The 60,948-nt window shown below is 53.1% G+C and overlaps 2 protein-coding genes and 1 pseudogene across 7 annotated transcripts; all 3 read left to right on the top strand.

Moving 5' to 3' along the window:
- The first annotated feature begins 5,164 nt into the window (after window positions 1-5,164).
- On the top strand, window positions 5,165-10,911 carry LOC120393839 (zinc finger protein 845-like). 2 transcript variants are annotated; one of them, XM_039518335.1, is made up of 2 exons: window positions 5,165-5,177; window positions 5,549-10,911. In XM_039518335.1, exon 2 carries the CDS (start codon window positions 5,704-5,706, stop codon window positions 7,837-7,839), a length of 2,136 nt encoding a protein of 711 aa, XP_039374269.1. In that variant the 5' UTR covers window positions 5,165-5,177; window positions 5,549-5,703; the 3' UTR covers window positions 7,840-10,911. The 2 variants fall into 2 exon arrangements, with proteins under 2 accessions (XP_039374269.1, XP_039374268.1); XM_039518334.1 differs by having other exon boundaries at window positions 5,168-5,177; window positions 5,546-10,911.
- Window positions 10,912-22,209: 11,298 nt separating this feature from the next.
- On the top strand, window positions 22,210-43,660 carry LOC120393835 (zinc finger protein 850-like). 5 transcript variants are annotated; one of them, XM_039518330.1, is made up of 3 exons: window positions 22,210-22,244; window positions 38,418-38,531; window positions 38,866-43,660. In XM_039518330.1, exons 2-3 carry the CDS (start codon window positions 38,496-38,498, stop codon window positions 41,359-41,361), a joined length of 2,532 nt encoding a protein of 843 aa, XP_039374264.1. In that variant the 5' UTR covers window positions 22,210-22,244; window positions 38,418-38,495; the 3' UTR covers window positions 41,362-43,660. The 5 variants fall into 5 exon arrangements, with proteins under 5 accessions (XP_039374264.1, XP_039374263.1, XP_039374262.1 ...); XM_039518329.1 differs by lacking the exon at window positions 22,210-22,244 and adding an exon at window positions 37,345-37,398; XM_039518328.1 differs by lacking the exon at window positions 22,210-22,244 and adding an exon at window positions 37,351-37,398 and having other exon boundaries at window positions 38,903-43,660.
- Window positions 43,661-53,192: 9,532 nt separating this feature from the next.
- Window positions 53,193-59,022, top strand: LOC120393834 (annotated as a pseudogene).
- The last annotated feature ends 1,926 nt before the right edge of the window (window positions 59,023-60,948 follow it).

The raw sequence follows: 60,948 nt of genomic DNA, 5'->3' as shown, positions 1-60,948 counted from the left end.
TGCAAGCAGTGGAAATTTCCAGGGGCAGGTGTGTGTATATAAGCAAGCAAGAAGCAAGCTAGAGATAAGGAGGTTAGATCAATCAGGAGGATGGGGCCCTGTTCCAGCAGCTGAGGTGTGAAAACCAAGGGAGGAGAAACTGGTTCTGTAATTGGCAAGCCATTCACAGTCTTTGTTTAGTCCTAAACTGATGGTGTTAAATTTGCAGATGAACTGGAGCTCAGCAGTTTCTCTTTGGAGTCTGGTCCTAAAGTTTTTTTGCTGTAAGATGGCCACCTTAAAATCTGCTATTGTGTGGCCAGGGAGGTTGAAGTGTTCTCCTACAGCTTTTTGTATATTGCCATTCCTAATGTCTGATTTGTGTCCATTTATCCTTTTCCTTAGAGACTGTCCAGTTTGGCCGATGTACATAGCAGAAGGGCATTGCTGGCATATGATGGCATATATTACATTGGTGGACGTGCAGGTGAATGAACCGGTGATGGTGTGGCTGATCTGGTTAGGTCCTGTGATGGTGTTGTTGGTGTAGATATGTGGGCAGAGTTGGCATCGAGGTTTGTTGCATGGGTTGGTTCCTGAGCTAGAGTTACTATGGTGCGGTGTGCAGTTGTTGGTGAGAATATGCTTCAGGTTGGCAGGTTGTCTGTGGGCGAGGACTGGCCTGCCACCCAAGGCCTGTGAAAGTGTGGGATCATTGTCCAGGATGGGTTGTAGATCCCTGATGATGCGTTGGAGGGGTTTGAGCTGGGGACTGTATGTGATGGCCAGTGGAGTCCTGTTGGTTTCTTTCTTGGGTTTGTCTTGCAGTAGGAGGCTTCTGAGTACACGTCTGGCTCTGTTGATCTGTTTCCTTATTTCCTCGTGTGGGTACTGTAGTCTTGAGAATGCTTGGTGGAGAATTTCTAGGTGTTGGTCTCTGTCTGTGGGGTTAGAGCAGATACAGTTGTACCTCAGTGCTTGGCTGTAGACAATGGATCTTGTGGTGTGCCCGGGATGGAAGCTGGAGGCATGAAGGTAGGCATAGCGGTCGGTAGGTTTTCGGTATAGGGTGGTGTTAATGTGACCACCACTTATTTGCACCGTGGTGTCTAGGAAGTGGACCTCCCGTGTAGATAGGTCCAGGCTGAGGTTGATGGAGGGGTGGAAGCTGTTGAAATCATGGTGGAATTTTTCCAGAGTCTCCTTCCCATGGGTCCAGATGATGAAGATGTCATCAATGTAGCGTAGGTAGAGAAGGGGCGTGAGTGGACGGGAGCTGAGGAAGCGTTGTTCCAGGTCGGCCATAAAAATATTGGCATATTGTGGGGCTGTGCGGGTGCCCATAGCGGTGCCACTGATCTGGAGATATATATTGTCATGAAATTTGAAATAGTTGTGTGTGAGGATAAAGGTACAGAGCTCAGCAACCAGTTGTGCTGTGGCATCATCAGGGATACTGTTCCTGACAGCTTGTATTCCATCAGTGTGTGGGATGTTTGTGTAGAGAGCCTCTACATCCATGGTGGCTAGGATGGTGTTTTCTGGAAGGTCACCAATGCATTGTAGTTTCCTCAGGAAATCAGTGGTGTCATGGAGATAGCTGGGAGTGCTGGTGGCATAGGGTCTGAGTAGAGCGTCCACATATCCAGACAGTCCTTCAGTGTACTTCCCTGTAATCCAACCGCCCTCCTCTCCCCACTTTGATCTCCGCTTGCAGAGGCAATAAAGTCATTATTGTTTCAAATTCATGCATTCTTTATTAGTTCATCACACCAATGGGGGCATAACTGCCAAGGTAGCCTGGGGGGGGGGAAGGAAGTACAGGGGTGGGGTAGTTGTAGGGGCACTCCCTAGAATGGCATGCAGCTCATCATAGAAGTTGTATGTCTGGGGCTCTGCCCCGGAGAGGCCGTTTGCTTCTCTGGTTCTTTAGTAGGCTTCATGCGGCACTGCTGCAGATTCCTGTTATAACCTCTGTCCTTCATGCCCTTGGAGATTTTTTCAAAATTCTGGCATTTCATTTGACAGCACGGATTCGTCTCCCCATACAGTGCTCAGATGCAGTACCTCCCATTCGGTCCATGCTGGAGCTCTTTTGCGACTCTGGGACTCCATGGTCACCTATGCTGATCAGCTCACCACGCTGGCCAAACAGGAAATGAAATTCCAAAGTTCCTAATGTTTTTCCTGTCTACCTGGCCAGTGCATTCGCAATGGAGCACTCTGGGATAGCTCCTGGAGGTCAATACTGTTGAATAGCGTCCGCACTATCCCAAATTCGACCCAGCAGTGTTGATTTCAATGCTAATCCAGGGCTGCCCAGAGGATTCCAGGGGCCTGGGGTCTTCGGTAGTGGCCCCCCCCCGCTTTGGTGGTAATTCAGCGGTGGGTGGTCCTTCCACTCCGCGACCCGCTGCCGAAGTGCCCCAAAGGCCCATGGCAGGGACCCCCCTGCTGCTGAATTACTGCCGAAGCGGGACCTGCCACCGAAGTACAGTGGGGTCTTCGGTGGTACTTCGGCGGCAGGGGGTCCCTGCCATGGGTCTTTGGGGCACTTCGGCGGTGGGTCCTGGAATGGAAGGAGCCCCCCGCTTTCAAAATACCGCCGAAGACCCTGCTGCACTTCGGCAGCGGGTCCTGCTTCAGCAGTAATTCGGAGGTGGGGGGTCCTTCCGCCCCGGAGCGGAAGGACCCCTCGCCGCCGAAGACTGGGAACGAAGAAGCTCCGGGCCCTGCAAAAGTTTTCCCAGGTCCCCGGAGCGACTGAAAGACCCCGCTCCAGGGGCCCCAAAAAACTCTCGTGGGGGCCCCTGTGGCAAATTGCCCCACTTAGCCCCCCCCAGGCAGCCCTGTGCTAATCCCCTCGTCAGGGAGGAGTACAGAAATTGATTTTAAGAGCCCTTTAAGTCAACAAAAATGGCTTTGTTGTGTGGGGAGGTGCAGAGTTAAATTGATCTAAACAGATAAACTCATAGTGTAGACCAGGCCTGAGGCCACCAAAAATTTGGTCATGAGAACTCCTGGGTTAGACGCTCATGACAGGCCCTTCTGACCTTAGCGCCTGGGAGTGGAACAGGAGCCGGACCCCGAGATGCTGCAGCGCGATCCCTTCAGCGCTAGGACCCAGGAGCAGCCGGGAGGCGGCTCCGGGCAGCGAGCGCTGGGCTCAGGCCCGGCCGCAGGAAGTGACTCGCAGCCGCTGCGGTGACTCTGGCTCCCAGGCTCCTGGCGAGATCCCCGAGCCCCGGGGGGCGGCTGGTGCTGGGAGCCCGGAGCCCTGGCTGCAGCCGGGAGAGGGGAATCTCCAGCAGGGCCCTTCCCGCTGCTCCCCCCCCAGGAGCCTCTCCCAGGGCAGAGCCCCCAGCCCGGCCCGGCCCCTGCCCCGGGGGCCCCGCTCGGAGGGAAGGTGAGAGAGACCCGCCCCCCCCGGCACCCCCGGGCTGCAGGGGGAGGTTTGGCCCCAGGCTGCTCCCAGCGGAGCTGGCTGCGATTCCCGCCCGGGGCCCGGGAAAGCTGCCGCCAGCCCCGGTGGGGGCGGGGCGGGGGGAGCCAGCCTGGGCCGTGCACAACACCCCCCTGGGCAGGGCTGGGAAAACTGAGCAGACTCCCAGTGCTGGAGCCCGACCCCACTGGCCAGAGGCTGCTGTGAAATACGCAGGGAAGCTGCTCGGGTTCCTGTCCCCGTCCCCGGCTCAGAGCTCTGCTTCCCGCATCAGCCTGTGACTGGCAGGTGTGTGGGAAATGAGAAGACCCAGCCCTGCTCCGTGTGCTGGGGGGCAAGGAGCTCTCACCTTCTCCCACCCCCTGAAGCCTCCTGGCTGCTCTGAGCAGGGGTGGGGGGAGGATTCTGCTTTTCCAAGCTTCCTCCCCCATGATTAGTGGGATTGTGGCTGGGGCAGCAGGTGCTGAGTGGGGGACTCTTGTTGTTCCAGATGCCGGTGACCTTCGAGGAGGTGGCTGTGTATTTCACCCAGGGGCAGGGGGCTCTGCTGGACCCCGCTCAGAGAGCCCTCTACAGGGACGTCATGCAGCAGAACTACGAGACGGTGACCTCGCTGGGTAAGAGATTCCCGTCCCCTCAGATACTAGAAGCCGTGGGGTCTGCATGTCTGACACTGCTCAGTTGGGGTCACAGAGTGCCGTGGTTCTCAGCCAGGGGCCCCTGTGGGGCCATGAGCAGGTTTCAGGGGGGCCACCAAGCAGGGCCAGAATTAGATTTGCTGAGGCCCAGGGCACAAAGTAAAAGCCCCACTGCATGGGGCTGGAGCTGAAGCCTGAGCAACTTAGCTTTTCGGGGCTACATGTGGTGTGGGACCCTGGGTATTTGCCCTGCTCCCCACCCCCTAATGCTGGCCCTGGCTTTCATATGCAAAAAACCAGTTGGTGAGGCAGAGGTGGGCTGTGGCATTTTTATACCATGTTGGGGGTGGAGGGCGGGGAGGCTCAGAGAGAAAAAGGTTGAGAACCCCTGGTAGAGTCCACAGCTCCACTGTGAGAGGGACGTGCATCTCCATACCCCCTTCGAGGCAACAGGGGAGGCAGAAACCTAATGGACAGGCTAATTCATCCCCCTCTCTCCAGCTGTCAAGGGGCCAGAAGCAGGGGATTGCCCTGCCTGTGTTATTTCTCCTTCACACTCCACTCACTGGCCCTCTTGGGACTAGCTCCGTCCATGGGGAGGCTCTCGGTGCTGCAGGCTCAGGGGGGCTGGGACAGGTTGTACAGTGGGGGGTGCTGAGAGCCATTGAACCAAACTGTAAACCCTGGATCTAATGGAAACCACTTCAAGCCAGGAGGTGCGGCAGCTCCCCCAGCACGCTTAGTTCCAGCACCTACATGCTGGTTTGGAAATAGGCAGGATTTTAACACCAGAGCTGTGTGTGCCAGAAAGTCCCCCAGATGCCACACCCTCACTAGGAGACCTCAGGGTAGATGCAACACCCCACCCCCAGATATCTGCTGTTCCCAAAGGGTCTGAGTTTCCACAGTCCCATGTAGGGTCAGATTAAACTCAGGGAATGTTCCTGTGACAAATACCCTACCAATGCTCCATGCGCCTGACCTTCCTGATTTCATCCCCTGTGCAGGATTTCCCATTCCCAAACCTGACCTGATCGCCCGGCTAGAACGAGGGAAGAGCCGTGGGTCCCGGATCTCCAGGCTGATGAGGAAAGGGAGGCCGAGAGGCATCCACACAGGTGAGGAGTCAGGGAAACTGAGAAAGAACCATCCTGAGCATGAAGGAAAAAGCTGGGACTCCCAAAATGTGCCATGAGCGAGAGCCCTGAGCTCTGTCCCTTCTCACCCAGGTGAGGGCTGCAGTCAGTAGGTGTCATATCCTGAAAGCAAATATTAGTCACAGCTTCCCACTCATCCTATTAGCTGTCGGGAATTTCCTCCAAGACTTCGCTTCCCTGGGAGTGTTTGGGTGGGATGTGGAGGCAGAATCCAATGTCTCCATCTCCCCAACAATCACTGTGTTGTGTTTTCCCTCTTTGCTATTCCCCTTTCTGTCCTTTCCTCCCAGCACAGGCAGTGACTCCTGTCTGGATTCTTTCTCCTCCAGCAGGTGACAGGACAGTGACTGAGAACAAGAAGGAGAATCAGCAGGTGGAAGGTCCTGAGAAAGTGGAACTGCAGGGGATATTTTTGAGAAGAGCTGAAGGGAATTTTTCCCAGTGCTTGGAACAGGGAAATGCCTGGAGAGATCGACACAGATCAGAGATGCAGCTGGGAAACTATCCCAGGAAGAAACTGGATGAATCCATTCAACGTGGTGGAGGATGCAAGGATCCCAAGGAAATCACAGTCCAGCAGACAAGTCACAATGAAGAGAAACCTTACAAATGCCTTGACCGTGGGAAAAGTTTCCATTTCAGTGCAAGCCTTATTAAACATTGGAGAACACACACAGGAGAGAAGTCCTATAAATGTGTAGACTGTGGGAAAAGCTTCAGTGAGAAATCAAACTTTATTGTGCACCAGAGACTGCACATAGGAGAGAAACCATATAAATGTCTTGAGTGTGGGAAAAGTTTTAGTCAGAGTTCATACCTTACTGCACATCGGAGAATCCACACAGGAGAAAGACCCTATAAATGCCTTGAGTGTGGGAAAAGTTTCAATTTGAAATCAACCCTTAATACACATCACAAAACTCACACAGGTGAGAAACCCCATAAATGCTTGGAGTGTGGGAAAACTTTCACTCAGCGCATTCACCTTACTCAACATAGGAAAATCCACACGGGAGAGAGACCATACAAATGCCTTCAGTGTGGGAAAAGTTTCAGTCAGCGCATTCACCTTACTCAACATAGGAAAATCCACACGGGAGAGAGATGCTATAAATGCCTTCAGTGTGAGAAACTTTTCAGTACGCGATGGAACCTTATTAAACATGAGCGAACCCACACCGGCGAGAAACCATATAAATGCTTGGACTGTGGGAAAACTTTTGGTCAGAGCTCATACCTTATTAAACATAGGAGAATCCACACAGGAGAGAGACCATATAATTGCTTTGAGTGTGGGAAAAATTTTATTGACAGAACAAAACTTACTAGACATCAGGCAATCCATACAGGAGAGAAACCCCATAAATGCTTGGACTGTGGGAAAAGCTTCATTCGGAAGTCACAACTTACTATACACCAGAAAGTTCACGCATCAGAGGGATCTTATAAATGCCTTGAGTGTGGTAAAACTTTTATTCATAACTCAAAGCTTACTACGCATCAGAGAACCCACAGAGGAGAGAGACCTTATAAATGCCTGAACTGTGGGAAAACTTTTACTCACAACTCAAAGCTTACTAAACATCAGAAAACCCACACAGGAGAGAGACCCTATGGATGCCTTGAGTGTGGGAAAAGTTTTATTCAGAAGTCACATCTTACTACACATCAGAGAACACACACAGGAGAGAGACCTTATAAATGCCTGGAGTGTGGGAAAACTTTTATGTATAACTCAAAGCTTACTACACATCAGAGAACCCACACAGGAGTGAGACCCTATGGTTGCCTTGAGTGTGGGATAAGTTTTATGGAAAGTTCATCCCTTATTAAACATGGGAGAATCCACACAGGAGAAAGACCCTATAAATGCCTGGACTGTGGGAAAACTTTCAGTCAAAGCTCACACCTTAATAAACATCGGAGAATCCATGGAGGAGAGAGACCCTATAAATGCCTTGAGTGTGGGAAAAGTTTTTTGGGAAGTTCATCCCTTATTAAACATGAGCGAATCCACGTGGGAGAAAGACCCTACAAATGCCTGGAGTGTGGGAAAAGTTTTAAGGAAAGTTCATCCCTTACTAAACATGGGAGAATCCACACAGGAGAAAGACCCTATAAATGCCTTGAGTGTAGGAAAAGTTTCGTTCGTCAATCATTCTTTATTAAGCATCAGAGAATCCACACAGGAGAAAGACCCTATAAATGCCTGGACTGTGGGAAAACTTTCAGTCAAAGCTCACACCTTACTCAACATGGGAGAATCCACACAGGAGAGAGACCCTTTAAGTGCCTTGAGTGTGGGAAAAGTTTTATTCAGAAGTCATATCTTACTATACACCAGAGAGTTCACACAGGAGAGAGACCCTTTAAATGCCTTAAGTGTGGGAAAAGTTTTATGGAAAGTTCATCCCTTACTAAACATAGGAGAATCCACACAGGAGAAAGACCCCATAAATGCCTGGAGTGTGGGAAAACTTTCAGTCAGCGCTCAAACCTTAATCAACATGGGAAAATCCACACAGGCAAGAGACCGTATAAATGCTTTGATTGTGGGGAAAGCTTCAGTAAGAGTTCAGAGCTGACCACACATCAGAAAATCCACAAAGGCGAGAGACCCTAGAAATAGCTTGACTGCAGGAAAAGATTCAATTTGACTTGAAGCATCAGTGATCCACACATCAGAGAGACCTTGAATGTGGTGGAAGCTTCATTTGGTGTTCCTGGAATATCAGGGATCCACAAATCCACACAGAGAAGAAACCTCTGAGATGTTCTCAGTGTGGAAAATGCTCCAAGTGGAACTGTCATTTCAGGCTCCTCCACAGAGCAGGGAAATTCTCTCAGGGCTCTGACTAGGGCTGGCCATGGTGACAAACCCATTTCCTCGTTCCCACACACATCAGGGGTGTTTGGCTCCCAAGGATCCAGCTGCCCATTGCTGAGGTGAGGATCCAGCAGCAGCCGAGCATAAGCTGGTCAGTGACCCTCTGGCTCTTCCCCGGTCAGTCCCTCCTCCCTGCTGCAGCCCTGGCTTCTGAGCTGATGGGCTACAGGTGGGGGAAGGGAAAGAGAGAAACTCCTCCAGATGCTCCCTCTGCCTGGCTGAAGTTTCCTGCTCTCCCTTCCCCTCCCAGCCGGGATCCCCCTGCCATGGAGATGAGGAGAAAGACACTTGGGCCAGGCCCCACCTTCTCTCTAGACACCTGTCCCCTCCCCCATCTTCGACCAGCCCCTGGGTTGGGCCACCCCACTGACCTGTTCCCTGCAGGGGGAGTGTCCCTGGGGGCTGGTAACTTCTCCCCTCCCCAAATCCCCCTGGGCATTGGGTTCTGGGGGATCAAGTATTGAGGGACCAGGAGGGTGGGTTTTGGGGAGGGAACTGGGGATTGAATGATTGGGGCTGGTGGAGCTGGGTGCTGGGCTATCGAGTGTTTGAGGATCATGGGATAAGAGGCGAGGGAGAGCACAGGGGTAGCGAGGTGCTGCCTCATCACTCACCCCCTCTGCCCCATCTCCCTGCCCCCTCTGCATTCAGACAGCACCACTGAGAGGGGCTGATTCCCACAGAGCCATTTGAGGAAGGCCGAGAGATCCCACCTGTGCTTCCGAGCATCTGTCTACGGTAGGAAATGTGGTTGGGATTAGCCAGCGCAACTCTGTGACCCTCCACCAGATTTCCTAGTGTAACCTCATCCTGAGCATCCTATGTGTAAGGCTAAGGTTTTGTCATGGATATCTTTAATAAAAGTCATGGACAGGTAACAGGCAATAAAGAAATATTCACGGAAGCCTGTGACCTGTCCGGGACTCTTATTAATAATATCCGTGACAAAATGGGGCGAGAGAAGGCTGCAGCACCCATTGCTGGGGCTCTGGTGTCCCATGGCAGCTGGGCAGATGTGGGGGCCCTGGCTGGGAGCTGCATTGGCCCCCTGCCTCTCATGGCTCGGAGCTCCGGGGCTGCCTTGCCCCCCACAGCGACTCATAGATCGGGGGGCCAGCCCGGTAGCTGAGTGCTGTGGGGTACCCCCACAGCCTGCAGCAGCTTAGAGCTTCGGGGACCCCACAGCTCTGAGCCGCCATGGGCTGAAGTCGCAGAGGTCTCTGGAAGTCACAGATTCTGTGACTTCTTCGAATCTGTAGCAAAATCATACCTTTACTTACGTGTTCTGACCTCCTCCCTTTTGCTGGGTGGTCATTAGTCCCGGAGTTCCCCCTTTGGGGCCAGATTGTCTCATTCCCAGATAGTCTCACATTACTCCAGGCCCTGCTGTAAAGCATTGAGTGTTTGTACATTTTCTTCCTTATGCACCATAATTAACTAGATGCTAAAAAAGTGGGAGCAGGGACTCACTCCACTCTCCACAGAGCTGCCTCTGTCCCAGCAATGGACAGTTTTATCTTCTCCTCATTCTACCCCTCTGCCTCTCAAGGTGTCACTTACCGCCGTGTCCCTGGCTCTCCATGCCTAGGAATCACAGGTTTGATGTCTATGATCCTAAGTCAGACTCAAGAGGGCTGGAGAAGAAAGTGCCACAGAGCCAGGAGTGGCTGGGGAAATTCCATTGACTCTAAAGCACAGTTTGACCTTACAGATCCTAGAGCCCTGTTTGCATCTATTGGTGAAATTAGTTCCCGGGTTTTTCTAGGTTAGTCCAGATCATTTGTAGATGGGAAGACTTGTGTTTCTTTCTCTTTCTTTTAGTATAATGATGCTAAAACTTTTGCAAGTAATACAACCAAATAATGAGGCGAGAAGTGAAACTGGTTTAGCCGCTTGTAGCGAGTCGGTGTGGCTCCCCTCCTGCCCAGCAGAGGGAGCTCCCTCCCAGACGCCCAAGTGGGCTGAGTTATCACGTCCTGTCCCCGCCCCCCGTAAGTCAAGGGGCGGGACAGGAAGTAGAAAAGGAGAACGCCAGAGCTCAGTCAGGAGCCAGCCACCGCCGCGAGCAGATGTGCCGGCGGGAGCTCCAGACTGGGAACCCTCCAGGACCCAAGGCGGCGATCAGGACTGGCCCCCATTGCCCCGCGCCCGGTACGATGAGGAACCCGCGGAGCTTCCCCGGGATCGGAACCCGGAGCAGCCGCTAGGACTTCCTCCCGCCCGGTACGAGGAGGAGCCGCCGCTGCCGCTTCCGCCCTGCTGTTATCCGGAGGAACCATCGGAGGCAGCCTGGCCGGACTTCCAGCAGGAGTTGCCGGACCTGCCCCCAAGCCCTGGTCCTTCAGACCCCATGCCGATGGACTGGTCCGAACTCCCGGCGACCGAGGAGTAGGTACCGGGAGAGGGGGAAATGGAATGTAGCCCGGGGATAGCTGACCCCTGTCAGGCTATAGGCACCGAGGTGCCCATGTCGGTGTGTTGCGGTCAGGACCCCACTGACCAGCGGCAGTGCTAGCCACTAATAGGGCCCTGGGCTGGGACACAGTGGAGTGGGTGGGCCTGTGTCCCCCCTGCCACCCCACTCACGGGTGGCAGTCTCCCCCTCATCCCAGCGCAGACAGAGCTGCCTGCACTAAACTGGGTTGCTGTCATTGCCCAGCTCCTGACACCAGGACCTGAGCCCTAAACTGATTGCTGTTACCCAGCCCCCTGCTCCAGAGGGCCTGGGCTCATATTGAACTGCTGTTGCCCCGCCCTGACTGAGGGCCTGGGCTTCCATTAATTGACTGGGTGCCTTGTGTTCAGCCCCTGCCTGAGGGTCTGAACCCGTGAACCTTCTATTGAGACTGATTGCTGTTACCCAGTCCCCTGCTCCAGAGGGCCTGGGCTCATATTAACTGCTGTTACCCAGCCCCCTGCTCCAGAGGGCCGGGGTTTATATTGAACTGCTGTTGCCCGCCTGACTGAGGGCCTGGGCTTACCTAATTGACTGGGTGCCTGGTGTTCAGCCCCTGCCTGAGGTCTGAACCTGTGAACCTTCCCTTGAGACTGATTGCTGTTGCCCAGCCCCCTGTTCCAGAGGGCCTGGACTTAAAAAGATTGCTGTCGCCCAGCCCCTGCTCCAGAGGGCCTGGGCTTATAAACTGCTGTTACCCAGCCCCTGCTCCAGAGGGCCTGGGCTTCTAGTGAGACTGATTGCTGTTACCCAGCCCCCCTGCTCCAGAGGGCCTGGGTCTATATTGAGACTGATTGCTGTTACCCAGCCCCCCTGCTCCAGAGGGCCTGGGTCTATATTGAGACTGATTGCTGTTACCCAGCCCCCCTGCTCCAGAGGGCCTGGATCTATATTGAGACTGATTGCTGTTACCCAGCCCCCTGCTCCAGACGGCCTGGACCTGTATGGAACTGCCATTCAGCCCCCTGATCCAGAGGGCCTGAAGGTACTGAGACTGATTGTTGTTCAGCCCCTGCTCCAGAGGGCTGGAGATGTGAGACAGTACTACCCTGATTCTTGCCGTCCCACCCGTTAGAGGGGACAAAGAGCGAGTCGGTGTGGCTCCCCTCCTGCCAGCCGGAGGGTCGAGCCCCGACCACCAGCTTACACCGCTACAGAAGAAAATGGGTAGAATAGTGAGATTTTACTGTATGTTTGTTACTAGGGTGACCATATTCCACATGCCCAAAAAGAGGACACTGACGAGGAGTGGGAGCTGGGGGGTAGAATTGTGGGTGCTGGAGGGTTGCGGGGGGAGTACTCACGAAGTGAGGGCAGTGTCGGTCACTGTCACAGTGGCAGGGCGCTGATACAAGCCCAGAACACAGCAACAGCCATCCGTCAGCACCTGCCTGCAGGACCCGCTCCCCAGGGCTGGGAGCTGGGGCCTGGGTGGGTGGGATCTGGCAGCAATCAATCAGCTACAGATGCAGAGGAATGGACCGATCAGCTGTGGATGCCGGGGAATAGACCAATTGGGAAGGTGACCAATCAGGGCTATTTCTGAGCTGTAGCCCATCTGCTCTGCAAAACCCCTGGACATTTGCTGTTATGGGAAAATCACACTCGGACAGAGAAACGGGTTCCAAAAAGAAGCTCTGCCTGGGAAAACCCGGATATATGGTACCTTTATTTGTTACTGAAATATGTTGACGTTCTGGGGAACACCCCACAGACTAACTTCTCAGAGACGACAAAGAACTGACCATCTATGTTAGAAAACTACTATCTGGCCGTCCACCAACAGGAGGAAGGCGGTAAACAAAGACATTTACAATTCATTTGAAAGACGGTTTAGAGCTCACAAAGGCCATCACCCAGCAATGACTTTTACACTATAAAGGGTGGGAGTATAAAGGGGGAGGAAGGCCTCTGGCCACTTCTCCTCCCCCATCTCTACTCACAGTAGCAAGATCTCTTGAAAGACGACAGGAGCATCGTTGAACTGGGGGCAGTGATCCTGGCTGGAAAGCTTCCCAGTGAGCAGGGACTGCTGAAAGCTCTTGGGTGAGAGAAATCCCTTTGCTTGTAAGGGGCATCTACCCTCCAAACCTAAGTTGACCTATATTAGGTTGACTTACAGCTGCCATAGTAATTACTGCAATAGCTGATGTCCACGCTACCCTCCTTGGGTTGCTGGGGCGTGTCCTGCCGAGGAGCCCTTCCACTGACCTAAGAGGGGCCGTGCTGGCAGCTGAGAGCCCAGTCTGTCATCTCCAGCGGCAGCTCCCTCCATAGGCGCCAACTTCCCCTCTGCCCGGTGGGTGCTTGACCTCCCCCTTCCCACACCTGGCCCAGCCCCTGCACCGCCCTCACCCCACCTCCATTCCACCCCTTCCCCAAAGTCCCCACCCCAGACCTGCCCCAAGTCCATCCCCTTCTCCCAGGTTCCTGCCCCTGCCCTGCCTCTTCTCTGCCTCCTCCCCTGAGCGTGCCACGTCCCCACTCCTCCCCCTCCCCCCTGGAAAGTCCTAAGTGCCACCAAACAGCTGTTAGGCAGCGGGGGATGGGAAGCGCTAGGAGGGAGGGAGAAGACCTGGGATGTGGCGAGCTGGGAGTGGTGAGGAGCAAGGAGCTTGGCTGCCGGTGGGTTCAGAGCACCCGATAATTCGGCTCCACCCCAGGACCCTAGCTGCCCCACAGGCTGTGGGTGGGCTGCCCCTCCACCACTCCTTGTTCTCTATAAAGAGTGGAGGAAGCCACCTGGGGCTTTTCACCTCCCTGTTCCCTGCTGGGAGTGTGGAAAAGCCACCTGGGGCTCCTCCCCCCTGTCATTCATATTTGGGGTCGGGAAGGAATTTTCCTCCAGGGTAGATTGGCAGTGGCCCTGGAGGTTTTTCGCCTTCCTCCGAAGCATGGGGCAGGGGTCGCTTGCTGGAGGATTATCTGCTACTTGAAGTCTTTAAATCAGGATTTGGGGACTTCAACAGCTGAGTCAAGGGAGAGAATTATTTCAGGAGTGGCTGGGTCAGCTTTTGTGGCCTGCATCTTGCGGGAGGTCAGACTAGATGATCATAATGGTCCCTTCTGATCTTAAGTTCTATGATTCTATGATTCCCCTCCCAGTTTGACACCAGACCATTGATAACTATTCAGGGTACAGTCTTCAACCAGTTGTGCACCCACCTTAGAATAATTTCATCTAGACCAGTGAATTCCTCCCTGCTGGTCAGAACCGAGTCTAACCCAGGTTTTCCCATTGTTACTTCTCCCACCATAAGAAAGCAGAAGTTGTCCCTGGCATGTTCCCAGCACTTATTGCACATTGGGTGCTGCTAAGGTGTCCAAGTGCCCAGTTTTTGACCAGAAAGTCCAGTTAAAAAGGAAACCTGCCATTGTCCGGTCAGATCTACTGAGCGGACACCCAAAGTCTAGTTACTCTGGGTGGGGAGGCACTGGGTCATCACCCACACCAGCCCCTACTCAGCCAGGGCTGCCTCCTACCTACATCGGGCGGCTGCGGCTCCCAGGCCTGGCTCCACAGGCAAGTCCCTCCTGACCTGGGCAGGGAGGGAGGAAGAGGAGTGGATGAGGGAGGAGCCTTGGGGGAAGAGGTGGGCAGGTGTGTAGATTCAGGGGAAGAGGTGGGGCAGGGGAGGTTCCGGCACTCCTGCTGGAGTGTCTGAGGTTTTTAAATTGCCAGTTTGGCAACCCAGGTAGCTAGCTGAGAGGCTGTGAAAAATATTAACAAACGTTCAAATATCACTTTACACAGCGGCAGACTTACTAGCTAGCAGAAAATAAATTACAATAAAGATTGGGAGTGGATGGGCCATTACACAAAGTAAAACCATTCCCCCCCCCTCCCTCAACCCAGTTCCTTACATCTCCTTGTCAATTGCTGGAAATGGGCCATTTTCATTACCACTACAAACAGTTCTTTTTCTCTCCTGCTGATAATAGCTCACCTTAACTGATCACTCTCCTTATAGTGTATATGGTAACACACATTGTTTCATGTTCTCTGTGTGTATATATATATCTTCCTACTGTATTTTCCACTACATGCATCTGATGAAGTGGGCTGTAGCCCATGAAAGCTTATGCTCAAATAAATTTGTTAGTCTCTAAGGTGCCACAAGTACTCCTGTTCTTTTTGCGGATACAGACTAACACGGCTGCTACTCTGAAACCGATTATTTGGATGTGTATCTGGGTAAGGGGACTGTTGGCCTCTTACTGAAACTTAGTGGGGTTTTTGGTTGGCCCTCTCGCCGTACCAAAAGCCAGGGGAAGGGCCAGTGAGAAATCAATACCCTGAGACTGGTCCCCAGGGCCAATGGGGAGAGGATACTGCTCTAGGTCAGCCTCGTTGACAGGGCAGGCAGGCCAAAGAGAGAGTCGGGAGCCCGTCCTTTGTGTGAGCTGGAGCTGCCTGCCAGAGAAGGGCAGAGCTAAGGAGAGAGCAGCAACCTGAGTGGGCTGGAGTCAGAGCAGCAGCCTCCACAAGCAGAGAGGTGCAGCCCAGGGAGCCGAGCTGAGGCAGAGGGGAGCTGGGGCTGGGGCAGTCTGGAGCCGGGGGCTGTCAGTAGCTGGGAAGAGTGAGGGGGACCCTGGGCAGAGGGTGCAGTGCAGTGAGATACCCCCAGCCAAGGGACCTTGCAAGCCAAACTTGGAGGGGGAGCATAACTCTGACAGGAAATGACTGATGCTGGGTAGAAGGGTCCTGCCACCTAGAGCCTGAGGGCATGTGGCCATCACTAGAGCACGTGTCCAACCTGCAGCACAGTCAGGGCCTGTGAGGAACAGTCTGTGAACTACCCTGACAATCCAGAGACACTGGTTGTGGTTCCCCCTGTGCCCACAGAGCGTGGTGATGTGTTTTCTTTTCACCTTTCCCATTATTTTTAGTTACTTGCTGTTTAATGAATTGTATTTGTTCTGAACTCTATGCAGTGGTCAGTGAAGATGTCAGGGAAGTATCCAGAGCGAAGAGAGTACCCCGCAGTGGGGACACTGTCACCCCTGTCCTGAGTGATCATGACAAGATTGGGGGTCGAGCCCTCAGGAATCCTTGGCCCAGCCTTGTCCAGGTTACGGGGACTAGAGTGGATGGGGTGTCCTCGAGGTCCGACAGGCCCCTGGGTGAAGGGAGTGGGAACAAGGACTCAGATCCTTCTGCTATTCGATTCCACCGGGGTGGGGTGTATGAGCCAGGAAAGTTCCCCACATCAGTGGGGCCCTTCCCCCGCTTACCTCTGTGCAGGGGTCAGCACCACCATGTTGCACAATGGACACTTGACAAAAATACCAGACTCAGTGATGGACATTGAGGGGGCTCTGGGCTGGAGCAGGGGGTTGGGTGTGTGTGGGGGGGTGAGGGCTCTGGCTGTGGGTGCAGGCTGTGGTGTGGAGCTGGGGATGAGGGATTTGGGGTGCAGAAGGGAGCTTGAAGCTGGGACCAAGTTGTTTGGAGGGCGGGAGGGGGATCAGGGCTGGGGCAGGAGTGTGAGGTGCGGGAGGTGTGTTCAGGCTCCATGCAACTTTCCTCAAGCAGCTCCCGGAAGCAGCGGCAGCACAAGTAGGAGCCAGAGGAGGGCTCAGAGCTGTGGAGTCAGCGCTCAGGAAGGGAGAATGGAGGCATAGTGCAGAGTCGCTTGGCCACGCCTCCACCAGCAACAGCAAGGACGGGGAGCAGCCCCCATGGACCTCAACATCTTTACTGTGGACACTTGTGTCCATGTACAGACATGTTGCCGACCACTGCCTGTGTGCACATCTTATGGTTTTTGCTAAAGTTAATTAAGTATTTTAGGAAATAGTGTTTGAGCAGCCACCAGCGAGAGTTGCTCGCTGCACTCTGAGGGTATGTCTACGCTAAGAATTTAGGTCAATTTAATAGAAGTCAATTTTTTAGAAATCAATTTGATACAGTCGATTGTGTGTGCCCCCACTAAGCGCATTAAGTCGGCGGTGTGCGTCCACAGTACCAAGGCTAGAGTCAACTTTCGAAGCGTTGCACTGTGGGTAGCTATCCCACAGTTCCCACCGTCTCCGCTGCCCATTGGAATTCTGGGTTGAGATCTCAGTGCCTGATGGGGCAAACACATTGTCACGGGTGGTTCTGCATACATGTCATCAGGCCCCCCTCCCTCCATGAAAGCAATAGCAAAAAATCATTTCTCACCTTTTTTCCTGGGATACCCATGCAGACGACATACTATGGAAAGCATCCCCTTGCCTTCCCTTGTGGATGGCAGACAGTACAATAGGACTGCTAGCCGTCCTCATCGTCCTGTGGGCAGTCCTGGCCAACCTAGGTTAGGTTGGTCGGGGGTGCCTGGGCAGACATGGGTGCTCCTGGCCAGCCTCAGTGAGGTTGGCCGGGGGAACCTGGACAAAAATGGGAATAACTCCAGGTCATTCTCTTCTTTAAGTTTCATCTAATGGAGATTCAGTCCTGCCTGGAACATCATGCCAGCTGGAGGCTTCTGCCTCAGGCTGCTCTCCCAGGGCAGCACAACACGGTCGCACCTACCCCAGCCTACCCCTTGCTCCCATGGCTCATGAAGCCTGGACAGTAGTAAGGAGCAGTTCAACTATAGGCTGAGCAAATGCATAACGGTGGTAGAACGTGCCTTTGGATGTTTAAAAGCTCCCTGGTGCAGTTTACTGACTCGGCTAGACCTCAGCAAAACCAATATTCTCATCATTATTACTGCTTGCTGTGTGCTCCACAATATCTGTGAGAGTAAGGGGGAGACATTTATGGCGGGTTGGGAGGTTGAGGCAAATCGTCTGGCCGCTGATTATGCGCAGCCAGACACCAGGGCGGTTAGAAGAGCACAGCAGGACGCGCTGTGCATCAGAGAAGCTTTGAAACCAGTTTCATGACTGGCCAGGCTACGGTGTGAAAGTTCTGTTTGTTTCTCCTTGATGAAAACCTGCCCCCTTGGTTTACTCCACTTCCCTGTAATCCAACCGCCCTCTCCTCCCCCACTTTGATCTCCACTTGCAGAGGCAATAAAGTCATTGTTGTTTCAAATTCATGCATTCTTTATTAATTCATCACACGAATGGGGGGATAACTGCCAAGCTGGCCCGGGAGGGGTGGCGGAGGAAGGAAGCACAGGGGTGGGGCAGTTGTAGGGGCACTCCTTAGAATGGCATGCAGCTCATCATAGAAGTGGCAAGTCTGGGGCTCTGCCCCGGAGAGGCCGTTTGCCTCTCTGGTTCTTTGGTAGGCTTCACGCACCACTAGGGTGACCAGATGTCCCAATTTTATAGAGACAGTCCTGATTTTGGGGGCTTTGTCTTATATAGGTGTCTATTACCTCCCACTCTCATCCCAATTTTTCACACTTGCTGTCTGGTCACCCTTCGCGGCACTGCTGCGGGTCCCTGTTATAGCCTCTGTCCTTCATGCCTTTGGAGATTTTTTCAAATATTCCGGCATTTCGTCTTTTAGAATGGAGTTCAGATAGCAAGGATTCGTCTCCCCACCTCCCGTTCGGTCCATGCACCTCCCGATCGGTCCATGCTGGAGCTCTTTTGTGATTCTGGGACTCCATGATCAGCTTGCCAGGGTGGCCAAACAGTCTACATGGCCAGTGCATTGGAGTTGAGAGTGCTGTCCAGAGTGGTCACAATGGAGCACTCTGGGATAGCGCCTGGAGGCCAATACTGTTGAATAGCATCCTCCCTACCCCAAATTCGACCCAGCAGGGGTGATTTCAGCGCTCATCCCCTCGTCAGGGAGGAGTACAGAAATCAATTTTAAGAGCCCTTTATGTCGACAAAAATGGCTTTGTCGTGTGGGCGGGTGCAGGGTTAAATCGCTCTAACACTGTTAAATTTGACCTAAACAGCTAAACTCATAGTGTAGACCAGGGCTGAGGCCACCAAAAATTTGGTCATGAGAACTCCTGGGCTAGATGCTCATGATGGGCCCGTAGAGCCTGAGAGCGGAACAGGAGCCGGACCCAGAGATGCAGCAGCGCGATCCCTTCAGCGCTAGGACCCAGGAGCAGCCGGGAGGCGGCTCCGGGCAGCGAGCGCTGGGATCCGGCCCGGCCGCAGGAAGTGACTCGCAGCCGCTGCGGTGACTCTGGCTCCCAGGCTCCTGGCGAGATCCCCGAGCCCCGGGGGGCGGCTGGTGCTGGGAGCCCGGAGCCCTGGCTGCAGCCGGGAGAGGGGAATCTCCAGCAGGGCCCTTCCCGCTGCTCCCCCCCAGGAGCCTCTCCCAGGGCAGAGCCCCCAGCCCGGCCCGGCCCCTGCCCCGGGGGACCCCGCTCGGAGGGAAGGTGAGAGAGACCCGCCCCCCCCGGCACCCCCGGGCTGCAGGGGGAGGTTTGGCCCCAGGCTGCTCCCCGCGGAGCTGGCTGCGATTCCCGCCCGGGGCCCGGGAAAGCTGCCGCCAGCCCCGGTGGGGGCTGGGTGGGGGGAGCCCGGCCGGGCCGTGCTGGGGGCAGATCGGAGTGAAAGCCGGGGTTCAGGCGTTGCCAGACAGGGCTGAGAGGGGTAATCCGGGGATGGGGGGTGGTGGCAGAGGAGTAAAAACCCCACCTCCCCCCCGGCGTGAGCCAGCTGCAGTGGATGCAAAAACAGGGTGAGGGCGGGCAGAGCAGAGGGGCTTTTCCTCCCCCCTTTGGCAGGATTTTAGCTCCCATTTCCCAGGGCCGTGTCCTTAAAGGCCCAGTGCATCGCAGAGCCTGGACAGGGCCCCTCTCCCCCCTGTATAAGATGTTACTGAGCTGCTAAAGGAGACTCGATCCAGTGAAATATTTACAGACCCTCCTCCCCCCAAATGGTCACACCTCTTTTTAGTGTTTAAAAGAATCTGGTTCACGGTTTATATGCTCTCTTAGAGCTGCCCAGCACTTCATAAATGTGCCTGTTCCCCTGCGTTTGATTCCCCTTGTAAACCAGTCTATGGAGTTTCACCCTTTAAATTATTGACCTTTAAAATACTGTATTATTTTTCTTACTCTGAGCTCTTCATCCTAAACTTCATTAACATTGTGCAGGTGAATGTCATTGTGCCCCAGAATTCACATTTTTAAAGGCAAATAGTTGTGGAAAATATTGATAGTTGCTAGTAGCGACTTGTAACAGTTCCTGTTTCTATTGCAATATTGTAATTTGAGTTCAGTGCGGACTGATCTCACGGGCTGGTCTCAGAACTCCTTCAGTTTGCTTTGATGCACCAATGGGGGTTGCCTTAGCCAATTGTTTTGTCTCTCTGTCCAGCACCCCAGTGCTTTATCTCATGTCCCATTTGTGTGTAGAACTTGGTTCCCGAATATTCACTAAGGGCCAGAAGTTTCAAGGTTGAAGGCACCTGGATACTTTGTAATATGCCACTAGTGGCTGAAATCCTTTTAAAATCTGTCCCTAGGGGCCTTAGAGTATCTTGTATGAATTGCTTCCAAAAAGGAAATGTCTAGGGTATTGCTTACTAAGCACAGATATACGACCCCAAGAATTCAAACCCCATGAGTTATGCACCCAAAAGTCTAGAATTTAAATAAAGAAAAAATAAAGTTTCTTTAAAAAAGAGACACTCCTGATGTTGGTTGGGATCTGTCTCCTGAGTGTTCAGGGCTGCTCAAAGCCCTGGTCTGATTTCCAGGCAGGATTCAGATCTGAGCCAGACCCATTCTGAGACCCGAGTCACTGCTGGCTCTGGCAGGGGGTGAGTGTGAATGGGCCAATGAGGTTATAGAATCATAGAATCTCAGGGTTGGAAGGGACCTCAGGAGGCCATCTAGTCCAACCCCCTGCTCAGAGCAGGACCAAACCCAACTAAATCATCCCAGCCAGGGCTTTGTCAATCCAGGACTTAAAAACCTCTAAGGATGGAGATTCCACCCCCTCACCATCTGCCTGCCTGTCTCTGGGGGCTGCAGGGACAGGACAGGGAGACTCATCCTTATCTGCTGCCACCAAAGGGCTCCTGTTCTTGCTAAGGGAGAGGAGGATGCTGGTGTGTGCATCTCTCCCTGCTCATGTTATGAGACCTCTAGAGTTGAGCTCCCTGGGTCAGAAGCTGCTGCCTCCTCCATTTTGACTGGGGACTCCAGATTGAGATGCTGCTTCTTACCTAGCAGAGGAGAGACCTCTGTTAAAGCCCCTCTGTGCCCAGGCTAGGTGGGGACTTTCTCCGGTGGCTGGAACCAGTCCCTGGGGCAGCCCCTGGCTCTGCTGACACCAGCTCCTGAGCCGGAGCCTGCAGGTGATGGAGAGAGACCTCGGGGACAGGGCTGAGGGTGGACAGGAAAGTGACTCTGCCCAAAGGGCCCCTTTCTGGGACCTGCTGGTGAGTTTGGCCTACGTGGAGAGGGGGCTCCCTGTGTGTCTGCAAGTCCCAGAGCTGTTGCCCTCATGGACACAGGCAGGTTCAAAGCCCGTTAGCAGTGTCAGTGGATGATCTGCCTGATGAGAGCCAAGGCCCAGGGCAATGGGGCAGTCGCCCATTCCCGCAGAGCCAGGGAAGAAGATAAAAGGGAGAGCGGAGAGACTGGAAGGGCAGCAGGAGCAGGAAGTGGGGAGGGAGGTTCCCAGCTCCCAGCCCTGCCCGGCTCCATTCCCTGCACCCCGGGGCAGTCAGCTCTCCTGGGAAGAAGGGGAGGAGCTGAGAGAGGAAAAGCCAGTTGCCGACTCTTGAGCACCGCACTGCCTGGGGAGAAGGGGAGGAGCTAGAGGGGTTACACGCTAATATCATGGGGAGCCCCCCAAAGTGGCTCTTTTGATTCTGCTCTTTTTCTAGCATTTGGCGCAGAGATGCTGTTACCAGGAGGGTTTAAAAGTGTCCCCGGTGGGTTTAGTTCTGCTAGAAGGGGCCTGACCTGGCAGCATGGCAGAGTCCAGAGCGTCTGTCTGCAGGGAGAGAGCCCTGGGGGGAATCAGGGCGTGACATGGACTCAAGCCGCTTCTGTAACCTCCCCAATCGCCCCTCTCGCCCTGACAGGCTGAGGAATCACATCCGCGTTTCGCTCCAGATCGTCCCGTCTTCCAGGAGACAGGGAAGGGAAATGACTGTGATGGAGCCAGCTCAGGTAGGGGATTTGCAGGGAGCTGTGGGGAGCGTGTTGTAGAGCGGGAGGGGCAGGAAAGACACAGGATGAAGCAGGGCCATTGACGGAGGTGGTGGACATTCTGCCATTTCTCAAACAGGACATAACGCCTTCGGCAGGGCCAGGAACATTTTCCAGACTCCCAGTGCAGGAGTCTGAATCCACTGGCCAAAGGCTGCTGTGAAATACGCAGGGAAGCTGTTGGGATTCCTGTCCCTGTCCCCGGCTCAGAGCTCTGCTTCCCGCATCAACCTGTGGCTGGCAGGCGTGTGGGAAATGAGGAGACCCTGCCCTGCTCCGTGTGCTGTGGGGACAAGGAGCTCTCACCTTCTCCCACCCCCCGGAAGCCTCCTGGCTGCTCTGAGCAGGGTGGGAGAGGAATTCTGCTTGTCTGGCCCTCCCAGAACTTCAGAGATGATTTTATTTTTTATTTCTACCTTTCTCGTGACTAGTGTGATTGTACCTGGGGCAGCAGGTGCTGAGTGAGGGACTCTTGTTGTTTCAGGGGCCGGTGACCTTCGAGGAGGTGGCTGTGTATTTCACCCAGGCGCAGGGGGCTCTGCTGGACCCTGCTCAGAGAGCCCTCTACAGCGACGTCATGCAGGAGAACTACGAGACGGTGACCTCGCTGGGTAAGGGATTCCCGTCCCCTCAGTTATCAGGGCCGCCCAGAGGGGGGGGGGGCAAAGGGGGCAATTTGCCCCGGGCCCCGGGCTCCGCAGGGGCCCCCAAGAGAAGAGCGGAGGCTCCCACCTCCGCCCCTCTCCTGGAGCCTCAGCGCATCAAGCGCCGAGTCTCCGGCCGAGCCCCTGAGCCCCGCCCCGATCCGAGCCGCGTGGTGAGGGGGCGGGACTGGGAGCTCCAACGGGGCCTGAGCCCCGCCCCGCTCAGAGCAGCGTGGGGAGGGGGCGGGGCTGCAAGCTCCGGGCTGAGCTCAGCTGCCTCCGCTCGGCATGGAGTTCCCAGCCCCGCCCCCTCACCACGCGGCTCTGAGCGGGACGGAGCTCAGGCCCCGCCGGAGATGTGCTCGGGTAAGAGGCTGGGGCCGGGGCGGGGGGGGGGGAAGCGGGCCCCACCGCCCACGCGCAGCCCGGTCTTCGGCAGCGGGGGGCTCCTTCTGTTCCGGGACCCGCCGCCGAAGCGCCACCGAATTACCGCCGAAGACCAGGCTGTGCTTCGGCGGCGGGTCCCACTTCGGTGGTAATTCGGCGGTGGGGGGCTCCCGCCGTGGATCTTCGGGGCACTTTGGCCGCGGGTCCCGGAACGGAAGGGCCCCCCGCCGCCAAAGACCCCGGGCCCCCGGAATCCTCTGGGCGGCCCTGTCAGTTATTAGAACATGTAGGACATGCATTTCTGAATCTAGTCAGGTTCTTGTCAGGTAGACTGAAGGGGAATGGGTTCTATAATCCACAGCTGCCGTGTGAGAAAGACCTGCAACTCCATACCCTCACCAGTGGGATAAAGCTGTCAAACCTATTGGATGTGCTGAACCATCCCAACCCCTCTAGGTTTCAAGGGGTTGAAGCCGTGTATTGTCCCATCGATATTGTTTCTCATTCACACAGAGAATCCCTGTTCACCTGCCTCCTTGGGAGTTACTCCAGCTAGAGGGAGGGCTCTGCAGGTTTAGAAATAGGCAGGACTTTAAATCCAGAGCTATGTGTGCCTCAGCAAAGCCCGCAAAGTGCACAGATCCTGGGAACTGCTAGTGAGGGCGTAACAATTCCCCCCACCTCCCCAGACGTCTCCCTCCCCCAAGGGGGCTCAGGGACCATGTTCCCATCCCCTTGGATTCCAGATTCTCCCAGCACAGCACTGGGACATGGAATGTCCTTTGTGACAGAAACTCTCTCAGTCCTCCATGCACCCTGATCTGCTCTGATTTCACCCCCTGCGCAGGGTTTCCCATTCCCAAACCTGAGCTGATCGCCCAGCTGGAACAAGGGGAAGAGCCGTGGGTGCCCAATCTCGAGGCTTCGGAGGAAAGAGAGATCTCAAGAGGCACCCGCACAGGTGAGGACTGACACAGAAACCATTTGGCTAATGAAGGAATAAGTTGAGAATCCCAGAAATGTGGTATGAGTAAAAACCCTCAATTCTTCCTCATCTCACCCAGAGCAGGGCTGGAGTCAGCAGATATCACTCACGGCTTCCCACCTGTCCTGTTAGCTGCAGGGGTTTCCTTCCCATCTTTCCATGGGTATGGCTACACTTAAGAGTTGCAGCGCTGGGAGTTACAGCTGTGTAGGGAAAGCGCTGGTGTGTGGCTACACTCACAGCTACCAGCGCTGCAGTGTGGCCATATTTGCACCATTTGCAGCGCTGTTGGGAGTGATGCATTATGGGCGGCTATCCCAGCGTTCAAGTGGCAGCAACGTGCTTTTCAAAAGAGGGGGGTGGGGTGCAATGTGACAGGGACCGGGGGAGAGAGAGTGGATTTTTGGAGCCGACACTGTGTATCAGCTCCCTGCCTTGCAAAATCAGAAATTTTTCCCGACCCCTTACTCTTAACTGCAAACAGCCTGCAGACCTGATAAGCAGCTGCTCCAATGGACTCCCTTTCTCACCCTCCCGCCGCTGTTTCTCTCGTCAAGCAAACACTCATCCCCCTGCCTGCCTCATTCACAGCAAGGTAGTGGGTTTATCTCATTTGATTGTTCACAGTCAGTTACAGATTGATCACGGCAAACAGGAGCTGTGTTTGTTTTTTAGATAAGCAGCTCCTGGAGCCCTGAGTTCACAACAAAACAAAGAGAGGCAGCATAACAAAACAAAGGGAGTAATTTAGTTAAAAGCATTCTGGGATATCTCCTAATACCCTGGAGGCCAATAACAGCGCTGGTGTGTGGCCACACTTTACGAGCAGCGCTGCAGCACCAGCGCTGCAATCCTTACACCCCAAGCAGACCCAGGTGTACGGCCAGCGCTGCAGCCAGGGAGTTGCAGTGCTGGATGTGCTCTGCAGGTGTGGACAGTTACTAATTGCAGCACTGGAAAGCCTCCACCAGCGCTGCAAATCTCAAGTGTAGCCATACCCCATCCCTCTGAGTGTTTGGGTGGGATGTGGAGGCAGAATCCAATTGCTCAGTCTTCGCAGTGTTAGCGTGTTGGGTTTTCCCCCTGTGCTATTCCTCTTTCTCCCCAGCACAATGACTCCTGTCTGGATTGTCTCTCTCCCAGCAGGTAATGAGAGAGCGAGTGAGAACGTGGAGGGGAATCATCATGAGCACATTCCTGGGAAAGTGGAACTGCAGGGGACCTTTGTGGGAAGACCTGAAGGGAATTTTTCCCAGTGCTTGGAAGAGAGAGAAGCCTGGGGAAATTGGCACAGGTCAGAGGGGCTGCTGGGAAACCACCCAAAGAAGAAAGTGAATGAATCCATTCAATGTTGGGGAGGAGATAAGGATCAAACAGCCCAGCAAACAAATCCCAAGGAAGAAAAACCCTATCAGTGCCTCGAATGTAGGAAAGAATTCATTCTGAGATCACAGCTTGTGACACATCAGACAGTGCATACTGGAGGGAAACCCCTTCAGTGCTTGGACCGTGGAGAAACCTTCAATAACCGCTCAGACCTCAATAATCATGGGAGAAGCCCCTCGGGAGAGAAACCCTATCAACCCCTCGAGTGCAGGAAATGTTTGGATTGGAAGTCAGTTCTAAGTACACAGCAGATAAGCCAAACACGAGAGAGACCCCACAAATGCTTAGACTGTGGAAAAAGTTTCATACAGAGGTCAGACCTTGTTCAACATCAGGGAATCCACACAGGAGAGAGACCCTATAAGTGTTTGAACTGTGGGAAAAGTTTCACATGGAGATCAGCCCTTCTTCAGCATCAGGCAATCCATACAGGAGAGAGACCGCATAAGTGCTTGAATTGTGAGAAAAGTTTTATACGTAGGTCAGACCTTGTTTATCATCAGTCATTCCACACAGGTGAGAGACCCCATAAGTGCTTGGACTGTGAGAAAAGTTTCATACAGAGATCAGACCTTGTTAAACATCAGGCAGTCCATACAGGAGACAGACCCCATAAGTGCTTGGAATGTGGGAAAAGATTCAGAAATACATCAGCTCTTGTTAGACATCAGGCAATCCACACAGGAGAGAGCCCTCATAAGTGCTTGGACTGTGGAAAAAGTTTTGTAAGGAGGTCAGACCTTGTTAAACATCAGGCAATCCACACAGGAGAGAGACCCCATAAGTGCTTGGACTGTGGAAAAAGATTCATATGGAGGTCCGACGTTGTTAAACATCAGGCAATCCACACAGGAGAGAGACCCCATAAGTGCTTAGACTGTGGGAAAAGTTTCACACAGAAATCATATCTTATAATACATCAGAGGATCCACACAGGCGAGAGACCGCATAAGTGCTTGGATTGTAAGAAAAGTTTCACAAACAGGTCATCCCTTATTAGACATCAGAGAATCCACACCGGACAGAGACCCCATAAGTGCTTGGACTGTGGGAAAAGTTTCACACAGAGATCGCATCTCATTAAACATGGGAGAATCCACGCAAGATCTAATCTTCTGTGACACACGGCCAGAAAGGGTTAAGAAACTTGCAGGATAATTGACCCAAATTCAACTTTTAGAGACATTTGAAAAGTGTGTAAATGGTAATTAGAGCCATGCCACATTAGATAGATTAGAGCTTTGAAATGTAAACTTTAATTGTTAAAGACCTGGAAGAACATAGTAACTGTAGTAGAGTATAGTAGTAGAGCTAGGCAGCTCTCCAACACCACATTCTACAAGCCATTACCCTCTGATCCCACTGAGGGTTACCAAAAGAAACTACACCATCTGCTCAAGAAACTCCCTGAAAAAGCTCAAGGGCAAATCCACAGACACATCCCTAGAAACCTGAGCAGGGGTATTCTATCTGCTATCCGAGATCCATAAACCTAGAAATCCTGGGAGCCCCATCATCTCAGGCATTGGCACCCTGACAGCAGGATTGTCTGGCTATGTGGACTCCCTCCTCAGGCCCTATGCTACTGGCACTCCTAGCTATCTTCGAGACACCACTGACTTCTTGAGGAAACTACAATCCATTAGTGATCTTCCAGAAAACACCATCCTAACTACTATGGATGTAGAAGCTCTCTACAGCAACATTCCACACCAAGATGGACTACGAGCCATCAGGAAGAGTATCCCTGATAATGTCACGGCAAACCTGGTGGCTGAACTTTGTAACTTTGTCCTCACCCATAACTATTTCACATTTGGGGACAATGTACACCTTCAAGTCAGCAGCACTGCTACGGGTACCCGCATGGCCCCACAGGATGCCAACATTTTTATGGCTGACTTAGAACAACGCTTCCTCAGCTCTTGTCCCCTAACGCCCATACTCTACTTATGCTACATTGATGAAATCTTCATCATCTGGACCCATGGAAAAGAAGCCTTTGAGGAATTCCACCACGATTTCAACAATTTCCATCCCACCATCAACCTCAGCCTGGACCAATCCACATAAAAGATCCACTTCCTGGACCCTACAGCGCTAATAAGTGGTGGTCACATAAACACCACCCTATACGGGAAACCAACTGACCGCTGTACTTACCTACATGCCTCCAGCTTTCATCCAGACCACACCACACGATCCATTGTCTACAGCCAAGCTCTAAGATAGAACTGCATTTGCTCCAACCTCTCAGACAGAGACAAACACTTACAAGATCTCTATCAAGTGTTCTTACAACTAAGGTACCCACCTGCTGAAGTGAAGAAACAGATTGACAGAACCAGAAGGGTACCCAGAAGTCACCTGCTACAGGACAGGCCCAACAATGAAAGGAACAAAACGCCACTAGCCGTCACCTTCAGCCCCTAAATAAAACCTCTCCAGCACATCATCAAGGATCTACAATCTATCCTGAAGGATGATCCCTCACTCTCACATATCTTGGGAGACAGGCCAGTCCTCGCTTACAGACAGCTCCCCAACCTGAAGCAAATACTCACCAGCAATCAGACAACAAAAACACTAACCCAGGAACCTATCCTTGCAACAAAGCCGGTAGCCAACTCTGTCCACATATCTATTATGGGGACACCATCATAGGACCTAATCACATCAGCCACACTGTCAGAGGCTCGTTCACCTACACATCTACCAATGTGATATATGCCATCATGTGCCACCAATGCCCCTCTGCCATGGACATTGGCCAAACCGGACAGTCTCCATGTAAAACAATAAATGGACACAAATCAGACATCAAGAATTATAACATTAAAAAACCAGTTGGAGAGCACTTCAGTCTCCCTGGTCACTCGATTAGAGACCTAAAAGTCACAATATTACAACAAAAAACCTTCAAAAACAGACTCCAACGAGAGACTGCTGAATTGGAATTAATTTGCAAACTGGACACCATTCAGTTAGGCTTGAATAAAGACTGGGAGTGGATGGGTCATTACACAAAATAAAACTATTTCCCCATGTTTATTTCCCCCCCCCTACTGTTCCTCACACCTTCTTGTCAACTGCTGGAGATGGGCCATTTTGATTACCACTACAAAAAGTTGTTTTTTTCTTTTTCTCCTGCTGGTAATAGCTCACCTTAACTGATCACCCCCCTTAGAGTGTGTACGGTAACACCTATTGTTTCATGTTCTCTGTGTGTGTGTGTGTATATATATATCTTCGTACTGTATTTTCCACTGCGTGCAGAACAGGTGCCAGCACATGCCAGAGCCCCAGACCAATTCACTTGTGTATTAGGATAGATCAAAGTGATTGTTAAATGTATAAGAGTGTAGTTGGTGTTTAAACTTCATGACAACTAATGGGATGTTACTTGCATTGTTTTCACTTAAGTGTATCTTGTTATAATGTAGTAGGGAACATTTCCATTGTGTACACCTCGTAACTAACTAACCCAATCAAACGAGGAAGATAGCTCATGGAATGCAAATGGAGAACTTTAACAGAAAAGAGCTAATTTCAAAGCAACTGGGCGTTGTGCGTGAGGACTGGAGGTCAAAGACTCAAAATGCGTTCCTCACTCTCTGTCATGAGAGGAAAAGCCCACGTGGGTAGTGACCCTGTCTCCCTTTTTTGTGTGTGAGAAGACACCATAAGTATGGATTCAAGGAAAGTGCCTTTATCTCTGGACTGTTTGGATTCTTACAGGGAAGTGTACCAGATAGAAAGTGGAGCTCCTCAGAGACAATCTGGGTACCCTGAAATTACTTTTGGGAAGCTGGCAGTTTGTTAAATCACTGCCACCCTTTGGAATTACAGACTGTGACTCACCTGTGCATATATTTTACCTGCTTTAACCTCTCAATAACTCTCACTTCCTTTCCTTAGGCAATGAACCGTTAGTTAGTTTACTATAGAGTCGGGAGCCTGTCCTCTGTGTGAGCTGGAGCTGCCTGCCAGAGAAGGGGAGAGCAGCAACCTGAGTGGGCTGGAGTCAGAGCAGCAGCCTCCAGAAGCAGAGAGGTGCAGCTCAGAGAGCCGAGCTGGAGGCAGAGCAGCAGCGGCGCTGAGGCAGAGGGGAGCTGGGGCAGTCTGGAGCCCGGGGGCTGTCAGTAGCTGGGAAGAGTGAGGGCATAGGCGCCGACTTATATGGGGCTCTGGGGCTTTAGCCCCATGAATAAATCCCAGGCAGGGGCTCTGCCCCACCAATATTTTTTCTCCCCTGCTTCGAGCGCCGCTGCCGCCGCCGCCGCCAGGGCTGCCCAGAGCCCTTTAAATCCCAGCCGTGGCGGGGAATCAGAGGGCTCTGGGCTGCCTGCTGCAGCGGGAAGCCCAGAGCCCTCTGATTCCCGGCTGCGGCTGGGATTTAAAAGGCTCTGGGCTCCCCGCGTTTGCAGGCAGCCCAGAGCCCTCTGATTCCCGGCCGCGGCTGGGATTTAAAAGGCTCTGGGCTCCCCGCGGGTGCAGGCAGCCCAGAGCCCTTTAAATCCCAGCCGCGGCTGAGATTTAAAGGGCTCTGGGCTCCCCGCCGCAGTGGGCAGCCCAGAGCCCTCTGATTCCCGGCCCCGGCTGGGATTTAAAAGGCTCTGGGCTCCCTGCGGTTGCAGGCAGCCCAGAGTCCTCTGACTCCCAGCCGGGGCTGGGATTTAAAGGGCTCTGGGATCCCGGCTGCCAGCAGCTCAGAGCCCTTTGAATCCCAGCCTTTGTCCGCTGCTTGCCCCCGCCCCCGCCCCCTGCCCCTACTGCCCCCCACACCCGCCACCCCCGCTCCAAGCCCCACTGGTCCTTGTTCCCCACGTCCCCCCCCCCGAGACCCCTGCCCCTAACTGCCCCGTGGGACCTCAGCCCCTATCTAAGCCTCCCTTCTCCTTGTCCCTAACTGCCCCCTCCTGAGACCCCACCCAACTTCCCCAGGACTGCACCCCTACCTGTCCCTGATAAACCTCTTAGACTCCCATGCCTATCCAATTGCTGCCTGTCCCCTGACTGCCCCTTGAACCTCTGCCCCATCCAACTCCCCTGCTCCTTGTCCCTTGACTGCCCCCGGAACTCCCTACCTCTTCTCCAACCCCAAACTGCTTACTGTGCCACTCAGACCAGCGTATCTGGCTCCATGCAGCTCCAGACAGTTGCTGCCATGCTCCCCATGGAGCCCACAGCCCTCTCCCACCCCCAGCACCTGCCTTCCAGATTTGAACACCTCAAAATTCAGGAGTGCTCAAGCTCGGTTTGGGCAGCTTTTACTTCATTTCTCCCAAATCAGTTTCCCCTGCAAGGTGCCAACTGAAGGTGTTGGAGAACAGAGAGATCAGGTGGCCTCCTAATGCCTGGAAAAGAGACAAAGGCCGGAGGAGGGAGTGTCAGTGCCTGTGCGGACTTCTGGGAAGTGCACGGTGTGGAAGGGGATGCTGTGATGCTTTGGAACATCTCCATACAAAGCCAGTCAGGACTCTGGGGGAGCCTCCTCTCTCGGAGCATACTGTCTCCAGGGCAAGAAGCTTACACCTTCCTGGGTCTGACCTCGGAGCATTCAGCATGCCCTTCCACACCATGCACTTTCCAAAGTGAGTCTGCCCAGGCTGGTCCTGGGGCAACCAGAGGTCGCTGCACCCCAACTCTGCAGTCAGATGTGACTCTCAGCCAGACAGTAAAACAGAAGGTTTATTAGATGACGGGAACACAGTTTAAACAGAGCTTGTTGGTACAGAAAACAGAACCCCTCTGTCAGGTCCATCTTGGGGGGTGGGGAGCCCAGAACCAAGTTCTGGGTCTCTCCCAATTTCCCCAGCCAGCTCCAAACTGACACTCCCTCCTCTGGCCTCTGTGTCTCTTCTGGACAAGGAGGCCACCTCATCTCTTTGTCCCTAACACCTTCAGTTGGCATCTTGCAGGGGAAACTGAGGCACCCACACAGTATTCAGAGAAAATATTAAGAACATTCCCACTTCATCACAACAGATGCAACAAAATATAATACTGTATATTGAAGTAGGCAAGTGCTGCTTCTGACTTTCCACTTTTAATTGACCCTTGTAATCTTGTGGCACTGACGCGTTGTAGCTTCATTTTATATCGGCTTACAGGGCGGGAGCGGGGGGGCACCACCATTTTGGGCCCCACCAAAAATTATACAAACCTGCCGCCTATGAGTGAGGGGAACCCTGGGCAGAGGGCCCAGCGCAGTGAGATACCCCCAGCCAAGGGGCCTTGCAAGCCAGACTTGGAGGGGGAGCATAACTCTGACAGGAAATGACTGATGCTGGGAAGAAGGGTCCTGCCACCTAGAGCCTGAGGGCATGTGGCCATCACTAGAGCACGTGTCCAACCTGCAGCACCCCTGCAGCACAGCCAGGGCCTCTGAGGAACAGTCTGTGAACTGCCCTGACAATCTAGAGACACTGGTCATGGTTCCCCCTGTGCCCACAGAGTGGGGTGACGTGTTTTCTTTTCATCTTTCCCATTTTTTTAAATTACTTGCTGTTTAATGAATTCTATTTGTTCTGAACTCTATGCAGTGGTCAGTGAAGATGTCAGGGAAGCATCCAGAGCGAAGAGAGTACCCCGCAGTGGGGACACTGTCACCCCTGTCCTGAGTGATCATGACAAGATTGGGGTTGAGCCCCTCAGGAATCCTTGGCCCAGCCTTGTCCAGGTTACGGGGACTAGAGTGGATGGGGTGTCCTCGAGGTCCGACAGGCCCCTGGGTGAAGGGAGTGGGAACAAGGACTCAGATCCTTCTGCTATTCGATTCCACCAGGGTGGGGTGTATGAGCCAGGAAAGTTCCCCACAGTGGGACCCTTCCCCCGCTTACCTCTGTTCAGGGGTCAGCACCACCATGTTGCACAATGGACACTTGACAAAATTACTAGACTCAGTGATGGACATTGGAGGGGGCTCCAGGGTGAGGCAGGGGGTTGGGTGTGGGAAGCGGTATGGGCTCTGGGCTGGGGCCCAAAATGAGGTGTGGGATGGGGCTCTGGGCTGGAGCAGGGGGTTGGGATGTGGGGAGCCGGGGTGAGGGCTCTGGCTGTGGGTGCAGGCTGTGGTGTGGAGCTGGGGATGAGGGATTTGGCGTGCAGAAGGGAGCTTGAAGTTGGGACCAAGGGGTTTGGAGGGCGGGAGGGGGATCAAGGCTGGGGCAGGAGTGTGAGATGCGGGAGGTGTGTTCAGGCTCCATGCAACTTTCCTCAAGCAGCTCCCGGAAGCAGCAGCAGCACAAGTAGGAGCCAGAGGAGGGCTCAGAGCTGTGGAGTCAGCGCTCGGGAAGGGAGAACGGAGGCATCGTGCAGAGCCGCTTGGCCGCGCCTCCACCAGCAACAGCAAGGACGGGGAGCAGCCCCCATGGACCTCAACATCTTTACTGTGGACACTTGTGTCCATGTACAGACATGTTGCCGACCACTGCCTGTGTGCACATCTCATGGTTTTTGCTAAAGTTAATTAAGTATTTTAGGAAATAGTGTTTGAGCAGCCACCAGCGAGAGTTGCTCGCTGCACTCTGAGGGTATGTCTACGCTAAGAATTTAGGTCAATTTAATAGAAGTCAATTTTTTAGAAATCAATTTGATACAGTCGATTGTGTGTGCCCCCACTAAGCGCATTGAGTCGGCGGTGTGCGTCCACAGTACCAAGGCTAGGGTCAACTTTCGAAGCGTTGCACTGTGGGTAGCTATCCCACAGTTCCCACCGTCTCCGCTGCCCATTAGAATTCTGGGTTGAGATCTCAGTTCCTGATGGGGCAAACACATTGTCACGGGTGGTTCTGCATACATGTCGTCAGGCCCCCCTCCCTCCTTGAAAGCAATGGCAAAAAATCATTTCTCGCCTTTTTTCCTGGGTTACCCATGCAGACGACATACCACGGCAAGCATGGAGCCCGCTCAGCTACACAGCAGCATCCCCTTGCCTTCTCTTGTGGACGGCAGACAGTACAATAGAACTGCTAGCCATCATCATCGTCCCGTGGGTGTTCCTGGCCAACCTCGGTTAGGTTGGTCGGGGGTGCCTGGGCAGACATGGGTGCTCCTGGCCAGCCTCAGTGGGGTTGGCCGCGGGGGGGCACCTGGATAAAAATGGGACTGACTCCAGATCATTCTCTTCTTTAAGTTTCATCTAATGGAGATTCAGTCCTGCCTGGAATATCATGCCAGCTGGAGGCTTCTGCCTCAGGCTGCTCTCCCAGGGCAGCACCACACGGTCGCACCTACCCCAGCCTACCCCTTGCTCCCATGGCTCATGAAGCCTGGACAGTAGTAAGGAGCAGTTCAACTATAGGCTGAGCAAGTGCAGAACGGTGGCAGAATGTGCCTTTGGATGTTTAAAAGCTCCCTGGTGCAGTTTACTGACTCGGTTAGGCCTCAGCAAAACCAATATTCTCATCGTTATTGCTGCTTGCTGTGTGCTCCACAATATCAGTGAGAGTAAGGGGGAGACGTTTATGATGGAGTGGGAGGTTGAGGCAAATCGTCTGGCCGCTGATTATGCGCAGCCAGACACCAGGGCGGTTAGAAGAGCACAGCAGGACGCGCTGTGCATCAGAGAAGCTTTGAAACCAGTTTCATGACTGGCCAGGCTACAGTGTGAAAGTTCTGTTTGTTTCTCCTTGATGAAAACCCACCCCTTTGGTTTACTCTACTTCCCTGTATCAGAGGGGTAGCCGTGTTAGTCTGGTTCTGTAGAAGCAGCAAAGAATCCTGTGGCACCTTATAGACTAACAGACGTTTTGCAGCATGAGCTTTCGTGGGTGAATACCCACTTCTTCGGATGCAAGCAGTGGAAATTTCCAGGGGCAGGTGTGTGTATATAAGCAAGCAAGAAGCAAGCTAGAGATAAGGAGGTTAGATCAATCAGGGAGGATGGGGCCCTGTTCCAGCAGCTGAGGTGTGAAAACCAAGGGAGGAGAAACTGGTTCTGTAATTGGCAAGCCATTCACAGTCTTTGTTTAGTCCTAAACTGATGGTGTTAAATTTGCAGATGAACTGGAGCTCAGCAGTTTCTCTTTGGAGTCTGGTCCTAAAGTTTTTTTGCTGTAAGATGGCCACCTTAAAATCTGCTATTGTGTGGCCAGGGAGGTTGAAGTGTTCTCCTACAGGTTTTTGTATATTGCCATTCCTAATGTCTGATTTGTGTCCATTTATCCTTTTCCTTAGAGACTGTCCAGTTTGGCCGATGTACATAGCAGAAGGGCATTGCTGGCATATGATGGCATATATTACATTGGTGGACGTGCAGGTGAATGAACCGGTGATGGTGTGGCTGATCTGGTTAGGTCCTGTGATGGTGTTGCTGGTGTAGATATGTGGGCAGAGTTGGCATCGAGGTTTGTTGCATGGGTTGGTTCCTGAGCTAGAGTTACTATGGTGCGGTGTGCAGTTGTTGGTGAGAATATGCTTCAGGTTGGCAGGTTGTCTGTGGGCGAGGACTGGCCTGCCACCCAAGGCCTGTGAAAGTGTGGGATCATTGTCCAGGATGGGTTGTAGATCCCTGATGATGCGTTGGAGGGGTTTGAGCTGGGGACTGTATGTGATGGCCAGTGGAGTCCTGTTGGTTTCTTTCTTGGGTTTGTCTTGCAGTAGGAGGCTTCTGGGTACACGTCTGGCTCTGTTGATCTGTTTCCTTATTTCCTCGTGTGGGTACTGTAGTCTTGAGAATGCTTGGTGGAGATTTTCTAGGTGTTGGTCTCTGTCTGCGGGGTTAGAGCAGATACGGTTGTACCTCAGTGCTTGGCTGTAGACAATGGATCTTGTGGTGTGCCCGGGATGGAAGCTGGAGGCATGAAGGTAGGCATAGCGGTCGGTAGGTTTTCGGTATAGGGTGGTGTTAATGTGACCACCACTTATTTGCACCGTGGTGTCTAGGAAGTGGACCTCCCGTGTAGATAGGTCCAGGCTGAGGTTGATGGAGGGTGGAAGCTGTTGAAATCATGGTGGAATTTTTCCAGAGTCTCCTTCCCATGGGTCCAGATGATGAAGATGTCATCAATGTAGCGTAGGTAGAGAAGGGGCGTGAGTGGACGGGAGCTGAGGAAGCGTTGTTCCAGGTCGGCCATAAAAATATTGGCATATTGTGGGGCTGTGCGGGTGCCCATAGCGGTGCCACTGATCTGGAGATATATATTGTCATTAAATTTGAAATAGTTGTGTGTGAGGATAAAGGTACAGAGCTCAGCAACCAGTTGTGCTGTGGCATCATCAGGGATACTGCTCCTGACAGCTTGTATTCCATCAGTGTGTGGGATGTTTGTGTAGAGAGCCTCTACATCCATGGTGGCTAGGGTGGTGTTTTCTGGAAGGTCACCAATGCATTGTAGTTTCCTCAGGAAATCAGTGGTGTCACGGAGATAGCTGGGAGTGCTGGTGGCATAGGGTCTGAGTAGAGCGTCCACATATCCAGACAGTCCTTCAGTGTATTTCCCTGTAATCCAACCGCCCTCCTCTCCCCACTTTGATCTCCGCTTGCAGAGGCAATAAAGTCATTATTGTTTCAAATTCATGCATTCTTTATTAATTCATCACACCAATGGGGGCATAACTGCCAAGGTAGCCTGGGGGGGGGGAGGAGGAGGAAGGAAGTACAAGGGTGGGGTAGTTGTAGGGGCACTCCCTAGAATGGCATGCAGCTCATCATAGAAGTTGTATGTCTGGGGCTCTGCCCCGGAGAGGCCGTTTGCTTCTCTGGTTCTTTAGTAGGCTTCATGTGGCACTGCTGCGGATTCCTGTTATAACCTCTGTCCTTCATGCCCTTGGAGATTTTTTCAAAATTCTGGCATTTCATTTGACAGCACGGATTCGTCTCCCCATACAGTGCTCAGATGCAGAACCTCCCATTCGGTCCATGCTGGAGCTCTTTTGCGACTCTGGGACTCCATGGTCACCTATGCTGATCAGCTCACCACGCTGGCCAAACAGGAAATGAAATTCCAAAGTTCCTGATGTTTTTCCTGTCTACCTGGCCAGTGCATTTGCAATGGAGCACTCTGGGATAGCTCCTGGAGGTCAATACTGTTGAATAGCGTCCGCACTATCCCAAATTCGACCCAGCAGTGTTGATTTCAATGCTAATCCAGGGCTGCCCAGAGGATTCCAAGGGCCTGGGGTCTTCGGTGGTGGCCCCCCCCCCGCTTTGGTGGTAATTCAGCGGTGGGTGGTCCTTCCACTCCGCGACCCGCTGCCGAAGTGCCCCAAAGGCCCATGGCAGGGACCCCCCTGCTGCTGAATTACTGCCGAAGCGGGACCTGCCACCGAAGTGCAGTGGGGTCTTCGGCGGTACTTCGGCGGCAGGGGGTCCCTGCCATGGGTCTTTGGGGCACTTCGGCGGTGGGTCCTGCAATGGAAGGAGCCCCCCGCTTCCAAAATACCGCAGAGATGCTGCATCAAGCTGGGTTGATCGCTAGGACCCAGGAGCTGCCGGGAGGCGGCTCCGGGCAGCGAGCGCTGGGCTCCGGCCCGGCCGCAGGAAGTGACTCGCAGCCGCTGCGGTGACTCTGGCTCCCAGGCTCCTGGCGAGATCCCCGAGCCCCGGGGGGCGGCTGGTGCGGGGAGCCCGGAGCCCTGGCTGCAGCCGGGAGAGGGGAATCTCCAGCAGGGCCCTTCCCGCTGCTCCCCCCCAGGAGCCTCTCCCAGGGCAGAGCCCCCAGCCCGGCCCGGCCCCTGCCCCGGGGGCCCCGCTCGGAGGGAAGGTGAGAGAGACCCGCCCCCCCCCCCGGCACCCCCGGGCTGCAGGGGGAGGTTTGGCCCCAGGCTGCTCCCAGCGGGGCTGGCTGCGATTCCCGCCCGGGGCCCGGGAAAGCTGCCGCCAGCCCCGGTGGGTGGGGGCGGAGGGAACCAGCCTGGGCCGTGCACAACACCCCCCTGGGCAGGGCTGGGAAAACTGAGCAGACTCCCAGGGCTGGAGCCTGACCCCACTGGCCAGAGGCTGCTGTGAAATACGCAGGGAAGCTGTTGGGATTCCTGTCCCTGTCCCCGGCTCAGAGCTCTGCTTCCCGTATCAGCCTGTGGCTGGCAGGCGTGTGGGAAATGAGAAGACCCTGCCCTGCTCCGTGTGCTGGGGGACAAGGAGCTCTCACCTTCCCCCACCCCCTGAAGCCTCCTGGCTGCTCTGAGCAGGGGTGCGGGGAGGATTCTGCTTTTCCAAGCTTCCTCCCCCATGATTAGTGGGTCTGTGGCTGGGGCAGCAGGTGCTGAGTGGGGGACTCTTGTTGTTCCAGATGCCGGTGACCTTCGAGGAGGTGGCTGTGTATTTCACCCAGGGGCAGGGGGCTCTGCTGAACCCCGCTCAGAGAGCCCTCTACAGGGACGTCATGCAGGAGAACTACGAGACGGTGACGTCACTGGGTAAGGGATTCCCGTCCCCTCAGCTATTTTAAGCCATGGGGTCTGCATGTCTGACTCTGCTCAGCTGGGGTCACATAGTGCTGTGGTTCTCAGCCAGGGGCCCCTGTGGGGCTGCGAGCAGGTTTCAGGGGGGCCCGCCAAGCAGGGCCAGAATTAGATTTGCTGAGGCCCAGGGCACAAAGTAAAAGCCCCACTGCATGGGGCTGGAGCTGAAGCCTGAGCAACTTAGCTTTTCGGGGCTACATGTGGCGTGGGACCCTGGGTATTTGCCCTGCTCCCCACCCCCTAATGCTGGCCCTGGCTTTCATATGCAAAAAACCAGTTGGTGAGGCAGAGGTGGGCTGTGGCATTTTTATACCATGGGGGGGGAGGCTCAGAGTGAAAAAGGTTGAGAACCCCTGGTCGAGTCCACAGCTCCACTGTGAGAGGGACGTGCATCTCCATACCCCCTTCGAGGCAACAGGGGAGGCAGAAACCTAATGGACAGGCTAATTCATCCCCCTCTCTCCAGCTGTCAAGGGGCCAGAAGCAGGGGATTCCCTGCCTGTGTTATTTCTCCTTCACACTCCACTCACTGGCCCTCTTGGGACTAGCTCCGTCCATGGGGAGGCTCTCGGTGCTGCGGGCTCGGGGGGGCTGGGACAGGTTGTACAGTGGGGGGCGCTGAGAGCCATTGAACCAAACTGTAAACCCTGGATCTAATGGAAACCACTTCAAGCCAGGAGGTGCGGCAGCTCCCCCAGCACGCTTAGTTCCAGCACCTACATGCTGGTTTGGAAATAGGCAGGATTTTAACACCAGAGCTGTGTGTGCCAGAAAGTCCCCCAGATGCATCTACCCTGAGGTCTCCTAGTGAGGGTGTGGCAACACCCCACCCCCAGATATCTGCTGCTCCCAAAGGGTCTGAGTTTCCACAGTCCCATGTAGGGTCAGATTAAACTCAGGGAATGTTCCCTGTGACAAATACCCTACCAATGCTCCATGCGCCCTGACCTTCCCTGATTTCATCCCCTGTGCAGGATTTCCCATTCCCAAACCTGACCTGATCGCCCGGCTAGAACGAGGGGAAGAGCCGTGGGTCCCGGATCTCCAGGCTGATGAGGAAAGGGAGAGCCCGAGAGGCATCCACACAGGTGAGGAGTCAGGGAAACTGAGAAAGAACCATCCTGAGCATGAAGGAAAAAGCTGGGACTCCCAAAATGTGCCATGAGCGAGAGCCCTGAGCTCTGTCCCATCTCACCCAGGTGAGGGCTGCAGTCAGTAGGTGTCATATCCTGAAAGCAAATATTAGTCACAGCTTCCCACTCATCCTATTAGCTGTCGGGAATTTCCTCCAAGACTTCGCTTCCCTGGGAGTGTTTGGGTGGGATGTGGAGGCAGAATCCAATGTCTCCATCTCCCCAACAATCACTGTGTTGTGTTTTCCCTCTTTGCTATTCCCCTTTCTGTCCTTTCCTCCCAGCACAGGCAGTGACTCCTGTCTGGATTCTTTCTCCTCCAGCAGGTGACAGGACAGTGACTGAGAACAAGAAGGAGAATCAGCAGGTGGAAGGTCCTGAGAAAGTGGAACTGCAGGGGATATTTTTGAGAAGAGCTGAAGGGAATTTTTCCCAGTGCTTGGAACAGGGAAATGCCTGGAGAGATCGACACAGATCAGAGATGCAGCTGGGAAACTATCCCAGGAAGAAACTGGATGAATCCATTCAATGTGGTGGAGGATGCAAGGATCCCAAGGAAATCACAGTCCAGCAGACAAGTCACAATGAAGAGAAACCTTACAAATGCCTTGACCGTGGGAAAAGTTTCCATTTCAGTGCAAGCCTTATTAAACATTGGAGAACACACACAGGAGAGAAGTCCTATAAATGTGTAGACTGTGGGAAAAGCTTCAGTGAGAAATCAAACTTTATTGTGCACCAGAGACTGCACATAGGAGAGAAACCATATAAATGTCTTGAGTGTGGGAAAAGTTTTAGTCAGAGTTCATACCTTACTGCACATCGGAGAATCCACTCAGGAGAAAGACCCTATAAATGCCTTGAGTGTGGGAAAAGTTTCAATTTGAAATCAACCCTTAATACACATCACAAAACTCACACAGGTGAGAAACCCCATAAATGCTTGGAGTGTGGGAAAACTTTCACTCAGCGCATTCACCTTACTCAACATAGGAAAATCCACACGGGAGAGAGACCATACAAATGCCTTCAGTGTGGGAAAGCTTTCACTCAGCGCATTCACCTTACTCAACATAGGAAAATCCACACGGGAGAGAGACACTATAAATGCCTTCAGTGTGAGAAACTTTTCAGTACGCGATGGAACCTTATTAAACATGAGCGAACCCACACCGGCGAGAAACCATATAAATGCTTGGACTGTGGGAAAACTTTTGGTCAGAGCTCATACCTTATTAAACATAGGAGAATCCACACAGGAGAGAGACCATATAATTGCTTTGAGTGTGGAAAAAATTTTGTTGACAGAACAAAATTTACTAGACATCAGGCAATCCACGCAGGAGAGAGACCATATACTTGCTTTGAGTGTGGGAAAAATTTTGTTGACAGAACAAAACTTACTAGACATCAGGCAATCCACACAGGAGAGAAACCCCATAAATGCTTGGACTGTGGGAAAAGCTTCATTCGGAAGTCACAACTTACTGTACACCAGAAAGTTCACGCAGCAGAGGGATCTTATAAATGCCTTGAGTGTGGTAAAACTTTTATTCATAACTCAAAGCTTACTACGCATCAGAGAACCCACAGAGGAGAGAGACCTTATAAATGCCTGAACTGTGGGAAAACTTTTACTCACAACTCAAAGCTTACTAAACATCAGAAAACCCACACAGGAGAGAGACCCTATGGATGCCTTGAGTGTGGGAAAAGTTTTATTCAGAAGTCACATCTTACTACACATCAGAGAACCCACACAAGAGAAAGACCTTATAAATGCCTGGAGTGTGGGAAAACTTTTATTCATAACTCAAAGCTTACTACACATCAGAGAACCCACACAGGAGTGAGACCCTATGGTTGCCTTGAGTGTGGGATAAGTTTTATGGAAAGTTCATCCCTTATTAAACATGGGAGAATCCACACAGGAGAAAGACCCTATAAATGCCTGGACTGTGGGAAAACTTTCAGTCAAAGCTCACACCTTAATAAACATCGGAGAATCCATGGAGGAGAGAGACCCTATAAATGCCTTGAGTGTGGGAAAAGTTTTTTTGAAAGTTCATCCCTTATTAAACATGAGCGAATCCACGTGGGAGAAAGACCCTACAAATGCCTGGAGTGTGGGAAAAGTTTTAAGGAAAGTTCATCCCTTACTAAACATGGGAGAATCCACACAGGAGAAAGACCCTATAAATGCCTTGAGTGTGGGAAAAGTTTTGTTCGTCAAACATTCTTTATTAAGCATCAGAGAATCCACACAGGAGAAAGACCCTATAAATGCCTGGACTGTGGGAAAACTTTCAGTCAAAGCTCACAGCTTACTCAACATGGGAGAATCCACACAGGAGAGAGACCCTTTAAGTGCCTTGAGTGTGGGAAAAGTTTTATTCAGAAGTCATATCTTACTAGACACCAGAGAGTTCACACAGGAGAGAGACCCTTTAAATGCCTTAAGTGTGGGAAAAGTTTTATGGAAAGTTCACCCCTTACTAAACATAGGAGAATCCACACAGGAGAAAGACCCTATAAATGTCTTGAGTGTGGGAAAAGTTTCAGTTTGAAATCAATCCTTAATACACATTACAAAACTCACACAGGAGAGAAACCTCATAAATGCCTGGAGTGTGGGAAAACTTTCAGTCAGCGCTCAAATCTTAATCAACATGGGAAAATCCACACACGCGAGAGACCGTATAAATGCTTTGATTGTGGGGAAAGCTTCAGTAAGAGTTCAGAGCTGACCACACATCAGAAAATCCACAAGGGCGAGAGACCCTAGAAATAGCTTGATTGCAGGAAAAGATTCAATTTGACTTCAAGCATCAGTGATCCACACAACAGAGAGACCTTGAATGTGGTGGAAGCTTCATTTGGTGTTCCTGGAATATCAGGGATCCACAAATCCACACAGGGAAGAAACCTCTGAGATGTTCTTAGTGTGGAAAATGCTCCAAGTGGAACTGTCATTTCAGGCTCCTCCACAGAGCAGGGAAATTCTCTCAGGGCCCTGACTGGGGCTGGCCATGGTGACAAACCCATTTCCTCGTTCCCACACACATCAGGGGTGTTTGGCTCCCAAGATCCAGCTGCCCATTGCTGAGGTGAGGATCCAGCAGCAGCCGAGCATAAGCTGGTCAGTGACCCTCTGGCTCTTCCCCGGTCAGTCCCTCCTCCCTGCTGCAGCCCTGGCTTCTGAGCTGATGGGCTACAGGTGGGGGAAGGGAAAGAGAGAAACTCCTCCAGATGCTCCCTCTGCCTGGCTGAAGTTTCCTGCTCTCCCTTCCCCTCCCAGCCGGGATCCCCCTGCCATGGAGATGAGGAGAAAGACACTTGGGCCAGGCCCCACCTTCTCTCTAGACACCTGTCCCCTCCCCCATCTTCCACCAGCCCCTGGGTTGGGCCACCCCACTGACCTGTTCCCTGCAGGGGGAGTGTCCCTGGGGGCTGGTAACTTCTCCCCTCCCCAAATCCCCCTGGGCATTGGGTTCTGGGGGATCAAGTATTGAGGGACCAGGAGGATGGGTTTTGGGGAGGGAACTGGGGATTGAATGATTGGGGCTGGTGGAGCTGGGTGCTGGGGTATTGAGTGTTTGAGGATCATGGGATAAGAGGCGAGGGAGAGCACAGGGGTAGCGAGGTGCTGCCTCATCACTCACCCCCTCTGCCCCATCTCCCTGCCCCCTCTGCATTCAGACAGCACCACTGAGAGGGGCTGATTCCCACAGAGCCATTTGTGAGAGGCCTGGAGATCCCAACTGTGCTTCCGAGCATCTGTCTATGGTAGGAAATGTGGTTGGGATTAGCCAGCGCATCTCTGTGACCCTCCACCAGATTTCCTAGTGTAACCTCATCCTGAGCATCTTATATGTAAGCCTAAGATTTTGTCATGGATATCTTTAATAAAAGTCATGGACAGGTAACAGGCAATAAAGAAATATTCACGGAAGCCTGTGACCTGTCCGGGACTCTTACTAATAATATCTGTGACAAAATGGGGCGAGAGAAGGCTGCAGCACCCATTGCTGGGGCTCTGGCTGGGAGCTGCATTGGCCCCCTGCCTCCCATGGCTCGGAGCTCCGGGGCGGCCTTGCTTAGTGCTGCGTGGTACCCCCACAGCCTGCAGCAGCTTAGAGCTTCGGGGACCCCACAGCTCTGAGCCACCATGGGCTGACGTCGCAGAGGTCTCTGGACGTCACAGATTCTGTGACTTCTTCGAATCCGTAGCAAAATCATACCTTTACTTACGTGTTCTGACCTCCTCCCTTTTGCTGGGTGGTCATTAGTCCCGGAGTTCCCCCTTTGGGGCCGGATTGTCTCATTCCCAGATAGTCTCACATTACTCCAGGCCCTGCTGTAAAGCATTGAGTGTTTGTACATTTTCTTCCTTATGCACCAGAATTAACTAGATGCTAAAAAAGTGGGAGCAGGGACTCACTCCACTCTCCACAGAGCTGCCTCTGTCCCAGCAATGGACAGTTTTATCTTCCCCTCTGCCTCTCAAGGTGTCACTTACCACCGTGTCCCTGGCTCTCCATGCCTAGGAATCACAGGTTTGATGTCTATGATCCTAAGTCAGACTCAAGAGGGCTGGAGAAGAAAGTGCCACAGAGCCAGGAGTGGCTGGGGAAATTCCATGGACTCTAAAGCACAGTTTGACCTTACAGATCCTAGAGCCCTGTTTGCATCTATTGGTGAAATTAGTTCCCGGGTTTTTCTAGGTTAGTCCAGATCATTTGTAGATGGGAAGACTTGTGTTTCTTTCTCTTTCTTTTAGTATAATGATGCTAAAACTTTTGCAAGTAATACAACCAAATAATGAGGCGAGAAGTGAAAGTGGTTTAGCCGCTACAGAAGAAAATGGGTAGAATAGTGAGATTTTACTGTATGTTTGTTACTAGGGTGACCATATTCCACGTGCCCAAAAAGAGGACACTGACGAGGAGTGGGAGCTGGGGGGTAGAATTGTGGGTGCTGGAGGGTTGCGGGGGGAGTACTCACGAAGTGAGGGCAGTGTCGGTCACTGTCACAGTGGCAGGGCGCTGGTACAAGCCCAGAACACAGCAACAGCCGTCCGTCAGCACCTGCCTGCAGAACCCACTCCCCAGGGCTGGGAGCTGGGGCCTGGGTGGGTGGGATCTGGCAGCAATCAATCAGCTACAGATGCAGAGGAATGGACCGATCAGCTGTGGATGCCGGGGAATAGACCAGTTGGGAAGGTGACCAATCAGGGCTATTTCTGAGCTGTAGCCCATCTGCTCTGCAAAACCCCTGGACGTTTGCTGTTATGGGAAAATCACGCTCGGACAGAGAAACGGGTTCCAAAAAGAAGCTCTGCCTGGGAAAACCCGGATGTATGGTAGCTTTATTTGTTACTGAAATATGTTGACGTTCTGGGGAACACCCCACAGACTAACTCCTCAGAGACGACAAAGAACCGACCATCTATGTTAGAAAACTACTATCTGGCCGTCCACCAACAGGAGGAAGGCGGTAAACAAAGACATTTACAATTCATTTGAAAGACGGTTTAAAGCTCACATAGGCCATCACCCAGCAATGACTTTTACACTATAAAGGGTGGGAGTATAAAGGGGGAGGAAGGCCTCTGGCCATTTCTCCTCCCCCATCTCTACTCACAGTAGCAAGATCTCTTGAAAGACAACAGGAGCATCGTTGAACTGGGGGCAGTGATCCTGGCTGGAAAGCTTCCCAGTGAGCAGGGACTGCTGAAAGCTCTTGGGTGAGAGAAATCCCTTTGCTTGTAAGGGGCATCTACACTCCAAACCTAAGTTGACCTATATTAGATTGACTTACAGCTGCCACAGTAATTACTGCAGTAGCTGATGTCCACACTACCCTCCTTGGGTTACTGGGGCGTGTCCTGCCGAGGAGCCATTCCACCGACCTAAGAGGGGCAGTGTGGGGAGCTGAGAGCCCAGTCTGTCATCTCCAGCGGCAGCTCCCTCCATAGGCGCCAACTTCCCCTCTGCCCGGTGGGTGCTTGACCTCCCCCTTCCCACACCTGGCCCAGCCCCTGCACCGCCCTCACCCCACCTCCATTCCACCCCTTCCCCAAAGTCCCCACCCCAGACCTGCCCCAAGTCCATCCCCTTCTCCCAGGTTCCTGCCCCTGCCCTGCCTCTTCTCTGCCTCCTCCCCTGAGCGCGCTGCGTCCCCACTCCTCCCCCTCCCCCCTGGAAAGTCCTAAGTGCCACCAAACAGCTGTTAGGCAGCGGGGGATGGGAAGCGCTAGGAGGGAGGGAGAAGACCTGGGATGTGGTGAGCTGGGAGTGGTGAGGAGCAAGGAGCTTGGCTGCCGGTGGGTTCAGAGCTGCCAGTGGGTCGGGAAGGAATTTTCCTCCAGGGTAGATTGGCAGTGGCCCTGGAGGTTTTTCGCCTTCCTCCGAAGCATGGGGCAGGGGTCGCTTGCTGGAGGATTATCTGCTACTTGAAGTCTTTAAATCAGGATTTGGGGACTTCAACAGCTGAGTCAAGGGAGAGAATTATTTCAGGAGTGGATGGGTCAGCTTTTGTGGCCTGCATCTTGTGGGAGGTCAGACTAGATGATCATAATGGTCCCTTCTGATCTTAAGTTCTATGATTCTATGATTCCCCTCCCAGTTTGACACCAGACCATTGATAACTATTCAGGGTACAGTCTTCAACCAGTTGTGCACCCACCTTAGAATAATTTCATCTAGACCAGTGAATTCCTCCCTGCTGGTCAGAACCGAGTCTAACCCAGGTTTTCCCATTGTTACTTCTCCCACCATCAGAAAGCAGAAGTTGTCCCTGGCATGTTCCCAGCACTTATTGCACATTGGGTGCTGCTAAGGTGTCCAAGTGCCCAGTTTTTGACCAGAAAGTCCAGTTAAAAAGGAAACCTGCCATTGTCCGGTCAGATCTACTGAGCGGACACCCAAAGTCTAGTTACTCTGGGTGGGGAGGCACTGGATCATCACCCACACCAGCCCCTACTCAGCCAGGGCTGCCTCCTACCTACATTGGGTGGCTGCGGCTCCCAGGCCTGGCTCCACAGGCAAGTCCCTCCTGACCTGGGCAGGGAGGGAGGAAGAGGAGTGGATGAGGGAGGAGCCTTGGGGGAAGAGGTGGGCAGGTGTGTAGATTCAGGGGAAGAGGTGTGGCAGGGGAGGTTCCGGCACTCCTGCTGGAGTGTCTGAGGTTTTTAAATTGCCAGTTTGGCAACCCAGGTAGCTAGCTGAGAGGCTGTGAAAAATATTAACAAACGTTCAAATATCACTTTACACAGCGGCAGACTTACTAGCTAGCAGAAAATAAATTACAATAAAGACTGGGAGTGGATGGGCCATTAAACAAAGTAAAACCATTCCCCCCCCCCCCAACCCAGTTCCTTACATCTCCTTGTCAATTGCTGGAAATGGGCCATTTTTATTACCACTACAAACAGTTCTTTTTCTCTCCTGCTGATAATAGCTCACCTTAACTGATCACTGTCCTTATAGTGTATATGGTAACACCCATTGTTTCATGTTCTCTGTGTGTATATATATATCTTCCTACTGTATTTTCCACTACATGCATCTGATGAAGTGGGCTGTAGCCCATGAAAGCTTATGCTCAAATAAATTTGTTAGTCTCTAAGGTGCCACAAGTACTCCTGTTCTTTTTGCGGATACAGACTAACACGGCTGCTACTCTGAAACCGATTATTTGGATGTGTATCTGGGTAAGGGGACTGTTGGCCTCTGACTGAAACTTAGTGGGGTTTTTGGTTGGCCCTCTCGCCGTACCAAAAGCCAGGGGAAGGGCCAGTGAGAAATCAATACCCTGAGACTGGTCCCCAGGGCCAATGGGGAGAGGATACTGCTCTAGGTCAGCCTCGTTGACAGGGCAGGCAGGCCAAAGAGAGAGGCGGGAGCCCGTCCTCTGTGTGAGCTGGAGCTGCCTGCCAGAGAAGGGCAGAGCTAAGGGGAGAGCAGCAACCTGAGTGGGCTGGAGTCAGAGCAGCAGCCTCCACAAGCAGAGAGGTGCAGCCCAGGGAGCCGAGCTGCGACAGAGGGGAGCTGGGGCTGGGGCAGTCTGGAGCCGGGGGCTGTCAGTAGCTGGGAAGAGTGAGGGGGACCCTGGGCAGAGGGCCCAGCGCAGTGAGATGCCCCCAGCCAAGGGACCTTGCAAGCCAAACTTGGAGGGGGAGCATAACTCTGACAGGAAATGACTGATGCTGGGTAGAAGGGTCCTGCCACCTAGAGCCTGAGGGCATGTGGCCATCACTAGAGCATGTGTCCAACCTGCAGCACAGTCAGGGCCTGTGAGGAACAGTCTGTGAACTGCCCTGACAATCCAGAGACACTGGTTGTGGTTCCCCCTGTGCCCACAGAGCGGGGTGATGTGTTTTCTTTTCACCTTTCCCATTATTTTTAGTTACTTGCTGTTTAATGAATTGTATTTGTTCTGAACTCTATGCAGTGGCCAGTGAAGATGTCAGGGAAGCATCCAGAGCGAAGAGAATATCCCACAGTGGGGACACTGTCACCCCTGTCCTGAGTGATCACAAGATTGGGGTCGAGCCCCTCAGGAATCCTTGGGCCAGCCTTGTCCAGGTTATGGGGACTAGAGTGGATGGGGTGTCCTCGAGGTCCGACAGGCCTCTGGGTGAAGGGAGTGGGAACAAGGACTCAGATCCTTCTGCTATTCGATTCCACCGGGGTGGGGTGTATGAGCCAGGAAAGTTCCCCACAACAGTGGGGCCCTTCCCCCGCTTACCTCTGTGCAGGGGTCAGCACCACCATGTTGCACAATGGACACTTGACAAAATTACCAGACTCAGTGATGGACATTGAGGGGGCTCTGGGCTGGAGCAGGGGGTTGGGTGTGTGTGTGGGGGGGTGAGGGCTCTGGCTGTGGGTGCAGGCTGTGGTGTGGAGCTGGGGATGAGGGATTTGGGGTGCAGAAGGGAGCTTGAAGCTGGGACCAAGGGGTTTGGAGGGCGGGAGGGGGATCAGGGCTGGGGCAGGAGTGTGAGGTGCGGGAGGTGTGTTCAGGCTCCATGCAACTTTCCTCAAGCAGCTCCCGGAAGCAGCAGCAGCACAAGTAGGAGCCAGAGGAGGGCTCAGAGCTGTGGAGTCAGCGCTCAGGAAGGGAGAACGGAGGCATAGTGCAGAGTCGCTTGGCCGCGCCTCCACCAGCAACAGCAAGGATGGGGAGCAGCCCCCATGGACCTCAACATCTTTACTGTGGACACTTGTGTCCATGTACAGACATGTTGCCGACCACTGCCTGTGTGCACATCTCATGGTTTTTGCTAAAGTTAATTAAGTATTTTAGGAAATAGTGTTTGAGCAGCCACCAGCGAGAGTTGCTCGCTGCACTCTGAGGGTATGTCTACACTAAGAATTTAGGTCAATTTAATAGAAGTCAATTTTTTAGAAATCAATTTGATACAGTCGATTGTGTGTGCCCCCACTAAACGCATTGAGTCGGCGGTGTGCGTCCACAGTACCAAGGCTAGAGTCAACTTTCGAAGTGTTGCACTGTGGGTAGCTATCCCACAGTTCCCACCGTCTCCGCTGCCCATTAGAATTCTGGGTTGAGATCTCAGTGCCTGATGGGGCAAACACATTGTCACGGGTGGTTCTGCATACATGTCGTCAGGCCCCCCTCCCTCCTTGAAAGCAATGGCAAAAAATCATTTCTCGCCTTTTTTCCTGGGTTACCCATGCAGACGACATACCACGGCAAGCATGGAGCCCGCTCAGCTACACAGCAGCATCCCCTTGCCTTCCCTTGTGGACGGCAGACAGTACAATAGGACTGCTAGCCATCATCATCGTCCCGTGGGTGTTCCTGGCCAACCTCGGTTAGGTTGGTCGGGGGTGCCTGGGCAGACATGGGTGCTCCTGGCCAGCCTCAGTGAGGTTGGCCGCGGGGGGGCACCTGGACAAAAATGGGACTGACTCCAGGTCATTCTCTTCTTTAAGTTTCATCTAATGGAGATTCAGTCCTGCCTGGAATATCATGCCAGCTGGAGGCTTCTGCCTCAGGCTGCTCTCCCAGGGCAGCACCACACGGTCGCACCTACCCCAGCCTACCCCTTGCTCCCATGGCTCATGAAGCCTGGACAGTAGTAAGGAGCAGTTCAACTATAGGCTGAGCAAGTGCAGAACGGTGGCAGAATGTGCCTTTGGATGTTTAAAAGCTCCCTGGTGCAGTTTACTGACTCGGTTAGGCCTCAGCAAAACCAATATTCTCATCGTTATTGCTGCTTGCTGTGTGCTCCACAATATCAGTGAGAGTAAGGGGAGACGTTTATGATGGAGTGGGAGGTTGAGGCAAATCGTCTGGCCGCTGATTATGCGCAGCCAGACACCAGGGCGGTTAGAAGAGCACAGCAGGACGCGCTGTGCATCAGAGAAGCTTTGAAACCAGTTTCATGACTGGCCAGGCTACAGTGTGAAAGTTCTGTTTGTTTCTCCTTGATGAAAACCCACCCCTTTGGTTTACTCTACTTCCCTGTATCAGAGGGTAGCCGTGTTAGTCTGGTTCTGTAGAAGCAGCAAAGAATCCTGTGGCACCTTATAGACTAACAGACGTTTTGCAGCATGAGCTTTGTGGTGAATACCCACTTCTTCGGATGCAAGCAGTGGAAATTTCCAGGGGCAGGTGTGTGTATATAAGCAAGCAAGAAGCAAGCTAGAGATAAGGAGGTTAGATCAATCAGGGAGGATGGGGCCCTGTTCCAGCAGCTGAGGTGTGAAAACCAAGGGAGGAGAAACTGGTTCTGTAATTGGCAAGCCATTCACAGTCTTTGTTTAGTCCTAAACTGATGGTGTTAAATTTGCAGATGAACTGGAGCTCAGCAGTTTCTCTTTGGAGTCTGGTCCTAAAGTTTTTTTGCTGTAAGATGGCCACCTTAAAATCTGCTATTGTGTGGCCAGGGAGGTTGAAGTGTTCTCCTACAGGTTTTTGTATATTGCCATTCCTAATGTCTGATTTGTGTCCATTTATCCTTTTCCTTAGAGACTGTCCAGTTTGGCCGATGTACATAGCAGAAGGGCATTGCTGGCATATGATGGCATATATTACATTGGTGGACGTGCAGGTGAATGAACCGGTGATGGTGTGGCTGATCTGGTTAGGTCCTGTGATGGTGTTGCTGGTGTAGATATGTGGGCAGAGTTGGCATCGAGGTTTGTTGCATGGGTTGGTTCCTGAGCTAGAGTTACTATGGTGCGGTGTGCAGTTGTTGGTGAGAATATGCTTCAGGTTGGCAGGTTGTCTGTGGGCGAGGACTGGCCTGCCACCCAAGGCCTGTGAAAGTGTGGGATCATTGTCCAGGATGGGTTGTAGATCCCTGATGATGCGTTGGAGGGGTTTGAGCTGGGGACTGTATGTGATGGCCAGTGGAGTCCTGTTGGTTTCTTTCTTGGGTTTGTCTTGCAGTAGGAGGCTTCTGGGTACACGTCTGGCTCTGTTGATCTGTTTCCTTATTTCCTCGTGTGGGTACTGTAGTCTTGAGAATGCTTGGTGGAGATTTTCTAGGTGTTGGTCTCTGTCTGCGGGGTTAGAGCAGATACGGTTGTACCTCAGTGCTTGGCTGTAGACAATGGATCTTGTGGTGTGCCCGGGATGGAAGCTGGAGGCATGAAGGTAGGCATAGCGGTCGGTAGGTTTTCGGTATAGGGTGGTGTTAATGTGACCACCACTTATTTGCACCGTGGTGTCTAGGAAGTGGACCTCCCGTGTAGATAGGTCCAGGCTGAGGTTGATGGAGGGGTGGAAGCTGTTGAAATCATGGTGGAATTTTTCCAGAGTCTCCTTCCCATGGGTCCAGATGATGAAGATGTCATCAATGTAGCGTAGGTAGAGAAGGGGCGTGAGTGGACGGGAGCTGAGGAAGCGTTGTTCCAGGTCGGCCATAAAAATATTGGCATATTGTGGGGCTGTGCGGGTGCCCATAGCGGTGCCACTGATCTGGAGATATATATTGTCATTAAATTTGAAATAGTTGTGTGTGAGGATAAAGGTACAGAGCTCAGCAACCAGTTGTGCTGTGGCATCATCAGGGATACTGTTCCTGACAGCTTGTATTCCATCAGTGTGTGGGATGTTTGTGTAGAGAGCCTCTACATCCATGGTGGCTAGGGTGGTGTTTTCTGGAAGGTCACCAATGCATTGTAGTTTCCTCAGGAAATCAGTGGTGTCACGGAGATAGCTGGGAGTGCTGGTGGCATAGGGTCTGAGTAGAGCGTCCACATATCCAGACAGTCCTTCAGTGTATTTCCCTGTAATCCAACCGCCCTCCTCTCCCCACTTTGATCTCCGCTTGCAGAGGCAATAAAGTCATTATTGTTTCAAATTCATGCATTCTTTATTAATTCATCACACCAATGGGGGCATAACTGCCAAGGTAGCCTGGGGGGGGGAGGAGGAAGGAAGTACAGGGGTGGGGTAGTTGTAGGGGCACTCCCTAGAATGGCATGCAGCTCATCATAGAAGTTGTATGTCTGGGGCTCTGCCCCGGAGAGGCCGTTTGCTTCTCTGGTTCTTTAGTAGGCTTCATGCGGCACTGCTGCGGATCCCTGTTATAACCTCTGTCCTTCATGCCCTTGGAGATTTTTTCAAAATTCTGGCATTTCATTTGACAGCACGGATTCGTCTCCCCATACAGTGCTCAGATGCAGTACCTCCCATTCGGTCCATGCTGGAGCTCTTTTGCGACTCTGGGACTCCATGGTCACCTATGCTGATCAGCTCACCACGCTGGCCAAACAGGAAATGAAATTCCAAAGTTCCTGATGTTTTTCCTGTCTACCTGGCCAGTGCATTTGCAATGGAGCACTCTGGGATAGCTCCTGGAGGTCAATACTGTTGAATAACGTCCGCACTATCCCAAATTCGACCCAGGAGTGTTGATTTCAATGCTAATCCAAGGCTGCCCAGAGGATTCCAGGGGCCTGGGGTCTTCGGTGGTGGCCCCCCCCCTGCTTTGGTGGTAATTCGGCGGTGGGGGGTCCTTCCACTCCGCGACCCGCTGCCGAAGTGCCCCAAAGGCCCATGGCAGGGACCCCCCTGCTGCTGAATTACTGCCGAAGCGGGATCTGCCACCGAAGTGCAGTGGGGTCTTCGGTGGTACTTTGGCAGCAGGGGGTCCCTGCCATGGGTCTTTGGGGCACTTCAGCGGTGGGTCCTGGAATGGAAGGACCCCCCCGCTTCCAAAATACCGCCGAAGACCCTGCTGCAGTTCGGCAGCGGGTCCTGCTTCAGCAGTAATTCGGAGGTGGGGGGTCCTTCCGCCCCGGAGCGGAAGGACCCCTCGCCGCCGAAGACTGGGAACGAAGACGCTCCGGGCCCTGCAAAAGTTTTCCCAGGTCCCCGGAGCGACTGAAAGACCCCGCTCCAGGGGCCCCAAAAAACTCTCGTGGGGGCCCCTGTGGCAAATTGCCCCACTTAGCCCCCCCCCCAGGCAGCCCTGTGCTAATCCCCTCCTCAGTGAGGAGTACAGAAATTGATTTTAAGAGCCCTTTAAGTCAACAAAAATGGCTTTGTTGTGTGGGGAGGTGCAGAGTTAAATTGATCTAAACAGATAAACTCATAGTGTAGACCAGGCCTGAGGCCACCAAAAATTTGGTCATGAGAACTCCTGGGTTAGACGCTCATGACGGGCCCTTCTGACCTTAGCGCCTGGGAGTGGAACAGGAGCCGGACCCAGAGATGCTGCAGCGCGATCCCTTCAGCGCTAGGACCCAGGAGCAGCCGGGAGGCGGCTCCGGGCAGCGAGCGCTGGGCTCAGGCCCGGCCGCAGGAAGTGACTCGCAGCCGCTGCGGTGACTCTGGCTCCCAGGCTCCTGGCGAGATCCCCGAGCCCCGGGGGGCGGCTGGTGCTGGGAGCCCGGAGCCCTGGCTGCAGCCGGGAGAGGGGAATCTCCAGCAGGGCCCTTCCCGCTGCTCCCCCCCAGGAGCCTCTCCCAGGGCAGAGCCCCCAGCCCGGCCCGGCCCCTGCCCCGGGGGGCCCCGCTCGGAGGGAAGGTGAGAGAGACCCGCCCCCCCCCCCGGCACCCCCGGGCTGCAGGGGGAGGTTTGGCCCCAGGCTGCTCCTAGCGGAGCTGGCTGCGATTCCCGCCCGGGGCCCGGGAAAGCTGCCGCCAGCCCCGGTGGGTGGGGGCGGAGGGAACCAGCCTGGGCCGTGCACAACACCCCCCTGGGCAGGGCTGGGAAAACTGAGCAGACTCCCAGGGCTGGAGCCCGACCCCACTGGCCAGAGGCTGCTGTGAAATACGCAGGGAAGCTGCTCGGGTTCCTGTCCCTGTCCCCGGCTCAGAGCTCTGCTTCCCGCATCAGCCTGTGGCTGGCAGGCGTGTGGGAAATGAGAAGACCCAGCCCTGCTCCGTGTGCTGGGGGACAAGGAGCTCTCACCTTCTCCCACCCCCTGAAGCCTCCTGGCTGCTCTGAGCAGGGGTGGGGGGAGGATTCTGCTTTTCCAAGCTTCCTCCCCCATGACTAGTGGGATTGTGGCTGGGGCAGCAGGTGCTGAGTGGGGGACTCTTGTTGTTCCAGATGCCGGTGACCTTCGAGGAGGTGGCTGTGTATTTCACCCAGGGGCAGGCGGCTCTGCTGGACCCCGCTCAGAGAGCCCTCTACAGGGACGTCATGCAGGAGAACTACGAGACGGTGACCTCGCTGGGTAAGAGATTCCCGTCTCCTCAGCTATTTTAAGCCATGGGGTCTCCATGTCTGACTCTGCTCAGTTGGGGTCACAGAGTGCCGTGGTTCTCAGCCAGGGGCCCCTGTGGGGCCATGAGCAGGTTTCAGGGGGGCCACCAAGCAGGGCCAGAATTAGATTTGCTGAGGCCCAGGGCACAAAGTAAAAGCCCCACTGCATGGGGCTGGAGCTGAAGCCTGAGCAATGTAGCTTTTCGGGGCTACATGTGGCGTGGGACCCTGGGTATTTGCCCTGCTCCCCACCCCCTAATGCTGGCCCTGGCTTTCATATGCAAAAAACCAGTTGGTGAGGCAGAGGTGGGCTGTGGCATTTTTATACCATGTTGGGGGTGGAGGGCGGGGAGGCTCAGAGAGAAAAAGGTTGAGAACCCCTGGTAGAGTCCACAGCTCCACTGTGAGAGGGACGTGCATCTCCATACCCCCTTCGAGGCAACAGGGGAGGCAGAAACCTAATGGACAGGCTAATTCATCCCCCTCTCTCCAGCTGTCAAGGGGCCAGAAGCAGGGGATTGCCCTGCCTGTGTTATTTCTCCTTCACACTCCACTCACTGGCCCTCTTGGGACTAGCTCCGTCCATGGGGAGGCTCTCGGTGCTGCAGGCTCAGGGGGGCTGGGACAGGTTGTACAGTGGGGGGCGCTGAGAGCCATTGAACCAAACTGTAAACCCTGGATCTAATGGAAACCACTTCAAGCCAGGAGGTGCGGCAGCTCCCCCAGCACGCTTAGTTCCAGCACCTACATGCTGGTTTGGAAATAGGCAGGATTTTAACACCAGAGTTGTGTGTGCCAGAAAGTCCCCCAGATGCATCTACCCTGAGGTCTCCTAGTGAGGGTGTGGCAACACCCCACCCCCAGATATCTGCTGCTCCCAAAGGGTCTGAGTTTCCACAGTCCCATGTAGGGTCAGATTAAACTCAGGGAATGTTCCCTGTGACAAATACCCTACCAATGCTCCATGCGCCCTGACCTTCCCTGATTTCATCCCCTGTGCAGGATTTCCCATTCCCAAACCTGACCTGATCGCCCGGCTAGAACGAGGGGAAGAGCCGTGGGTCCCGGATCTCCAGGCTGATGAGGAAAGGGAGAGCCCGAGAGGCATCCACACAGGTGAGGAGTCAGGGAAACTGAGAAAGAACCATCCTGAGCATGAAGGAAAAAGCTGGGACTCCCAAAATGTGCCATGAGCGAGAGCCCTGAGCTCTGTCCCATCTCACCCAGGTGAGGGCTGCAGTCAGTAGGTGTCATATCCTGAAAGCAAATATTAGTCACAGCTTCCCACTCATCCTATTAGCTGTCGGGAATTTCCTCCAAGACTTCGCTTCCCTGGGAGTGTTTGGGTGGGATGTGGAGGCAGAATCCAATGTCTCCATCTCCCCAACAATCACTGTGTTGTGTTTTCCCTCTTTGCTATTCCCCTTTCTGTCCTTTCCTCCCAGCACAGGCAGTGACTCCTGTCTGGATTCTTTCTCCTCCAGCAGGTGACAGGACAGTGACTGAGAACAAGAAGGAGAATCAGCAGGTGGAAGGTCCTGAGAAAGTGGAACTGCAGGGGATATTTTTGAGAAGAGCTGAAGGGAATTTTTCCCAGTGCTTGGAACAGGGAAATGCCTGGAGAGATCGACACAGATCAGAGATGCAGCTGGGAAACTATCCCAGGAAGAAACTGGATGAATCCATTCAACGTGGTGGAGGATGCAAGGATCCCAAGGAAATCACAGTCCAGCAGACAAGTCACAATGAAGAGAAACCTTACAAATGCCTTGACCGTGGGAAAAGTTTCCATTTCAGTGCAAGCCTTATTAAACATTGGAGAACACACACAGGAGAGAAGTCCTATAAATGTGTAGACTGTGGGAAAAGCTTCAGTGAGAAATCAAACTTTATTGTGCACCAGAGACTGCACATAGGAGAGAAACCATATAAATGTCTTGAGTGTGGGAAAAGTTTTAGTCAGAGTTCATACCTTACTGCACATCGGAGAATCCACACAGGAGAAAGACCCTATAAATGCCTTGAGTGTGGGAAAAGTTTCAATTTGAAATCAACCCTTAATACACATCACAAAACTCACACAGGTGAGAAACCCCATAAATGCTTGGAGTGTGGGAAAACTTTCACTCAGCGCATTCACCTTACTCAACATAGGAAAATCCACACGGGAGAGAGACCATACAAATGCCTTCAGTGTGGGAAAAGTTTCAGTCAGCGCATTCACCTTACTCAACATAGGAAAATCCACACGGGAGAGAGATGCTATAAATGCCTTCAGTGTGAGAAACTTTTCAGTACGCGATGGAACCTTATTAAACATGAGCGAACCCACACGGCGAGAAACCATATAAATGCTTGGACTGTGGGAAAACTTTTGGTCAGAGCTCATACCTTATTAAACATAGGAGAATCCACACAGGAGAGAGACCATATAATTGCTTTGAGTGTGGGAAAAATTTTATTGACAGAACAAAACTTACTAGACATCAGGCAATCCATACAGGAGAGAAACCCCATAAATGCTTGGACTGTGGGAAAAGCTTCATTCGGAAGTCACAACTTACTATACACCAGAAAGTTCACGCATCAGAGGGATCTTATAAATGCCTTGAGTGTGGTAAAACTTTTATTCATAACTCAAAGCTTACTACGCATCAGAGAACCCACAGAGGAGAGAGACCTTATAAATGCCTGAACTGTGGGAAAACTTTTACTCACAACTCAAAGCTTACTAAACATCAGAGAACCCACAGAGGAGAGAGACCTTATAAATGCCTGGAGTGTGGGAAAACTTTTATGTATAACTCAAAGCTTACTACACATCAGAGAACCCACACAGGAGTGAGACCCTATGGTTGCCTTGAGTGTGGGATAAGTTTTATGGAAAGTTCATCCCTTATTAAACATGGGAGAATCCACACAGGAGAAAGACCCTATAAATGCCTGGACTGTGGGAAAACTTTCAGTCAAAGCTCACACCTTACTAAACATGGGAGAATCCATGGAGGAGAGAGACCCTATAAATGCCTTGAGTGTGGGAAAAGTTTTTTGGGAAGTTCATCCCTTATTAAACATGAGCGAATCCACGTGGGAGAAAGTCCCTACAAATGCCTGGAGTGTGGGAAAAGTTTTAAGGAAAGTTCATCCCTTACTAAACATGGGAGAATCCACACAGGAGAAAGACCCTATAAATGCCTTGAGTGTAGGAAAAGTTTCGTTCGTCAATCATTCTTTATTAAGCATCAGAGAATCCACACAGGAGAAAGACCCTATAAATGCCTGGACTGTGGGAAAAGCTTCAGTGAGAAATCAAACTTTATTGTGCACCAGAGACTGCACATAGGAGAGAAACCATATAAATGTCTTGAGTGTGGGAAAAGTTTTAGTCAGAGTTCATACCTTACTGCACATCGGAGAATCCACACAGGAGAAAGACCCTATAAATGCCTTGAGTGTGGGAAAAGTTTCAATTTGAAATCAACCCTTAATACACATCACAAAACTCACACAGGTGAGAAACCCCATAAATGCTTGGAGTGTGGGAAAACTTTCACTCAGCGCATTCACCTTACTCAACATAGGAAAATCCACACGGGAGAGAGACCATACAAATGCCTTCAGTGTGGGAAAAGTTTCAGTCAGCGCATTCACCTTACTCAACATAGGAAAATCCACACGGGAGAGAGATGCTATAAATGCCTTCAGTGTGAGAAACTTTTCAGTACGCGATGGAACCTTATTAAACATGAGCGAACCCACACCGGCGAGAAACCATATAAATGCTTGGACTGTGGGAAAACTTTTGGTCAGAGCTCAAACCTTATTAAACATAGGAGAATCCACACAGGAGAGAGACCATATAATTGCTTTGAGTGTGGGAAAAGTTTTATTCAGAAGTCATATCTTACTATACACCAGAGAGTTCACACAGGAGAGAGACCCTTTAAATGCCTTAAGTGTGGGAAAAGTTTTATGGAAAGTTCATCCCTTACTAAACATAGGAGAATCCACACAGGAGAAAGACCCCATAAATGCCTGGAGTGTGGGAAAACTTTCAGTCAGCGCTCAAACCTTAATCAACATGGGAAAATCCACACAGGCAAGAGACCGTATAAATGCTTTGATTGTGGGGAAAGCTTCAGTAAGAGTTCAGAGCTGACCACACATCAGAAAATCCACAAAGGCGAGAGACCCTAGAAATAGCTTGACTGCAGGAAAAGATTCAATTTGACTTCAAGCATCAGTGATCCACACATCAGAGAGACCTTGAATGTGGTGGAAGCTTCATTTGGTGTTCCTGGAATATCAGGGATCCACAAATCCACACAGGGAAGAAACCTCTGAGATGTTCTCAGTGTGGAAAATGCTCCAAGTGGAACTGTCATTTCAGGCTCCTCCACAGAGCAGGGAAATTCTCTCAGGGCTCTGACTAGGACTGGCCATGGTGACAAACCCATTTCCTTGTTCCCACACACATCAGGGGTGTTTGGCTCCCAAGGATCCAGCTGCCCATTGCTGAGGTGAGGATCCAGCAGCAGCCGAGCATAAGCTGGTCAGTGACCCTCTGGCTCTTCCCCGGTCAGTCCCTCCTCCCTGCTGCAGCCCTGGCTTCTGAGCTGATGGTCTACAGGTGGGGGAAGGGAAAGAGAGAAACTCCTCCAGATGCTCCCTCTGCCTGGCTGAAGTTTCCTGCTCTTCCTTCCCTTCCCTGCTGGGATCCCCCTGCCATGGAGATGAGGACAAAGACACTTGGACCAGGCCCCACCTTCACTCTAGACACCTGTCCCCTCCCCCATCTTCGACCAGCCCCTGGGTTGGGCCACCTCACTGACCTGTTCCCTGCAGGGGGAGTGTCCCTGGGGGCTGGTAACTTCTCCCCTCCCGAAATCCCCCTGGGCGTTGGGTTCTGGGGGATCAAGTATTGAGGGACCAGGAGGATGGGTTTTGGGGAGGGAACTGGGGATTGAATGATTGGGGCTGGTGGAGCTGGGTGCTGGGGTATTGAGTGTTTGAGGATCATGGGATAAGAGGCGAGGGAGAGCACAGGGGTAGCGAGGTGCTGCCTCATCACTCTCTCCCTCTGCCCCATCTCCCTGCCCCCTCTGCATTCAGACAGCACCACTGAGAGGGGCTGATTCCCACAGAGCCATTTGAGGAAGGCCGAGAGATCCCACCTGTGCTTCCGAGCATCTGTCTATGGTAGGAAATGTGGTTGGGATTAGCCAGCGCAACTCTGTGACCCTCCACCAGATTTCCTAGTGTAACCTCATCCTGAGCATCTTATGTGTAAGGCTAAGGTTTTGTCATGGATATCTTTAATAAAAGTCATGGACAGGTAACAGGCAATAAAGAAATATTCACGGAAGCCTGTGACCTGTCCGGGACTCTTATTAATAATATCCGTGACAAAATGGGGCGAGAGAAGGCTGCAGCACCCATTGCTGGGGCTCTGGTGTCCCATGGCAGCTGGGCAGATGTGGGGGCCCTGGCTGTGAGCTGCATTGGCCCCCTGCCTCTCATGGCTCAGAGCTCCGGGGCTGCCTTGCCCCCCACAGCGACTCATAGATCGGGGGGCCAGCCCGGTAGCTGAGTGCTGTGGGGTACCCCCACAGCCTGCAGCAGCTTAGAGCTTTGGGGACCCCACAGCTCTGAGCCGCCATGGGCTGAAGTCGCAGAGGTCTCTGGAAGTCACAGATTCTGTGACTTCTTCGAATCTGTAGCAAAATCATACCTTTACTTACGTGTTCTGACCTCCTCCCTTTTGCTGGGTGGTCATTAGTCCCGTAGTTCCCCCTTTGGGGCCAGATTGTCTCATTCCCAGATAGTCTCACATTACTCCAGGCCCTGCTGTAAAGCATTGAGTGTTTGTACATTTTCTTCCTTATGCACCATAATTAACTAGATGCTAAAAAAGTGGGAGCAGGGACTCACTCCACTCTCCACAGAGCTGCCTCTGTCCCAGCAATGGACAGTTTTATCTTCTCCTCATTCTACCCCTCTGCCTCTCAAGGTGTCACTTACCACCGTGTCCCTGGCTCTCCATGCCTAGGAATCACAGGTTTGATGTCTATGATCCTAAGTCAGACTCAAGAGGGCTGGAGAAGAAAGTGCCACAGAGCCAGGAGTGGCTGGGGACATTCCATTGACTCTAAAGCACAGTTTGACCTTACAGATCCTAGAGCCCTGTTTGCATCTATTGGTGAAATTAGTTCCCGGGTTTTTCTAGGTTAGTCCAGATCATTTGTAGATGGGAAGACTTGTGTTTCTTTCTCTTTCTTTTAGTATAATGATGCTAAAACTTTTGCAAGTAATACAACCAAATAATGAGGCGAGAAGTGAAACTGGTTTAGCCGCTTGTAGCGAGTCGGTGTGGCTCCCCTCCTGCCCAGCAGAGGGAGCTCCCTCCCAGACGCCCAAGTGGGCTGAGTTATCACGTCCTGTCCCCGCCCCCTGGAAGTCAAGGGGCGGGACAGGAAGTAGAAAAGGAGAACGCCAGAGCTTAGTCAGGAGCCAGCCACCGCCGCGAGCAGACGTGCCGGCGGGAGCTCCAGACTGGGAACCCTCCAGGACCCAAGGCGGCGATCAGGACTGGCCCCCATTGCCCCGCGCCCGGTACGATGAGGAACCCGCGGAGCTTCCCCGGGATCGGAACCCGGAGCAGCCGCTAGGACTTCCTCCCGCCCGGTACGAGGAGGAGCCGCCGCCGCCGCTTCCGCCCTGCTGTTATCCGGAGGAACCATCGGAGGCAGCCTGGCCGGACTTCCAGCAGGAGTTGCCGGACCTGCCCCCAAGCCCTGGTCCTTCAGACCCCATGCCGATGGACTGGTCCGAACTCCCGGCGACCGAGGAGTAGGTACCGGGAGAGGGGGAAATGGAATGTAGCCCGGGGATAGCTGACCCCTGTCAGGCTATAGGCACCGAGGTGCCCATGTCGGTGTGTTGCGGTCAGGACCCCACTGACCAGCGGCAGTGCTAGCCACTAATAGGGCCCTGGGCTGGGACACAGTGGAGTGGGTGGGCCTGTGTCCCCCCTGCCACCCCACTCACGGGTGGCAGTCTCCCCCTCATCCCAGCGCAGACAGAGCTGCCTGCACTAAACTGGGTTGCTGTCATTGCCCAGCTCCTGACACCAGGACCTGAGCCCTAAACTGATTGCTGTTACCCAGCCCCCTGCTCCAGAGGGCCTGGGCTCATATTGAACTGCTGTTGCCCCGCCCTGACTGAGGGCCTGGGCTTCCATTAATTGACTGGGTGCCTTGTGTTCAGCCCCTGCCTGAGGGTCTGAACCCGTGAACCTTCTATTGAGACTGATTGCTGTTACCCAGTCCCCTGCTCCAGAGGGCCTGGGCTCATATTAACTGCTGTTACCCAGCCCCCTGCTCCAGAGGGCCGGGGTTTATATTGAACTGCTGTTGCCCCGCCCTGACTGAGGGCCTGGGCTTACCTAATTGACTGGGTGCCTGGTGTTCAGCCCCTGCCTGAGGGTCTGAACCTGTGAACCTTCCCTTGAGACTGATTGCTGTTGCCCAGCCCCCTGTTCCAGAGGGCCTGGACTTATAAAAATTGCTGTCGCCCAGCCCCCTGCTCCAGAGGGCCTGGGCTTATAGAAACTGCTGTTACCCAGCCCCCTGCTCCAGAGGGCCTGGGCTTCTAATTGAGACTGATTGCTGTTACC

Source organism: Mauremys reevesii, unplaced genomic scaffold (assembly GCF_016161935.1).
Source record: "Mauremys reevesii isolate NIE-2019 unplaced genomic scaffold, ASM1616193v1 Contig34, whole genome shotgun sequence".
Lineage (NCBI taxonomy): Eukaryota > Metazoa > Chordata > Testudines > Geoemydidae > Mauremys > Mauremys reevesii.
This window is presented reverse-complemented; position numbering and strand designations above follow the sequence as displayed.

What these genes read in the sequence shown, in the direction of transcription:
- LOC120393835 (XM_039518325.1), top strand. Translation starts at nt 37,365, where the DNA reads ATGCAGGAGAACTACGAGACGGTGACGTCACTGG. An exon ending in CGAGACGGTGACGTCACTGG is followed by an intron (nt 37,399 to 38,417) that starts GTAAGGGATTCC and finishes TCCCCTGTGCAG; the next exon opens with GATTTCCCATTCCCAAACCT. An exon ending in CCCGAGAGGCATCCACACAG is followed by an intron (nt 38,532 to 38,860) that starts GTGAGGAGTCAG and finishes CTTTCCTCCCAG; the next exon opens with CACAGGCAGTGACTCCTGTC.
- LOC120393839 (XM_039518335.1), top strand. Translation starts at nt 5,704, where the DNA reads ATGCAGCTGGGAAACTATCCCAGGAAGAAACTGGATGAATCCATTCAA.